Source organism: Anolis carolinensis, chromosome 3 (assembly GCF_035594765.1).
Source record: "Anolis carolinensis isolate JA03-04 chromosome 3, rAnoCar3.1.pri, whole genome shotgun sequence".
Classification (NCBI taxonomy): domain Eukaryota; kingdom Metazoa; phylum Chordata; class Lepidosauria; order Squamata; family Dactyloidae; genus Anolis; species Anolis carolinensis.
In genome coordinates, this window is record NC_085843.1 from 236,912,721 (window position 1) to 236,984,809 (window position 72,089).

At 37.5% G+C, this 72,089-nt stretch overlaps 2 protein-coding genes across 10 annotated transcripts in view; one reads left to right on the forward strand and one right to left on the reverse strand.

Moving 5' to 3' along the window:
- Positions 1–1,782: 1,782 nt before the first annotated feature.
- uggt1 (UDP-glucose glycoprotein glucosyltransferase 1) lies at positions 1,783–54,241 on the reverse strand. 3 transcript variants are annotated; one of them, XM_008106476.3, is made up of 41 exons: positions 54,221–54,241; positions 50,833–50,972; positions 49,895–49,974; positions 48,224–48,354; positions 46,551–46,663; positions 45,089–45,263; positions 43,511–43,607; positions 41,177–41,255; positions 40,869–40,969; positions 39,664–39,763; positions 38,099–38,159; positions 36,223–36,314; positions 35,957–36,107; positions 35,045–35,164; positions 34,161–34,246; positions 33,192–33,327; positions 31,806–31,937; positions 30,523–30,687; positions 30,051–30,171; positions 27,092–27,190; positions 24,402–24,425; positions 23,533–23,627; positions 22,850–23,056; positions 22,431–22,562; positions 20,418–20,548; positions 19,039–19,134; positions 18,413–18,515; positions 17,147–17,226; positions 15,949–16,138; positions 14,495–14,653; positions 13,179–13,264; positions 12,744–12,828; positions 12,356–12,444; positions 11,320–11,424; positions 10,271–10,355; positions 8,492–8,674; positions 6,767–6,927; positions 6,032–6,146; positions 5,053–5,169; positions 3,489–3,657; positions 1,783–2,810 (listed from the first exon to the last, which is right to left on the reverse strand). In XM_008106476.3, exons 2-41 carry the CDS (start codon positions 50,955–50,957, stop codon positions 2,788–2,790), a joined length of 4,599 nt encoding a protein of 1,532 aa, XP_008104683.2. In that variant the 5' UTR covers positions 50,958–50,972; positions 54,221–54,241; the 3' UTR covers positions 1,783–2,787. The 3 variants fall into 3 exon arrangements, with proteins under 3 accessions (XP_008104683.2, XP_016847632.2, XP_016847633.2); XM_016992143.2 differs by lacking the exon at positions 54,221–54,241 and adding an exon at positions 53,724–53,985; XM_016992144.2 differs by lacking the exons at positions 24,402–24,425; positions 54,221–54,241 and adding an exon at positions 53,724–53,986.
- Positions 54,242–58,573: 4,332 nt separating this feature from the next.
- Positions 58,574–72,089, forward strand: part of sap130 (Sin3A associated protein 130) — a 21,009-nt gene continuing 7,493 nt past the window's right edge. For 4 of the 7 annotated variants that reach the window (XR_010004680.1, XM_008106479.3, XM_008106480.3 and 1 more), the window contains exons 1-13: positions 58,574–58,726; positions 61,901–62,015; positions 62,175–62,413; positions 63,978–64,136; positions 64,328–64,439; positions 65,916–66,040; positions 66,847–66,971; positions 67,397–67,547; positions 67,946–68,036; positions 68,397–68,501; positions 68,739–68,880; positions 70,236–70,354; positions 71,561–71,863. Coding sequence is in view for 6 of the 7 variants with exons in the window: in XM_008106479.3 (XP_008104686.2) it covers positions 61,907–62,015; positions 62,175–62,413; positions 63,978–64,136; positions 64,328–64,439; positions 65,916–66,040; positions 66,847–66,971; positions 67,397–67,547; positions 67,946–68,036; positions 68,397–68,501; positions 68,739–68,880; positions 70,236–70,354; positions 71,561–71,863 (1,780 nt within the window). In the remaining variant the exon portion in view is untranslated. Of the gene's footprint in view, positions 58,727–59,213; positions 59,367–61,900; positions 62,016–62,174; positions 62,414–63,977; positions 64,137–64,327; positions 64,440–65,915; positions 66,041–66,846; positions 66,972–67,396; positions 67,548–67,945; positions 68,037–68,396; positions 68,502–68,738; positions 68,881–70,235; positions 70,355–71,560; positions 71,864–72,089 lie in introns of those variants that run through there. The other 3 variants (XM_003218391.4, XM_062976392.1, XM_008106482.3) reach the window with 2 other exon arrangements.

A 72,089-nucleotide genomic window follows, 5' to 3' on the forward strand; every position in this document is an offset into this window, starting at 1 on the left:
GTGAAGTAATATCTACTCTGCCAAACATATGGTTTGCAATTTCTCCCACTTTCATAAAACTGAGAAAAGTCCTGCGTTGAGCAGATGCCTCATGAAAGTGAAGTGTTACAGAGCCACACAGTGCATTCTGTATTACCCAGGCCAAGAGTGGGCAAACGTCAATGTTGTGAAATCTGCTGCTATTATTTTTTATTAAATCCACAAGATCCACTAACTGTATCCAAATATGAAACAGAGAAAAGGGACGACTGGAGACAGAATTCAGTAGCAAAAGTTATATCTGAGTCCAAGTTCAATTTTAGTCCTCTTAGAAAAAAAACCTGCTTCAATAGTTCACTTCAAGAGTTTGCTCAAATGAAGGGAGGGAGTCAGAAACCCTGGTGATCTAGCCCTTTCTTAATATGTGGAGAGTTGGCACTGTCTCCATCGGTGTGCTGTCATGGTTGCAATGGAGAACTGAATCTAGAAATCCCAAGCTCTAGATCTCTCAAGTTGTGACACTTACTGGATGACACTGGGTCATGCTTTGAGTATCTGACCTCCCTTGCAGAATTATTGGGAGAATAAAGTAAAGACGACAAGAATCAGATGCAATGCCTTAAGCTCACTGAGGGAAAGCAGGATTGAAGTACATCTAAAACAATAGCAAAGAAATAAAAACCCTTTCCGATAAGGAGGGATAAAAGGACAACAGCTTGTACTGAAACATCTTCAGAGCTCCCAGTGGCATTTTTCTTATATACACAAACCAGAGAAAGGGAAAGCCAGAAGCATGTACCAAAGGAAGAAGCTTTCTTAACAGCTTAAAGGGAGCCTCCTGAGGCAGAAAATGGAAATGATGAAGCCAAAGCTGGAGGGTCAAAATGTTTTTCCAGCAACAAAAGCTCCTCTCTCAACTAACAGAAAAAGAATATGCAAAAGAAAAACTGAATTCAAGTAAAATTGTTATGGGTGTATTGTTGTTGTGTTTGGGCATTGAATGTTTGCCTTTTATGTCTGGAATCCGCCCTGAGTCCCTCTGGGGAGATAAGGCGGAATATAAATAAAGTTGTTTATTATTATTATTTATTTATTTTTTATTCAAAATTAGCCAGCCTGCTTGCCTGTTTGAATACCATGAAGATCTGAGATTTTTTGGGGTTTAAAGCTGATTTGCATTGCTTCAGACTTCAATTTTCTTGCAAACTTCCTTTGTAAGTAGCAGGAAAAATCATGCAACTTTTATAAAAAGGTTCTAATATAGGAATACGTTCTAACCTACGAAGTTTCACAATGTTAGTATCTTGAATAAATATCTAGTAGGCTGCTTTTAAAAGGCTATTTCCCATAGGTGTAATTACATGAACTTAAGTCTTTTGCACACAGAAACAGACATTATTATCTCTTATTTACAGAAAAAGTCTGTGTATCTATTTTTGAATATCTTTTGAGTATTAAGTATGAACACAGCCTTCAACAAGATCCTACAATCTCCACTCTGATTATTCTAAAGGGACACATTCATCAAGATTTTCACGTGTAAACCTGCAAGCAGTTGTTCAACATACTGGAGAAGGTTGCTCCATATGAAGATATTTGTAATGGAAAAATAAAAACATTACAAGATTATTCATCCTTCAAATGTCCTTTACTTGAAGGAAGATGTTTGCTGCAGAAACCTTTGAATGTATTTTGTCAAAACAAAAGCAGCCTGACATTTTAAAGAAAAGAAATATTAGGAAAATCAAAGTAACAGTGACTTGGAGAGCATGAGGCTCAAGAGAAGAGAATTCGAAGAAAAGGTATAGGAACTCTAAAGCTTTATTAACCTGACATCACTTTTTTGTTTGAGGAAAATCAAACTCAGGAAATTTAAGATAATCAGGAAGAATCCACAGATTTGCATTAACAAAAATACATTCATAAAAGCAATATAGTCACAAAAATACCCTATTACCTTTGCAGTTTTCAACAGCTGAGGGAAAATTTTCCCTCGGGTCTGCAGTGGGAAAATGACAAAAAGTCTTGTGCCACCTTTAAGTCACAAGAGTCTTTGTTATTTTGCTACAACAGAGTAATTTGGCAAAACTGCTGAAAAATGCTACAGTGGAAAAGGGATGTTAGATGCCACATCTTGCCGCTTCATTAAAATACACACTTATTGGCTAATGTATATTTCAAAAGTTGGGTGGATTGTTTTGTCATTTGTTTTACAAGAGTTATCAAATATGATATTCACAATGTCTCTCATTTTGAATACAAGAACTACCAGGATCAAGAATATAAATGGGATGGGAAAACATAATCAATTTGATACTTGTGACTACTATATCAGTCAGTTCAAGGCATGAGAAGCCTGTTCAAACCTGAAAGAGTTAGGTCTACCTCAGGACACTGAACCAAGGAAGTGCCTGTGGTTATTCAGTGTTTATTCCCCTCTAAGTAGTACCTTTTCTCTAGGCTCCTGAGCAAAGAAGAGGCGACTCAAAGAATCTTGACTTCCTGCTGTAGACTCAGCCAAAGGCTGGATGAAGAAACTGCTGTTCAACATCCTTCCATCATGACCATCCATTTCTGTATTCCTCTGTGGAGCCTTCATTTTCTGGCAAGTTCAAAGAACACCAGATATACTAATCTTCATCATCCAGGTCCTATTCCATCTGCTAAAATCAAATTCAATCTCAGGTAATACATATTATCAATGCCCCTTTCAGTGTCTCAGCAGTTTTGCAAACATACTAGAAAAAAACTAGCATTTGATAGAAAAAATTGTCTATGAAATAGTCTCACTTGATTGATCACCATGGATCATAACTCCGTGCGTGCTGTTGCTGTTGAAAAACAAGAAAGAAAAATATAAGTTATGTGGAAATGCGGATAATTCTGCTTTTTAAATATCATACTAATTAAAGCACATGCCTCTATAAAAAACCCAATTATTAGCTTATGTCAGCTTTAGAGATGTTTCTCTAAAATCAATCACTATTAGCTTATATTAGCATTAGGCACACATCTCTACAAATAATCAATTGCTCTTATGCCAAGAAGTCAACATTATGAGCGAATATTGCTTCCATCATCATTTCCTGGCCTCTCAATGAGAATTCTTATCTTCATAATAGTAAAATGTGTATATTAAGTTATTACAATAGAGAGAAAAATACTTCCCATCTCAAATACAAATATTTGTAGTGGTTATATAGCAAGAATTCAACCAAGTTAGCTACAGACTCTTTTGTGTACATTTATGAAGTAAACTGATGAGCATCACCAAGGAACATAAATAAAATACAAAAACAAAAGAACAAATGTTGTTGCAGTTTCATTTCCGCTGAGCTCATATTTACATGGCTCACAACATTTTCTCCATTTTGCCTTTAATGGTCTTACATAAGCTTTTGTTTATCTGGAAATGTAAAAACAAAAGCTACGGTGTCATTCTACAATGTCATGCACATTTGACCTTGGGATAACTGTGCCTTCTTAATAGATTGAAAGGAAAGAATTACCCTTTTGACTTTGCTGTTTTGTTTCATTTGTTGTAAAAAGTGTTCCCGATTCTTTCTCTTGTTGAAAACGGCTGTGTAGCTGTTTAATTTCTTGATCATAATCTTGCCACTCAGGAACAATCCTCATTGCTGCCTGCAGCTTTGGCTCTTTGGTCATTGGGTTATTGCACTGAGAGATAAGACAGGGGTCCATGGTAAAACATTCACTGCCTTTCATAAATATAGAAAAGAAACCCTACTAAACAGTGTCTTCATAATTCAAGTTCCAAACATTAAGTGGATATGAAAAGTTATATTGGCGCTCTAGTGAATTTCACTATCACAGTCCTAAGGGCTGACATTTTTTTCCCAAATGACAAAATGTATGCAATTTATCTATAAATTCCCATATGTTAAGGACATAGGTCTGAAGTCTCTAAACATTGATACAATCTAAAGATTCAGTGATACTCTAATTTAGCAATCAAGATATGATAGTTTGCCCCAAGATTCATTTATAAGGAAAGGAAAATTGCTTGCAATTATTAAATAATAAATTCTGTTATTTCAATGTTAGATTGCTTTTTCTTTTTATACATGACAATTCATGGGCACAGATGTCTCCTAACAATAGAAGATTTAGCGCTAGAATGCAAAGGCATACATCATTAATATTCTGAACTAGCATGTTTCAGTCATCTGTGTCTCGGGTCAGGACTGTGAAAGATCCGGGTTTGAATTTCTACTCAGCCATGGAAACCTTGGACAAGTTATACTCTGATTGTTAGAGGAAGACACCGATAAACCTCCTCTGAATAAATCTTGCCAAAGAAGATCTATGCTAGGGTTGAGATTAGTCAAAGTGGACTCAAATGCACGTAACAACAAGAAAACTTATTGTATCAAAATATCCTCTTAATTCTGAGATTACTGCATGGAGTGTCCCCTGAGAATACTGAAACTGGACATTTTTAGTGCTGTGTGGTCATTGTTAAAAAGATAAAACCAGTATGAAAAACTATGAAAGCAATATATTGTGGAAAAACACCCCTGTTTTCTTTAAATGAATATATATATACACACACACACACACAGAGAGTAGAGTCTCACTTATCCAACATAAATGGGCCAGCAGAACGTTGGATAAGTGAAAATGTTGGATAATAAGGAGGGATTAAGGAAAAGCCTATTAAACATCAAATTACGTTATGGTTTTACAAATTAAGCACCAAAAACACTATGTTCTACAACAAATCGACAGAAAAAGCAGTCCCAAACACGGTAACGTTACGTAGTAATTACTATATTTATGAATTTAGCACAAAACATCACAATATATTGAAAACATTGACTACAAAAAATTGGCTACTAACAAACTGACTACAAATAAAGATAGAATTGCATAAAATGAACTTGCAGTAGCAACATTGTCAGAAATTAAATCAATAAAAAGTTCAATCCTTGCTGCCTAGAGAAACAGCTGTGGATCGGGATGGGAGGCAAACTGGGTTGGATAATCCAAAACTTTGGATAAGTGAGGAGAGAAAGTAGCCCCTTTTCATTTTATATATACAAAGATCCTTACTAGATCAATAGTTTTTGCTCTCTTCTTTGATGCATCATCACACCATGTTTCACACCAAAGCCACTCTTGGGGAAGTGATTTAATGGGCACCTGATGGATCATGTTGTTGGGTAAGTCCTGTTTAAAGGAAAACACAGTCACCATTCTTTCAAGATAAATGTACCTTTGTAAAGGGGTTTTGAATATATTATCAGATATAACCTAAGATCTGAAAGACCAGAAATTTGAGCTCACTAAAGGAGCCGCTATTGTGTATTCCAACATATTGTGAAGTTAGGTTGATAGGAATACGCAACAGGTTTTCTATAAAAGCATCTCAATCGTGGAACTCCCTATCCAAATAAGTTAAGCAGGCTCCATCATTATAATGTTTCCAGCAGACAGTTAAAACAGTGCTGTCCTGCATGGCATTCAATATTTGAAAGTATTTTCAGTTTCAAAATTGGATTCTATGATTGTTTTTAGACTCATTTCAGTAATGTTTAAAGAGTTAATTTGTTTTAAACTATTTTAATTTTATGTCATTTTAGTGACTTTTTATTTGTTCTTTGCCTCACAAACTCTTGTGGGTTGGAAAGTGATACAGAAATATTTTTAATACATAAATAAAATGAGCCCAAGCACAAGATATTTGTGCTGACCAGGACTTAAAGGGAAAAAAATTACCAAACCTTACAATGGCTACTTGGCAAGAAATAATATTAAAGGAAAAAATCTAGCAAATTATATTAGGGGATACAATCTATCCTGCACAATCTCTCTGTCCAGATTTCAGTTCACATAACAAAAGTCATTACCAAGTAACAGCATTATCTGTAATTCATTACTTTCTGGAACAGAATGATAATCCTTTTAGGAATAAGGTAACATTTTTAAAAACAAGCCATTTATTTCTTCTAAAGCTTTGGTGAGGGATCTTAAGCTTTTGGGCAACTTTGAGGCATTTCTATATTTTAAAAGATGACAGTAACACCAATACCTGGTCAAGATTCGAGAGACTGTTAGGATCCTGGCTAAGTCCTTGATATTGTCCCCTGAGCCGATCTCCAGCAGCTATCTTCCTGAATTTTTTCAGATCCACCACATAGAGGGCACTAAGAACAGAGAAAGTATTTGAGTCACTATGTGTCTTTTTCCAGCACTGGTTTTGATGTTGATGGCTGTATTTTTATGATGTTTTACTTTTCAGTTTTTAATTGTTTTAATTATATTGTTTATTTGTTTTAATTATGTAATTTTAATCCCTTCCGTATACTGGGCTTGGTCCCCATGTAAGCCGCCCTGAGTCCCTTCTGGGAGATGGTGGCGGGTTATAAGAATAAAGTTATTATAAATCATTGCATCTTCCTTCAAGTCACTGGTTGACTTATGGCAACCCCATGAATTTCACAGGGTGTTTTTAGGTGAATAATATTCAGAAATGGTTTTGCCAGTTCCTTCCTCTGAAATATAGCCTGAAGAATTTGGTATTAGTTGTCAATCTTCCATCCAAGTACTAACCAAAGCTGACTGTGCTTAGCTTGCAAAATCAGACAGGATCTGGTATCTTTTGGGTAGTTAGGCTACACTAACCAAAGTGGGCATCCTTTAAAAAAATGCAAATCCTACAATTCACACAAACATAACTCACGCACATTTCAAGTGTATCAAGCAGGAGTAAGCAGTTTTAAGTGCCTTTTCAAAAGCAAGTGAACATTAACTTTCATCTGCTCACCTGATGTGATATTTTCTTCCAGCCAAGTGACTTGCCCAGTATCCTGACTTCCAGAATCTATAGCCATCCATCTCCCTGCGACTTTCACAGAATGGTGTGTAACCATAAGGCGCCCCATCCAAGTTGAAATCTCTTAGCTCTTTGAGGTCAGTGCGAACGATCTGAAGAAAAATAGTTCACCGTTTTTAGTTTAAAGTATTTTGAAAATATTTTGAGGCTGAAATATGAGGTATAAATGGGCAGTCCCAACCTTCAAACTTGCTCTCCTGTCCTATAACCAAGGAAATCATATTGTTTCAGCATGGTCAGAGACACATTTCCAGATCTAGACATGCATCCTCTGAACTATATGTAATCCAAGGTTGAAAGGTGTATTGTCATCCCTCCAAGAACTTCAAGTGCCTTCTTCCTTTTCCCCCGTCATAGATAGGGGCTCAAGAAAGAAGAAAAGGGTATCATGCACACTGTCCTTTCCTCTAACTTGGATCTGCCTTCAGAAAATGGTGAAAAATAGGCTTATGCACAGATTTGTTTTGAACGTTTGCCTTTGGCTTGTTCAGAAGCCTGTAACAGCATGGGCTCCGCAGCCATTTTTTTACTGACTGCAACATAACAGTGGCTGTCAAAAACCGGCTGCTTTCAGTTTCTTTTGGTTACACATGGAATGCGGGGAGGGAGACAGCCATTAGAAGGTAAAAGATCACAGGAAGCGAGGTTTCTTAAGTCCTCCCTTCTCTCTTCATTTGGAAGCAAAAAGGAGATTGAAGCGCGAGGGGGCCTTCAACAAAGAGAGAAGGGAGGGCATTTTTAAGGAAGACCAGGGTAGGATCCCTTCTCCTTCCCTGGGAAATGGGAAGCCCCCTTAAAATGCCTTGGAAAACTGCAGGGAGAGAGCTGTGCAGTGTGCGCACCTGCAGCTCCTGTCTCCTCTAGAGTAGAAACAGCTTTCGCAAAGCACTAAACCCAGGTCTCCTCTACAGACAGAAGGGAAAGGATCACAGAAAAGGTGGTATCTTAACTCTGATGCTTTTAATGAAGGATATAAGTACAAAAATTCCTAAAATGATGAGAAGGAGAGCCTGGGAAATTCCCTCCATTATGGGCCTGATAGGAAATGAATCTTTCAGCTTCCCAAATCGAAAACAGATTTCTGTCTTCCTGGATTCGGGAGTCTCCCAAAAAAATGGATCCGGATCCCCTCTGAAATTTGGGACACCAAAATGGATAACTGTTTACCCAGATTGCACAAGCCTAATGAAAAAGTCTTGCATATTTTCTACCTCTCTCTGCATCTTATAATGTACTACTTCTACTACTAAAGGTTGGTTTGAACTCACAATGTAGAGCACAAATTTCAAAATCAGTTATCTAAGTTTAACCAATGTTTGTCTTGCTCTTTCTCCCTCTATCTCTCTTTTAAACTGTTACTAGAAATGGGAATAAGGATAGGAAATTTAGACAGAAGCCGGAGATTATGGTCATGTTCCAGTTCTATATTATATATAGTTATTGCCATTCTTCAAATAAGTAATAAATGGAAGGAACATTTGGTTGACAAGCAACTGTCTGTGAACTCTGTTGAATATTCCCAGTTATTTCATATTCTTTCACCTGAATCTTTTACCTCAAAGTCACCCTACCTTACAATCTTACTAGTAGGTTTTCTCAAGGGAAATGAAGCAATTAAAATTTGCAGTGATCACATTGTTTTTCAAGACCACTTACTTGGTCAGCATCTACAAACAGAAACTTGTCAACAGCGAGGGGGAAAAGAACATCCAGGAAAAGGATTTTGTAACCCCAGATCATGCGCTGCTTCTCTGTTTGCTGGTGGAGCCATCGTGGCCATTTATACTGGACAAGCTCATATTGGAAATTGTATTTCTCAGCCATGTATGGGATAAATTCCTGGAATAAAATAGAGATTAGTGCTGCTGATACAAGGACAGCATTGCAGCACTTTTAAAGATAAAACAAAAAAGTCTCAAATTCTAAAATAAGTGCACTTGACTATACAAGCTACTCATGCATAATGATAAAAGTATGAGCTAAAAGAGGAAGGTGTAACAGAATCTGGCTACCAATCAGGTTTGGCTTTTTTCATTTCCTGTTCCAGGGGGTGGGGAAGAGGGAATAATCTTATAAGAAGAGGACAATAATCAATCCTGAACCATCTTGACCATTTCAGAACTGTTCTCATCAAAGCCTATTCTACCTGCCTCCATCAGAGAAAAATGAATTAAGAAAGACCTTATCCATTAGCTTCACTAGGATTAAATGTCACTCCCTACGTGATCATTCTGTATGGATCTAACTATACAGATCAGTGGTTCCAAAACTTTGGTCCTCCAGGTGTTTTGGAGTTCAGCCCCCAAAATTCCTAATCATAGGAAAAGCTGACTGGAGCTTCTGGGAATTAAAGTCCAAAATAACTGGAGGGCCAAGGTTTGGGAATCAATCATGTATAGTAACTAAATATTCTTATTTTCTTCTTCCCCATCTCCTTCTCCTGTTGAATTCAGCCCACTTGGTTACTGGAATGGAAAGTCTGTTTTTAGTTTATATGTTAAACTAGAAAATGTTAGTCATGTATGTTCTGAAAACACAGTGCTCACTAGATTATTTTCCCCCCCTAATACCTCCTATATGCCGAATATAATTAGCAAAAGAAGTATAAAGTTCATATAAGATAGAGCAAGGATTTTCTAGAATGAAATTCCCTTAAATATTTATCATTGGCAATTCTGATTAAGGCTTGTCAGAAGGCTGCAGCAGTCCGCCTTGTGATGAACCCAAAATTCCAATGGTTTCTACATACGTTCTTGTTTTAATTGGCATCAAATTGGCTTAAATTTATGGTGGCCCTAAGAATGGCTCTTTTTAAGAGCCAAACTTAGGTCTTGCAAACTCAGGGCCATGGAGTCCATGACTAAATCCTTTATTGACTATACTTGTGTTGTTGTCTTCCTCTTTTCCTACTGTTTTCAACTTTACCTAGTATCCAGTTAGTCACATCATCTCATGATATAGGCTTTTAGAGTAGGTTCCAGCATGATTGTTCCCCGTCTTTTTAGCAGGTCATTGTATTTACAGATTTCTCTTCCAACATCACATTTCAAATGTATCAGTTTTCTTCCTGTCATTTACCTTCACTAACAACCATCTTTGCTTGTTTCCTCCTGTCTCCAAAAAGTATCTCTTTTTTGGGCTGTGGCCTTTATTTTATAATCTTGTCAGCAGAGTCTGTTTTATTATTATTTAGCATAAATTTGTATAGGAGCCCTTTTTGTCAAAAGAATGGTGAAAAAGCCTTCTTAATAAATACAGAGATGGGAAGCATCCTTTCCTGGGTTTTGTTAATATCTGCAAAACTTTCCTGAAGTATGTACTCCAATCTAGCCGCCACGCTGGGGTTAATATTCATTAATCTACATATGAAAAAGATGAATTTTGCAAGTTTCAAACTTTAACAAATGAGAAATAAAACTCTTCAATGCAACAAACCTTAAATGAAGGTGACAGGTAATTCTTCAGGAACCAGAATTTCACTGGAGTGGCTGTATGTTTCAGTACAGATAGCATCATTATGCTGTTGAGATCAATAAAAACAATACAAACAAACCTATTAAGCATGTGAAATAACTAGCACAAATCAAATGCCACACCTTCAATGTCACATGCTTATAACAAGCTCCATTGAAAATTGTATTTGCTATACATCACACTTTTATAAACACACACTACCTCTGGTCACCCTCCAACATTGCAGGGGTAATAAAACTACTCTTGCATAAAAACTAAAAGAGTTAGCTAACAAAAAACGCAGTTGCACTTATTTCATGCTGGTAGGATTCCTGCAGGCAACTGACTGACCTCTGTATGAACAGACTGTTAGACAAAATAGGTCTTTAGTCTGATTCAGTGAGACGTCTTAAGTTTTAATTGTCCTGCAGAAATGGCCACTGTGAAAGAAGGCACAACAGATATTTAAAAGATTTTCTCCAACCCTACAGTATTGTAGCCAAATGCTTTCTGGAAACCTTTTTTTTAGAAATTCAGAAGACTCTCCCAAATTATCATTCTCTGAAGTTGGGAACATCTGATGTGAAACTTGTGGAACATGGAAAAATTGTTAGTTTCCAGATTTTGGGAACTGAAGTCTACAAATGAACTTTCCTAGGCTATGGAACTCAGTGGAAAACCATGGAAAAATTCTTATGATTCATAGTCTTTGGGTGCCATTATCTGTCTCAAAAATTAAAGCACAAAGTTTATGAATAGCTGTTATTACCACCTAAGAGAAAAAGCTTTATTTTTCTACCTTGTCTGTTAGACAGCCAGAATTAAATATGTATAACTGCCTACATACAAACAAGCAGTTATTTATATATGAAGAGCACCACTTTATTATTGTTGCAGTGGTGGAAGTTATTATAAATTTGGATCACAGTAACTTTCTCTGACAAAGCCTTTATGCAAGAGCACATATTTCATAAACACAAGATACAGTCTCCCAAACTTTCATGATAAATTAATATTTATTTTAGACTTACCGGAGAAATCTTTCATATAGATGGCCTGATGCAACAGAAAATATGTTGATTACATCATCCTTATCCTGTTTCACCTCTTCTTTCTTCTGTCCACCTGTAAACCCCCTAAAGAGACCAAAACCAAAATAATATGCAAATCTCTAACGACACAGAATGTAGATGCCAACTCCTGGCTGGCTTACATCTAGTTCTTAGCCAACATTGGTTGGGAATGTTTCAAGTATTAGTGTCCTTGCTTCATGGATAAAGGGTGGCATTATCAAGTAATCATGCATTCAAATTATTCCTCAGACCAGAAGCTGTTTTCTATGACATGAACAAGTAGAGTCCACAATTTCAAATAAAAGACCTATCCGTTCTTGGCAGTGAAACATTCAGCTGAAATACGCATGCATAATTTCATAGCTCTTGCTTAGGATAAATCAGACCATCATGCATAATTCTGCCAGAGAAAAATAACATAGTTGCCCAGAAAGTCAAAATAATTTTGCAGTTTTTAAAAATGTATCCACATGCAATTAAGTGCAAGGGATATATAGATATATCTATTTAAACTATTGTCCAAGTGATGTAGTAGTAGCAATTTGCCTTCGAGTTGTTTCTGACTGAGGTTGGATGGCCATCTGTCAGGGGTACTTTGATTGTGCTTTTCCTGCATTGCAGGGGGTTGGACTAGATGGCCCATGTGGTCTCTTCCAACTCTATTATTCTATGATTCTATTACCTATAGAAATCCTACAGCAACCCTATCATTTTTTTAAAAGCATGGCTTATTTAGAAGGGCGTTGTCATTTTCTTCCTCTGAGGTTGAAAGAGTGTTATTTGCCCAAAGCCACCAAGTCTACTTCCATGTCCATATCAGTTTTTGACTTATTAGTCTCCAGACTTCTATTCCAACACTCAAACTACTGCGTCTTACCACCCATTTGTAACCCACCAATTCCATGTGTTTCATATCAGGTACAATTAAAATGTCAAGGTATATTTTTAGATTAATGCAACTTGCTAGCCTTGAAGAACAGACAATGAAGCATACCATTTAATAGATTCCCAAAATCCAGACTCATTTTCATTAGTTCCATCACTTAGTAAATCTTCATTTATCATATCTAATTTCTTTTGAACCTACAAAGACAGAACAGTGAATTAACGACATGATTTCATACAGTACAAAATAACATGCAAATGAACTGAATTCCCCAATCAAGCAATTTCTTAATATGTAGGACATTTACTATCATTCCTTGCCCAGCCATCAAGTAGTCTATTCTTAAGTCTTGAAAAGGAGGCTGAATATCCAGCAGATGTCATAGGAATAGCAAGCTATAGTAAAATAAATAAACAGTCGGTAACAGATACAAACTAAGAACCAGACTGAAGAACACCTTGATGAAAATATTAAAATATTTCTATGTCAATCTCACCTTCACTTTAATAATTTTACTCTTGAAATTATTGATAACAACGGTAACATCACTGGCATCTGGAGGAGAATCTGTACCATCATGGCTGAAATTACACAAACATTTAACACAATCATCAGTGGTGATACAATATTATATTTTTGTAACTTCTTCCCTACTTTTCAAAATGAGCTTGTCTTAGCTTATCAAAACATTGTGACAAAAAATCAAAAAGGATTCAAGCACAGATTTACATATTTGCATATGAAACTGTACATTTCATTCAACTGACATCTAGTTAGCTATTTAGGGAAGGTAAGAAAAGCCAAAAGTACTGAATCCTCAATTTTTTTTCTGTCAATGGGGGAGTATGAATGCCATGTTTATAAACCATAAAGTTCCTCACAGATATTCATTACAATAGTAAAACCGGAGCAATTTTTTAAAATGACTGACCTGTAAATTCTATATATATCATCAGATCTTCCCTTTCTGAGCCTCAAAAACCAGGAACCAGGATTGGCTTTTAACTGGAAATAACCCTGTACAGTAGACAGAGACAAAAAAAAATTATAGAGAAAACCTATGAGACAGCGTATTAGTAATAAACTTCTCACTCAGCTGACAACAAGTTGATATTCCTGATGATGCTCTGTATTTCTTAGTTGCATATACAGTAGAGTCTCATTTATCCAACATAAACGGGCCGGCAGAACATTGGATAAGCGAAAATGTTGGATAATAAGGAGGGATTAAGGAAAAGTCTATTAAACATCAAATTATGTTATGATTTTACAAATTAAGCACCAAAACATCATGCTTTACAACAAATGGATAGAAAAAGCAGTTCAGTACACGATAACGTTATGTAATAATTACTGTACTTATGAATTTAGCACCAAAATTTTGCAATTTATTGAAAAATTGACTACAAAAACATTGACTACTAAAAGGCAAACTGCACTGGATAATACAGAACCTTGGATAAGCAGAGCTTGGAAAAGCGAGACTCTACTGTACATAATGGTTATGTAGTAAGTCTGAGGTTGTCAAGTATGTGATAGATATCAAGTTTCAAATCAGCAAGGATTACTACTTTCATTCAGACTTCAATGAATATTTACCATTTCTGGACTCAAATTTAAATTAATTTAGAATCATACGTTTGGAAAAAACCATAAGGCACATCCAGTCTAACAATCTGCCATGCAGGATTTGTTAGGATGCAAGTCTCTGAACTGTTGGTTCTTAAACTTTGGTATTCAACATGTGCTGGCCTTCACCTTCCAGGATTTCTGACCACTGGCCATCCAGGCTGAAGTTTCTGGGATCCAAAGCCCAAAACAAAAAGACTGAGAATATATTCATCCTAGGTCTACATATTTTTAAGAATTTCCATCCAAATATGAAGTTCTCATGAAAATATCAAGATCTACTGATTCCTTCCTAAAGGGAACTTTCCTTTACTCTTCTTTCAGAAATGCAATAAGACACTGAATCCACTGCCATTAACCTTTGTTGATCCATTACTTTTTAGATTGTTGTTTGGTATTATACGTTAACTGTGTTTTAAAAAAAAACACATCTGGGGGAAGTAGAAGAACTGAAAGCATGAAAAGAGTTGCCAGTAAAAATAAGGCTTCAGTAATAGTTTCTGAATGGCTCCTGTAATAAATGGGGATGGAAAGAAAAGGGCAGTTGTCATTTGGATTCAGTTCTGTTTCAAAAGACATTTTGTTTTGGTTCAGTGAGTGAGAAAAGCAGTCACTTACTAAGTTAGCCATAACAATAGTGTCAACAATGACAGGATTTGTCGATGTTCCCAGTGTGAACTGCAAACCTCGAGGGGGCTGCCCGGTTGTGATATCATAGCAGTGACCCTCCAAAAGGAGGTGCTCCAATTCATACTCAGCTGCCACTACACTCTCCACCTGTGAAAAAGACCATCACTGTTTTAGCATGCAAAATGCACATCCTATTGCCAAGAATAATCAGCCACTGAGAGATGTAATCAAAACACAACATGAACTCTGAGATATAAGACACAGTTCTAATTTCACCTAAAAGCCTTAAATATTTTTTTAAAAGCTTATAATATAAAAGGATGACAGAAGATGTTGAGGCTTAAGTCTGTTTAAGTACTGATGCCAATGTTATAGGAGTTAGAAATCAGTTGAGGCTTGAGTCCCTTGGAAGTAGACTGTTGTTAAAGAGAGCTGTACAAAGCAATATAGTTTTGAAGAGACTGTTGAAGATTATAAGTTAAAGATACAAACAGAAACATTTTAAAGCTTAACCTGACAAGAAATGTACCTGTATCTTTAAATACATGAAGTTATGAGTAAAATGAACATGTTGTTTTTAAAGATGTCTACTTGAATCTTTAAAGAAACATTGAATAGAAACAAAATATTTATGTGCCTAATAATCTTCCATTACCCAATAAACTAAAGAAACACCTTTGAAACTCCGCTACCCAATAGATTATGATCCTAACAGGTTATATTCCATTATTCCAATAATCTTGGCCCTGTATATGGTTATCAGAGTCAGTGATATGCAACAAAAAGAACACTGAGCTTGTATGTAGAGATAGCACTGGAGTTCAAACACTGGGTCAGCTGTGATATTTATTGAATGGATTTGACCAGTTCAAGGCTTCTCCATCTAACTTACTTCACAGAAATAGTATGAGGGGGAATGATGATAAACTGTAACCTACTCAAAATGAATCTTAACCTGATCACAAAATCTTCTTTTTAAGCGAATACAGAATTCACATTAAGTTCTCTTCTGCCAAAACCTCAATTTGTTAAATATTTTCACTTTTATGAACTGGTGATCTGGATACTAAAAACACTTCACAGTTAATTCAGCGAGCTTGCTCCCTCCTCAGTGTAGAATGGCTTGGAAATGTAAATTGTAGAATGTAGAATAGAAAACCATATGCAAACATTTTTATCCTGATTAAAATACCAGCTCCAGTTTCCTCAGCTTCTTACTAATATAAGAAAAGCAACAGTGGCTTTCCTTTTAAAAAACAAACAACAACTTTTGTCAAAGGCTAATGCAAATGAATATACCTGTGCAGCTTGCTCTCTTAACTTGACTATGCCTATTAATTAGAGCAAATTTTAAAATGCGGTTAAAACCTTTAATTATTTAAAAGATTTTGACTGAAAGCTTTGAATCTTGATTCCACATTTAGACATGAACTGGAACTTACCTCTTCTAAGTAAATATTGTCCAGATCATATGATGTTCTTACAGATTCCACCATCCAGCTCTCTGGAGTGTTTAGATTCAGAGTAAATAAGGGAGACTGAGGCATATCCAGGAATTTGGCGACTGGACCAGGAGCAAATTGTTTGTCTGCTGTAAAAGTGATCTCAGGCTCCAAAACATAGCGGTAAAAACTAAAATTAAAAAATTGTGCCAAAGTATGTTAGTAGCATAGGTGACAGTTATTTTTTTTTCAATATATGTCTTTTTTTAAAAAAAAATCTTGACAGATTTCTATATCCATGAAGCCTAATTATAAAATCTGTTAACAAGTGATACCAGAGCAAGAGAAAGTAAAAGACTGAAATGGAGCTATATTGATCAAGTGCTTTTTCTAAACGGGACAAAGCAAGTAACTTCCTTTCTTTTCGAATAGAAACATCAGCCTAATAAGCCTAAAGCTGCAAGCTTTCAAACCATGCAAGGTTCTTCCCTGAAGCAAAACATAGTTACAGATCTAAGCTTGGTATCTTAGTTGCAGAGCTGTGATGTTAACAGGTAGATAAACTGAAATGTTTGTGAATCATAGCTGATGAATAGTATTTCAGTCCTTAGAAAATGTCACCAAACTACTGACATTGTCAGCAACAAAACTCAAATTTGGACTTTGTCAATTCGTAGTACAACATGCATCTCACTCAAAATCTTCCTGCCTAGTCAGACTGGAATGCAGGGATTAACTCAGTCATGGTGGGTTGCTCTATTGTGTTGTGCAAAGACTATGCAGTCACACCATGTATGGTATTTCTGCCATTTCCTTTTCAACAACAGTTTTTTCATCTCATGAAATATCACCCGGAAGGAACTCTGTCACTACCAACATTTCATAGGCTCAGTTCTCAGGCAATTTATTGTGTCACTTCTACCAATCTAATTCTAAATTGATGAAACACAGGATTTGTTGCAGTTATAAAAGCTGTACTTAGAAGGTAAATTAAGCAAAAGATTCACAAAAGACATGTTCCCTCCATTACTGAAGTCAGTAAAAAAGGCGCTTAATGCAACTTTATGAAGCCTTCATACCTCTACCATAAGATCTAATTGCAGTATTTAAAATGCTGTAAATAGGTTTTATGACAGAGATATGGAAGCTACATTAAGATAGCTCATGCTACTTTTCCATCTTACCCACTTTCCCTCACCTTTTCAGAGGCATCTCAGAGAGCTTGGATTGACAGTTCATAAATACTCTGAGGTTCATGTTAATCAGTTTGTTCAACACCTTAAAATGCAAGACAAACACGAAGTTAAATTTCTAAGCAAGAGTAGATTTCCTACTGTCCCATACATACAAATGAGTTTTCTTATATTGGCTCACTAGCCAGAAATGCTCCTATCACTTGTTCTGGAGTAATCACACTAATAGCTATTAAGAGCAGCACTGGGAGAAGGGCATGTTTACCTTGGAAAGGAGAAGGTTAAGAGGGAACATGATAGTCATATTTAAACATCTGAAAGGATGTAATATTGAGAGTGAGCAAGTTTGCTTTTTACTGCTCTGGAAACTACAACATGGAGTAATGGATTCACACTGCAGGAAAAGGAATTCCACCTAAACATTAGGAAGAACTTCCTGATGATAAGTGCTGTTCAATATTGAAATATGCTGCCTCAGAGTGTGGTGGAGTCTTCTTCTCTGGAAGTTTTTAAGCAAAGGCTAGATTGGCTATCTGCAAGGAATGCTTTGATTATGTATTCCTGCATGGCATAATGGGGTTGGACTAGATAGCCTTTGTGATCCCTTACAACTTTTGATTCTATGATTTCTCCCACAAAATTTGATGTGATGGGGGATTAAATCCAGAGTTCACAAGACTTAAGTTATTTGTACTAATTGTAACCAAATAGGATCTATTAGTCTATGTTTATTTTTACCTAAATCTAAATGTATCCGTTTAACATTTTAAAATAAATACGTTATGCATTCCTTGGTATCTTTATTTGTTATACTGGTTGTATTTATCTTCTTGTTTGAACAGAGGATGCTGTAAAAAGGAACATATAGGTGATGGCGGCAGGTGTTTTTTATATTTAAACTATAGTTTGAACACTTTTTCTTTAATTCATGAGAATATATCTACTTCATGTTCCAAGGAATCAGATTTTATGCATTTAGCTTTTAATTTCCTCCATATCAAGACATGTTTGCTTTCAAATATTCATATTTTAAGCTTAACAAAAAATGATCAAGACATTTGGTATCTTTTCAGAAAATTTCACTAAAAGAATGCCACCATGATTTGAATATCAAGTATGATTTTTGAGAATTTTTCAGTGAGATTTACTCTCTAATTGTAGATTCCATATCCAGTCTACAAATGATTGTCTTGTCTTCTGTAATGCAGGAAGTGGCAGAACATTCATTGCCGAGTTCAACCAATTACTTCAAATTAAAAAGAGATTTATACCATAAGAAGTGGAGCAATTCTTTGTGCCTCTCTGGTAGCAGGATCAACAATAGCCACAACATCAAAATACGTCTCTCCTTCCTTTGGTCTCAACTTGATTGCACTGAAGAAGAGGAAAGACAACTAGTTATATGCATGCAAGACTTTTCCCCTTAAGTCCACCAAAGAAGTATCAGCAAAAGCCAACATTAGGAGGGTTTAGTATATTAATCCTAACTTTCTTTAAACACAGATTAAGTTGTCAACATATAGGGAATAGTAATCCGTAACACTCCTTAATGCTAAAAAGTTTTTTTTAAGTGTCAAGATTTTGTTAGGATTGTTTAATGTATTATAAAGTAAGTTAGTTTTACACATATCTAGTCAGCCCTTCTTAATCACAAATTCTGTATCTATGGATTTAACCATTCATGACTTGAAAACCTTTTTTTAAAATCCAAAATGCAAATCTTGATTTTGCCATTTTACCTATGAGACACTATTTTATTATGCCATGCCACTGTACATAATGGGACTTGAATATCCAGAGATTCTGATACCCAGAGGGCGGGTTAGCTGAAACCAAACCCCAGCAGACACCAAGGGTCAATTATACTGGCAAAGAACCAATCTGATTTTCTTTTCACCTGTGTCTATCTTCAAAAAAATGGTATTCAATTCTTGCTTCTCCCTTTGGCTGTGCAGACAGAAGGGCATCCACTTTCATTACAAGATCACTTGCACTAAAGAAAAAAGAAGAGACACCTGTTCAAATATTTATTCCAGTGTTACTAAGTTCATCACAGGATATCTATACACATAATAAAAGTGAAAATCTGTATGTGTGTATGTGGCACGGGTGTCTGATCACTGACAGCCTCCAGCCTCCACAAACAGGCTATAGTTCCCAGTGCTGTGGAAACATCAAGTCTCTCTCTCCAAGGACATTGCAGGTTACAGCAAACACATTTCAGTGTTCCTTTCTCTCTCTATTTCCATGACCTTGCCCACTGCCTCTCCCTTAACCCTTTCCTACCCTTTCCGATGGCACACAGAAAACAGGAATTGATCACCAAATGAACATACCAGAGAGAGAGGTTTTGGAAGAATTCACCATGATTTATATGAGTTGTAGGGACTCGGGTGAATAGTTCACCTGCAATCTAAGAGCACTCTGAACCCCACTAACAATGTACCTGGAACTAACTTGACACTCAGATCCAACATGGCCAAATTTACATACTGGCGGGCTTTGTGGGTGATTGACCTCGACATCCAGGACTTATAGTTCACCTGTACACTGAACCCAGCAGATGAGAAAGCTGGACCAAACTTGGCACACACATTCAACATGGCCAACTGGGAATACTGGTGGACTTTGGAGGTGATTCATCTGTATTCTGTGAGCCCTCTGAACCCCACTAATGACAGATCTGGACCAAACTTGGCACACAGACCCAACATGCCCAACTGTACATACAAGCGGGGTTTGGGGGTGATTTCCCTGGGAATCTGGGAGTTGTAGTTCACCCTTGCTAAACTAGACCAAACTTAGGATATTACCTAACATCCCCAAACAAACAATGCCTTCTCCTAATAATCGGGGCACCACTGGGTCCCCAAACTAGTTTTTAATAAAGAAAATTAAGAATACTATCAGATGATTTAGCAAAAGACAAAATAATCAATGGCTTATATTCAACTGTGCCATTAAAAACCTGGCACAAGAGCTATCTCTTTCTGCCAACTCTCCCACAAGAGTGGCCTGGAGGGATGAAAGGAACTGCAATGGGAAGGAAGAGTCCCTGTTTTCTAAGAAAAAGCCTGGATAAAGTTAATAGTATCAAATCCATTATGATAAGCATTCACATAGAATGTAAAATATCCAAATGAGGTTTGCCAATAAAAGGAAAGGAGAAAAACTTTCTTGATTTCTTTCTTTCTAACAGTTGAAGAATATATCTAGAAAAGCCATATTAACAGAGGCATCTTTCTTCCTTTTTACAGTTTGGTCATTTTTACTTACAGATCTTCCTCTACTCCTAGCTGCTGAATGTGAGCCTTTATTTTCTGTCCAGATGTCTTTAAAATAATATTCTCTAGCAAATGGAAGTCATCCTGATTGAAAAGCTCACCATCTTCCAAAGGACCAATAATCTAAACAAAGTCAGAAAAATAAAGCTACAGAGGTGGACACAGTCTGCAATATTCCAATTGTCATTACAGCTGATGCATAACAACTTTAACGAGTTAACAATACACAGAGTTTTGAGAGACCTTATTGCCCATAACTGTAACAACAAAGATAGTTCACTATATTTTTATTTCACCTTTTAACTTAAAAGACAGTACATGACAAAAGCAGTTAACAATACCTGAAAACAAATTAAATTATAAAATCAATACAATAATATAAATAAGAACAAAAAATCTAGAATGATAAAATGTGTATTCCCACCCTTCCTAAAGCAACCAGAATGGAGGGTTTTCCAACACTGTGGAATGTATTCCATCTTTTGGGAGCAACATAGGAGAAAGCGTAATCCATCAAATTGACCTCTTCAGGTAGTATCATTCTCAACAGGATCACCCCTAAAGATTTTCACACCTGGACAGGCTCAAAATGAGACAGCCGATTCTGCAGACAGGCAGCCCAAAGCTGTAAGACTTTACAGGGCAACATCAACTTCTTGAGTTAGGCCCTGAAAGGAACTTCAGGATTGTCAGAACTGAAGAACCCTCACTCGCCCAGTTACCAAGAAAACCCAGATATCTGGTGCTTAAATGGATCAAGAGGTGTGAATAGTAAAATTCCAAAGCCTAATATCATCAAGAAACACCTAGAGAGTTTTTAACTTTCAATTTCTTAGCCTTTTTTGGAACCCTTTGCCGATAAACTGCCGGGCCCAATTCAAGGTGCAGGTTTTGACCTATAAAGCCCTACACGGCTTGGGCCCTATCTATCTCCGTGATCGCATCTCCTCCTATGAGCCAGTGCGGACCTTGAGATCTTCCGGGGAGGCTCTTCTCGCGCTCCCACCACCGTCTCAAGTGCGGCTGGTGGGGACGAGGGAACGAGCCTTCTCGGCAGTGGCCCCCCGGCTCTGGAATGCATTGCCAAAAGAGATCAGGCAATCCCCTACATTATCCAATTTCCGTAAGGAACTGAAGACCTGGTGGTGTCGGCAGGTTTTTGAGTAATTATATTGGACTACCGCCGACTTCTGAGCCTGAATATATTGCATAAGATTTCCCTTTATGGTTCCCGTCCCCTTGATCTGGTCATGTAAGTGTGATTTATTGTTATAATTGTATTATTTTACTTTGTTTAATAATGTGTATTATGTTGTTATGTAATGTTTGTGTTGCTTTTATGACTGTAAACCGCCCTGAGTCCCATCCGGGAGATAGGGCGGTATATAAATAAAGTTTTATTATTATTATTATTATTATTATTATTATTATTATTATTATTATTATTCATGCCCTAACCAGCTTTTTAAACCTCGATAGTACTTTAAATAAACTAGAGGAAGCTAGTCATGACTAAAACTCCTAAGCCCAAAATAAAGGTTTGGGGAACATTCCATTCTGCAGATGTTGATGAGCTACTACTCTGTCATGTCCCAGTACTAGGCAGAGCAAATATAGCCAAATGAAGTTGAAGTTCTAGAACAGTGGTTCTGAACTTGGGGGTTCCCAGGTGTTTTGGCCTACAGCTCACAAAAATCCCAGCCAGTTTACCAGCTGTTATGACTTCTGGGAGTTGAAGACCAAAACATCCGGGGACCCACAGGTGAGAAGCACTGTAGAGGAACACACCCTGCCAAAATTCATAACACTATACATTGATGATTTTTATTTTTAACTTTCTTTTCACCACATTCAGAACCAAAGGGCTGATTCTTATATTTATTTAATCAGTTGTCAATCAATTTACATTGTTAAGCTTTTCTGAGTATGAACAATTCAGCGGATTAAACATGTTAACTAAATTTTACTACATGTGAAACATGATTTAAAAGTTCAATTTGCTCACCCTTCCGTTGCTGATTACTGCCCTCTGTCCTTTCCACAGTTTAAGAACATCTCTGGAGTATATAGTATGTGACAAGATAAAATCAACTTTAGAAGATTCAAAAGCAGCTTTAAAGGTATTGATATCCATGCCCTGAGAAGGAAAGAAATGATCCTTAGTGCAAATGAACAAAGAGACAAGACAATGCATTTCTCCAAAATGAATTGATTGCCTTAGAAAAGGTTTCCCCGACATAGTACTTCTAGATGTGTTGGACTACAGTTCTCAGAATTCCACAGTAAGTTTGGCCAAAGGATTCTAGAAAATGCAGCCTAATCCATCTGGCAAAAACCAAGCTAAGGAAATTAGGAAACAGGCAAGTGTTGCTCTTACTTGGCATTCACAAATGTACCTCACAGCAGAAGCCAGTGTATGCTTACCCCAACAGCAAATTCTGTGACATCAGTTCCAGCTTCCAGTGCTTTTGCATTCTCCTCTTTAGCCAGCTTTGTGATAAAGTTTTTGGCATTGTTAGATGTTTGTGTCTGTAAGGCTGCCCAGATGGCCCTGGCAATAACCGTGTTCTCACTGTCTGGGTCTTCACTAGGATTGTTAATCATTCCGATCCGGACATAGTTACTGGATTTCTGCATAAACAATGAAATGTTTATAAACAATGAAACTTCCATCCAATCCACTCCTGTCCTGTCAAAAATACTAGGAACTATAGCCCAAAATTTCTAGAGTTCACTAAGCTGAAGAAGACTGCCCTAGTCTTTATTTTGCAAAGGTATTAAAGTAATGGAATACTGGAGGTTTACACTGCAATGTCATGCATGTCCGCTCATAATTTGCATGAAATTCTACAGCACTCATTCCCTGGTAGGTGTCTATAGAATTTCAACTATAATTAAGCTAGGCTGTGCCTGATGCAAAGAGATATCAGAATGCAACAAGATGTACTTGCATGAAAAATATGTGGTTAATCTTCTTTGAAAAATAGAAAACAGTGAAGTTAATTAAATTTGTCTCTGAAAATCATAGTAGTTGAGCTCAGTACTTTATGTGTGCTGAGGCTAATGTCTTTCTTCATTTTCTCCTAAAGTAAAGAGGTGCTACATACCTGGTGTTTGATAGCATCATATAACAGCTGTCTTCCAGAAGGTCTGTCAAAATCTCCAACAATCCAAAAGGTTACTGGCCTTATAAAAGAATCATCTGTCGAAGGAAAAAGAATCAATTCATTTAAGAAAACAATATAAAAAATCTTGACCTTATTACAATGCACCCTTTTCATTTCATGCTAGTGACATGCAGTCTAAAGGAAAAGAAATGTAAGGTAATATATATAAATATCCTAGAGATATTTGAGTTTAGGAATAGGTATGTTAAATTAAGGATTTTTTTCAAGCAATGCAAAATACACGTGCACGATTATGGAGTCTGTTTCCAAATGGTACCAAATTTAAAATATTGAAAAATGAGTCATAAGTGGCCACACATGTTTTCTTGGAGTAGAATATTATGTATAGATCAAAACTATCAAAATGTATGTAGAATATTATGTATAGATCAACATAATCAAAATGAGGTAATTTCCTTGGTACAGAGCTTAGAAAATTGCATTCTATAGCAAAAGAATGTCTATCCTCAGCACCTTTTTCCGATTCTTGTAAAATTTGCTCAGATGGATTTGATACCTTTTGGAAACATGCTCCAAAATTCTGTTTCTAAAATTATATATTGTTTTACTACTTATTTAAAAATGGGACAAGAAGGAGAATCACAAAGAAGCTGCAATTGTCTTTGTTTTCTCATCCGAGGATAATAAACTTTTTTAGATCAGTACCAACTATAACATACCAAGACATTTAAAAACACAAATAATTCATATTTTATTCCCTACAGGTACTAATGTCAATAAAAAGAGGTATGAATCTTCCTTAATTATGAAAATTTGTTAATATAGAAGAAAGCACTGAAAATCTTTACCATAAATCTCCTTGGAGGACATTCCTGACAGAGGTAAAATAGAAAAGAGTGGGGAAAAATATAATTAATTTACAAAGCAGACCTATCCAAGAGCTACAGCTAGGTGTGCAGCACCATTACAAATAACCACAAATGTTGGATGGCATTAACTCCAGAAAAAGAGCCATGTTGTGTATCTTAGATCTTCTTTCCTTGTTTTCCTATCTACAATATTTCAGAAATCAGTACTGGAAGTATGGAAAGAACATTCTATGAATATTCTTACAAAATCAACACTTAATGGATTAATTGCATCCAAATCTTTATTTATCTACTTAATACGCATATCTGTTCTTTCCCTCTTCTAATAAACTGAAGTTATAGTCTATAACAGTTATATTCTATAACAGAGGTTCTCAATCTGTGGGTCTCCAGGTGTTTTGGCCTACAACTCCCAGAAATCCTAGCCAGTTTACCAGCTCTTAGGATTTTTGGGAGTTGAAGGCCAAAACATCTAGGAACACACAGTTTCAGAACACATGTTCTATAACTTCCTATGCCTTGCATGACTACATCCCAGTAACCAAACTCTTATTTACATAGTCACAGCTAGACCACTACTACTAGTACAACAAAGCATCTACAGAAGGACTTCACTGCCTCACTTAAGTGCAAAGCAAATGAGAACAGCAAATAGTTTCATAAGCATACTGATAGTATTGAGTCCAAATTCCCACTGACTTCTTCCAGAGGCTTCATGATAATATTTTAAGTATGAGTGGCAGAAATGATTCCCTAACCCAATGATTAAAGGATTCCCAAAGAAATATATTCATGAAACCTAACATAATATCTGTGGCCTCATCATCTGGAAACTACCTAGGTAGTGTCTCTCCGTCCGAATCCTACCAGGTAGAATCTGGTGCCTTTAGGAGGATATCAACAGAGGTATAGTACTGTAATTGCTCACTTTCTGATTTTGGACATTAAGCAAGGTCACCCAAATCAATGAATACCATATGTTGTAAGCTACATTTCAAAGGAAAGAACTGTAAGTATTCTTGCCTAAGAAAATCTTATGAAATTAATGAGGTTGCCATAAGTCGACAGACAACTTGAAAGCGTATTCACACAAAATTCATTTCCCAATGTGACCAAAACAATTTATGCAATGAAGCAAGGTCTATAGAAGGATAGATGAATCCAATGTAACTCCTTGGTGACCAACTACATGATATATCACTTTGCCCCCCGCCCAAATAGATTTGAAATTGGAACACTCTGTGCAAAGCTTTCCTAAGCAGTGAACTGTGGCCTCCTTAAGAGAATCAGAAATCATTACTTCACTGTAAAAAAATTGTTACAGCCCCAGCCAATCTCTCTTACTTTGATAAAACTTGGCAAGTTGTAAAACAATGTGGTGGTCTCATAATTTCAATACATTTATTTTTAAGAATTCTACATACTGTAATATCTTAGTTGTCTGTGTGCAAATATTATATATTCAATATAATTTACAGATTAAGACAAAAATAACCCAAAATCTTACATAAAAAGTAGAAACACAAATATTTCAAACACTTCCAGACTCATTTGGAACAAAAACGAATACAATGTATATTTATAGCCTAAGAAAATAAATAATATTTTCATTTCCTGAACACAATCAAACAAGGATACGGTCTGCCAGCATTGCTGACTGAGCAATAGTATACTGTTAAAACATTGTCAAGAAATTCCTTAACTTTTCCCTGTAGAGAAGAAATATGATTTCACAAAAACAAACGAGATAGGAATGAACTGGTAGTGGGAAAAATATTATGTACAAACAAGCAGAAAGATGGGCAGGAATGTCAGTTTGTATTATGCTAGTTTTTCTATAATCTTCTGTGGTATTTCATTATACAAAAGACAATTTAAAATTGTATCATCTATGTGAAACCTAACAAAGGAATCTATTTTATCACCTTATGAATCTACCAGTTTGATCTTGTTTCATGTATAGACCAGGTCTATGAATACAAATCATATTACGCACAAAGAAAATTGCGATTTCCTGCTTCTTGGCAGGGAGTTGAACTGGATGGCCCATGAGGTCTCTTCCAACTCTACTATTCTATGATTCTATGATTCTATGATCTTGTCTGAAAATTAGATATAAACATTTCTTTTATAGTAACTTACAAGCCAATCTATGCTGATTCTTTCTGGTTCCCATGCAATTTGGCTATAATTGACTTTTCAAATTTGATAAACAAAAAATGGCTGGATAGTTGGATTCTGAGCTTGCTTCTTCCAGCAGGAGCATTTCAAGCTAAAGATAATCCTATAGAGAAGATTTTCCAAGGGAAGAGGGGTGTAGTGGGGCCAGGAGGATAGTCAGCAATTATTTCTAGCTCTATTGATCCAGTGGATCATAATTCATTTACGGACTAAAGGAATCCAGTCACTTACATTGCTTGCATTTGCTGAAGACTAGCCAAAGTGTCTTCTTATACTTACCATATAAGCTACAGAATTTGATCAAACCAAACTGGCTCTATGTTAGGGACAAACCAGAGGACGAAAAAGAAATTTAAGCTAGCAAAAACGAAAAACTGTAATATATCACCAGAGACAAAGGACTCCTGGATAAAAGTAGAACAATAAGTATCCACTTGCATCAGATGCAGCAAGTGAATAGAAAAGAGTGGAAAATCTCACAATTTTACCTTTCTTGATCAAGTATGTCATGCTGTTGGCAACTGCAGCTGTCTTGTCTTTGGAATCCAAGAATGTAAATCTAGCATAGTCATCCACATAGAAATTATCTGCAAGAATAATTTAACATAGCAAGAACCCTACATTAAGGTTGATATTTGAACACATGAAAAGAACAGGAATGCTAGACCGATAGGTCAATTATTTAAAGTTATAACTCTTACATCAGCAATTTAATATTTCATATTTGCTGCAACATTTAACAACCTTAAAATGTAGCCTTGGCAGGCCAAGAGAGCATAAGGATGTAATGGGAAAACACAGAGCCTTAACTATTTCAGTGAGAAGTACAAGCTACCAGTAGGAACCCAGCATTCATTGAGGGTGTTTATATTTTATGCTTCTTCATTTCAAATGTGAAAAAGTCCAAATAATATTTAAAATGTAATAATTTCTTTAATAAACTTGAATTCCACATTAAGACACAACAGGGTATTTTGTTTAAAAAAATAGCTAGTAAAATTCAGCTGAGAGAAACTGAAGGGCATAGGAGGGAAAACTAGACAGAGAGTTCCATAATCTCAACAGAATTCCAGAAAACACTTTCTCCTGCATCTCCTATATTTCTGAACAAAGGCATTATTACAAACCCTTGTGCTCTTCTCTGAGACTTAATTCCATATCTGTTATGACCTCAAAAATTACACGCTAGTTGTTGTAGGGCAAATTCTAAGAAATGAGGAACTAGTCCATATTAAATCAAATGAAACTGACAGGAGGAAATCTAAATCAGATTACACTATATAACATCATTTGAAAAACATTCTGTTCCTGATTTGAAAGTGTTATTCCTGTTTAATTGTGCTTTCTTACTTTCAAAGTAGTTTTTATACTCCAGAAACTTGGTTTTTGTGGCTGCCATAAACTACGTTGTATTGACTGAGACTCAATGAGATAATAATTGAAAAGCTATAGCAAAATGTGCTGCAGAATTTCCCACAAAAAAGTTTTTGCAGTTTAATGAACTTCTCCCATGTTTTTAATGATATAACTAATTAGGAAATGACATTTATAACCCAGGAGCAAAAATTGTGTTACATAGTATTATTTAATGGCGGGTAAAGATTGGAACGAACAGAAAGGGATGTGAAAGACCTGTACAACACAGAAAAGAGTGACAAACAATTGAAGACACATATCTGAACTCAATTGACAGACCCAGTCTTTTGAACTTGAACACGTCCATTTGTATTTTAGAATGTTTTTATGAATGTTGATGTAAGTTAATAATTTTTAATCTAATTTATAGTGTATTGTATAATTTTTACATGTGTGTTTATTGTAAGCCACCCTGAGTCCCCTCTCGGGTGAGAAGGGCGGGATATAAATGTTGTAATAAATAAATAAATAATATATCTGGATACAACAGAACAAGAGTGTCAAATTTAATGCAAGATTTCAAATCTCACACTTCAATGGTAGATAAATAAAGTAGAATCATTTTTATTTCAGGATGTGATGACTCATGGGCCTTGTAATCCTGTTCCTAGTACTATTGTGGCAGACGAAGAGGAAAACATGGGATTTTCGCCGGTTCAGCCAGAGCTGGAGCCTCTCCACCTGGAGGATGTTTGCCCTCAAGAATTCAGCCAAACAGGCCTTGGGCAGAACTCCCCCCCGTTTCCCCGGAGGGACAATTATACTAGAGATAGAGGAGTCAGAGAGGCTAATCGCCGGAGCCTGAGAATCGCTGCCAAACAACTAGCTGATTAGGTCTGCTTCCCTTGGGAAATTCTAAGGAGTCATGCATCTGGACAGAGTTGGGTTTCGCTTCTCGTTCTCTAGGGAAAGTGTTCTGTTGGCGGGAAAACGAGACCCAATATAGGTGTTTGTCGCAAGGGGAACTTTGCGGAGTCAATTGATCAGCTTGAGGAGAGAGATCGTGTGTGGACTTCGTAATCCCAGTTCCTTGCTTCCCGGATCAAGTTTCGAGCCTTGCCTTGTTCACGTTTTGCCACGGACTTTGTTTCATACTTCATGTTTGCCTCGTTTCAAGTCTAGGATCAAGTCAAGAATCAAGTTTAATTCCAGCCTTGTTGTCAAGCTTCATTGGACTATAAGGACTCTGTTATTTCCCCACACTATTGCTTGGCAAAGTGTGTGTTTCGGTCAAGTGGATTAAAACTTTGAACTCTAATATCTTATATTGGACAATACATTTCTGGACTATATTTGACCTCATCTGAAAGGTCTGCTTCTGAACTATATTCTTCACTTGTTTTTATTGTTTTTATATATTTCTTTAATAAAGATATTAGATAGAGTCTGGCCTCTGCGCATGGTTATTGGTGTTCTGCAGCCTGGGTCCTGACACAGGACTATATTTGTTTCTATGCACTCTTCGAGGGACATTTGCCAAAGGTAGCTAAAACCAAAATCGATGTAGCGAAAGTAACATTTTCTTTCTCTTTCCTTCTTGTCCCTAGTTCCATATCCACTATTTCTATCCAAATATTTCCAGCTCCTGATGTCTCTGTCTCATTCTTTGCCCATTATCCCTCCATTTATTCCTTCCATGCAGAAAGCGGACGGAAGACAAAGAGATTAACAATGATGGTCAGAGAACGAATGTTGCTTCTGTCATGTCCATTTTGATCTAACTATATTCACCCCATCATGTGCCTTTCAAAAAAAAATTACACAGGAACAAATAAGATTTTCAAGATGAAAGAGGTAATTAACCCCTAGCCTAAGCTAATCATTATTTGCCCTGTTATGGAGGAATAAAGTGCAATTACTTGAAAACAGATGTGGATGATTCCAGTCTCCTTTTCATGCCATGCTAGATATGAGAACTGGGAGAACAACTTTGGCATACATGCTAAACTATGGGTCTGTTTCGCGTCCAAATCAAGACTTAAGGGCCTACCAACAAATGTTTGTATTGTTACAACACAAAGTGTGTCTTACTTGTTGCAGTCAAATCTAGGTACTCTCTCTCGGACATCAGGATCCGAGAGTTGATTCTTGGAACAACATTTGGCTGGTTCATTATATAGTCAACCACATCTTGATCATTTGACAGTTCACCCTGAAACACAAAAAATATAGATCAAAAAGCTCAACAACATTGTTTTAGAATCTGTTTGAGAAATCAGAAACAATCTTAAAAAGAAGGATTTAAAAAAATATCAGGATACTTTAGATTTCACTTGCACCCAAGATGCTGATTTGAAATCATTCTTAAATCTCTCTATCATATCATTAACTACTAGTGAAACTCATCCACTCCCATTCAAAAATGTTTTGCTCTGGGGCAGTAGGTGGCAAATATTTATGATATTTAAAAAGTACTTAAACACACAAAGTTACCTACATAGATTTTTGAATTTTGTCCCAAAGCTTCAAGTCTACAGTACTTTTTAAAAAGAATGTAACTTACCAAATACACAGCTCTTTGGAAAATGCTTGTGGTTTCTAGTATTTTATGCATTGTCACAGTTTCTAATTCATCAGGGTCAAGTTGATCTTTTTGAAAGGGCATCCCATTAAAAAGCACTATTGGGAGGGGACCCACACCTGTCTGCTCATAGTAACCACGTCCTTCCTAAAAAACCAAAAGGCACAACAAATAAAAGTATTTTTCTCTCTGCTACTGGCTTCATTGCAACAATCTTCCACACTAATGCAGTTCTGAGCATGACATCACAGACCATAGTAACTATATCTTTTCTAAATACACAAAATACAGAACAAATAAATTTTTCCCACTGCTACTGATCTCACTTCAAGACCCAACACACTAATGCTGTTTTGAATATCATGTCACAGACCATCCATCCCATGAACCTGTTTCAGAATAATCTAGCCTAGAAATGGGCACATATGGATGATCGCAAGGACAATTATAACTCTTCTGGAATCTCAATGGGTCAGGGAGTCACTTCCAGATACTTCTGGACCGTTTCTTCTTCACTAGTTATCTGTTTCAGAGGTAGGTTCCCCCAAAACGGCTTTTTTTAGTGGGGTTTTATCGTGTTAGAGGTGATTTGAGAATGTACTGCAAGTCACTTCCGGTGTAAGAGAATCGGTCATCTACAGAGATGTTGCCCAGGGAATGCCCAGATGTATTCCCATCCTGTGGGAGGCTTCTCTCACGTCCCTGCATGGAAGCTGGGGCTGACAGACGGGAGCTCACACCATCTCGCGGATTCAAACTACCAATCTTCAGATCTTCAGGTCAGTAGTTCAGATGGCACATATACTTCCAAGAGTTTTTTCAATTTGAAAAAACCCTCAGAGGACCCCTGGAAGACATTAGAAGCTATATGACACTCTTTTGTAGGCTTCCCTGGAGCCCTGTGCATTGAATAGCCACTTTCATGTGCTGCTCATAGAGGGAATTACAAGGAAATTTAACACAGTGCATGTTGCTATATTGGGTAGTGTTTATTCAGCCACTCTCATGCTTTCCACTTTTTCTGAGCTGAGTGCAAAGGATTCAAAATTATGACAATAATAAGGGAAGCCTTGATAGGTAGGTTCAGTTTGCTCATAGAAAAAATAGAACAGGGAATATTACCACACTGTTTCTTTTTAAAGTGTTACAATAATTCAGAAAACGTATCCTGCTCTGATTGTCACTGCACCCAATAGTTGACAGAAATTTTATCTCAAAAGGCATACAAAACTATAAGATCCAGGCATTGTATAGACATTTCTTACCTTCCTGTTTAGATCATAGGCAGAATCAATGCCTAAGATACTATTAACTTCAACATAAGGATATTGCTTCCCAAGAACACTAACCACGTGTTCCACTGTCAGTTTCTCTCCTGCAGTTACTTTGTTATAGATCTATGAAGACAAAATGAAGCACACTTGAGACTACCTTGTCTCCCTTTCTTTCAGGAAAGAATATTAATATATCAACTGTATTCCCACTCTCTTTGTAAGAGAGTGGGAATACAGCCTTGAACTCCTTCTGCAAAGAGCACATTTCAGATCAAATCTAAGTTAGAGGGCATGGATTGTGAGAAATTATTATTGGAATGAAAGACCTCTTAGAGCTATTATTCCAGTCACAGAGGAGGTGCCCATTTTATAATGACAAGTTTGAAAGAATCAAATTACAGCCAGAAAAAAATATTTTGAGAATCCTCAACAGGAGGAACAATAATTAAAGAAATACATTCCTGAATAGAAATAGGCTGATCTTTTTAAAAATAATCTAAGAGAAAAGGGTGGGAGAGAGACATGTTGCAACATGTCCTCCCTCAACAAAAAGTAAATGGGAAGAGAGAGGATGGGCTTTAAATTCTCACATTGGTACAAAACCAATAGAAGACAGGAAGCAGAGTGAAAATAGGAGCAAGGGGAGAGTAAAGTCTTGTGGTCTCAAGAGAAATTTGCACACTGCTTTTCTTTCTCTACTACTATTGCAGTGTGAGAGGAAAAGAATGCCAAATAAAATGTGGCCCAAATGAATCAGGTTCCAGATGTTTTCCTCTTTAGTCCCCTATCAGATTTCCATAAAGCATACCACAAGGGACACACATGCCACTGACACACTAAGAAGGAAAATGGGAGACGAGTTGCTTTGACAGAAGAAGTTCTATTCCTGGGTGCTTTAATAGGACAGTCCTTTTAAAAAAGGGAGAATCAAAACACCTTACCCACACTACTTTAATTTTTCAAAATGATTTTAAGGAATAGGCAAATAAACCTGGTCAAAATAACTAAAATACAGCATAGGCCATGACTCCAAAGGATGGTAAAACTATGACAGACTAAAATCAAGCATGTGATAACATGGTAGTTATGGTAGTTAAAATCACCAACCTGAAATAAAGTGGTAGTTAAAACCACCAACACAGATTTTAAAAACAAACATTTTATTGGTCTGAAGAACAAATTATTTTAACTAGTAATGAAGTAAAACCAAGTTAATAAATATGGCAATTTACATTTTTGAAATAAGGTTTATTATTCTTTTAATGACTATCAGCCCAACTATTCTGAAGACGTAAAGAAAGCATTTTCTCTTATTGTTCCAGCATAGTACTGACATTTGCAAATATATCTATGTTGGCTTTGGGAAGAATTACTTACAGATATAACCGTCTGGAAGGCAACGTTATTATCTACTTCCTGTGCAACATAATTGTAGGCCCGAAGGAGAGCAACCCCAGCATCTTGTAAGCCATCAACATCGTCAGATTCATTTACAACAAAGACTAAACCAATCCTGTTTTTTTAAATAAAAAAAACAATAATCAATTGGAATGATAATGGAATATTCAATGCATAGCTACTGACAGTAAAAATCTCTGTGGCAGAAAACACTGATCAAAACCTAACAATGGGGAAGATGTGATTTTGCCCATCACAATTAGTTCTTTGACCTTGGTCAAAGGGATTAGGAGAAAGCTGTAGCATGTGCTTTCCTTGATCATAATTAATCCCTTCCTTTATCTGAAAAGAGAAGTCAGCAAAAACATTTTTGTCGTTTTTACCAATGTGACCCATTATGCTTATAATGATTTTAACCTGTCTGCTGAGCATTAATTGAGATTCTTCTCTTAGCAAATTGTTAACTTGTTTCAAATTTTGGGGTAAGAACATAATCTTCATAATATTAACTGCTACTGAACTTGCTATAGATATTCAGTCATTGTTCTACATGACAGAAGTTATGCATGAGAGGGATTATGGTACATGATACCAGTTTTACACCTGCACCAGTTCTCAGAAAACTACAGTCACAAGCATATGCATCTGTTGCAGTCCCACCGCAATCCCATATCTGATCTTCCACAGCTCAAAAAACAAATCAGCCTGTTCATTAACTCCTACTGATATCTCCAAAACACTTCTGCCCTTTGTTCTCTCTCACATGGTCAGGAAAAACAGATAAAGAAAGTGCATGAAAACTGAATGGAGAAGATGAATGAATGCTCAGCAGACCTCTAGCAAGCCCAGTCTTTACTTTTCTAATGATCAGGAAACTTATCAGTTGTGAATGTTATATAAAGGCTCAGAGGTAAAGTTAGGAACTTGAGAAATAAATCACAGGATTACCTCAGTGGTATGTGGTTACTAAGGAACATTTCAGCCACACTCAGTAATTCAGTTGTGCTCTCATGGGATGGGTCTACTATGAATACCTGAAAGATGTAACAAAAGCATGATGATGAACAGCAAAGATTCATAACTTGAAGGTTAAAGTTATTATTAACCTCAGGAAACTTTGAAGGCCTACTATGACAAATTTACATGGCACAAACTCCAATTCATATGGAACTGCATTGACACTCATGATGATACATTTCTAGCTGATGTCCACAGCTCCATCTAGTCTAGTTGCATGGGATCAGTCTCAGTTAACATGCCATGAAGATCTAGAGAAAGTGCTTGGAGACTTGTGGCCAGTTACTTGGATTCATTATTTTTGAGTATTAACAACTAGCAGGAAAGACTGACTACGTGGGTCCACAAAGCAATTATTGTCTGTGTACAATGAAGAAAGGCACCAACTGCTTTGAAAAATTATTTTGTACAACGGCTCTTTAACACTTTTTGGAGACAGCATTTTTTTAGCAGCCATCACTCAACTGGGCAAAATTATAGAGAGAGTTATGGTGTTTCAACCCCATTTGCCTTGGATGAAGCAAAATATCTAGACCAATCTCAGTCTGGATTTGCTAATGAAATTATTTTAGTTGCCCTGACAGAATACTTCTGCTGGAAAACAGTTGTGTAGTGATCATATTCTTACTATTTGTTTGGATACTAGTGATCATGGTATCTTGCTGGATTTATTATGGATTCAAAATCAAAGGCATTCTGATTCTGTTCCTATCTGCAGGTAAATTCAGAAAGTGACATAATGGGAAGAAAACCTAAAATTGTCCAACTTTAAAAAAAATCAGTGTGCAGTTAGAATAAAGCAGAGGATTACATACAAGATTATGGAAATTTTTCCTTATTTGTCTGATTACTCCAGGAAAAGTAGGACGTAGCAGCTCTTGAACACTGGAAGGCCAGGAATTGTACCTGCTGTCAATTTCAAGATTATTGATCCACTAAAAATAGAAAAAGAGAGATAAAAATCCTGTGAATGAACAGCTAATTCCTAAAAACCCAAGTTAATTAGGGTTACCCTTCACCCAACATTACTTTACTTTTTAGAACTGTACTATAGTAAAAACAATGAGACATAATAAACAGTAAAGAAAAAATATAGGAAAAGTTTACTGTACAGCATTATTTTTCTCACCATTTCAGTCTCAACACATAAATTCTAGCAGGCCTTAAGACTACAGCTCTGGCCTATTTGTCTAACTATAAGGTTATGTTCCCAAGGAATAGCAGTTACTCGGAAACCATTTTTGACTTGCAATTCTCCTTTGCACCTGAAGATCCGCACTGCTTGCACTATGCTTTGACACAGGATCGGGCTCCAGTATTGCAGCAAGGGAATCTATGGCCCTTTTTCATTGGGCAGTGAAAACCTTGAACACAAAGGCTATGTTCTTTAGAAGAAAATTATCCCATAGCTGCTTCACTAGTTACATCTCTACAGACCTCTGGAATTCCAGCTAAACTGCCAGAGAACATTGCATTGACACAGAACAAATCCCCTTTCACTAAGCTTTGTAGTATATTGCTTCTTGCTTGATTTTAACAGATCACTTGCTAAAGCATACATTCTTTGAAATAATTCTGTGACCCCATATCTACACAAGTTGTTTTTAATACACTCCTTTGTAAGGATCTCATAACAGATATAATTCAAAGAGAATGGGCGGGTTTTGTTTGTGTGTTTTGTGGTAGCCATGGCATTATGCATTTCGATTGCAAGAACGCATACTCACTGAAATTGCAGTACTTCTGATATCGACAGCATAGTCAGAATCTGATGGCTGGATATTTAGCTTTAACACATTGTGCATGGAAAGACCCATAATTCCTAAACTGTGCAGCCCTTCCATAACGCGAGCTTCATTTCTTAGGACATCAAACAAGCTAGAAAGAGCACAGACCAGGGAGGAAAACTTTAAAATATAGTTATCAACATAGTCTAGCCTTTTAAAATCATTATCTTACATTTTAAAATAAGAATAATCAGAAGGATTCATACCTGAATATATCTTGTGTGTCCAGATCTATATGCAGCCCATTAACAAACAGAGCTGAATCCCCCAACTGTAATCCTAGATTTCCTTTGAAGTACTGGGCGGGGGGGAATGCAACAAAAACATTAATAGTATTCCAAGAACTAAAACTGGTCACTTTTGTTCAAGACTCAAGTATGAATTACTTTATGATAGGAAAAGGAGAAAGATGGGACAATACATAAGGAAACTATCACTAAATTTGCAAACTGCTCATTCCCTAGTACAGTACTCTCATAGCCCTTTCAAGGTTGAGAAAGGCAAGAAAAAATCAGTCCCAACTATCTCTGATTTACAGTTCTCAAACCATCTAGCTATCACTCTGCCAATGGATAAAGTTATACTATAGAAGATAATTAAACTAGCTATTTTAAAAAATAATTAATAACTAATTCAGATGTATTGCTGATAATAATTATTTAGACTGGGTGGCATTATTGGTTGGCAAGACAAACAGTAATAGATGGAAATAGATAGTACACGTTCTTAAAGTCAATTTAATCCCACAAGTGGTTTGACAAAGACAGTCTCTAGTTTTGCTTCACTGCTTCTTTCCTTTTTGTTGTGACAACCCTGTTGCTCTGTATTATTTCATTTTTTAGAACAAAACTCTTCAGGGAACTCATTAAGATAGCTTTCTTGATGTTTTGCACTTTAATGGTGATATTTTCTACAGTATGTTTTTATCTTTTCTGCATATTTTTGTCTGAAAAATTCCTATAATTCCTCTGAATAATAATAAAATAGATTACAGATAAAATATCAATTATACTACAATCTCAATTTGAGAAAAGTTATAAAATATGACAACAAATGGAACTGTCCTCCTACATCAGTTATTTATTTCATTTGTTTAATTCTCAAACACTTCTCCAGAGTCATTTACCAGCTTGCTTGACACATAGGGAATAATTATACGCACAAGCCAAGGTTTTTTTGAAGAACTCATTAGCATCTTATGGGAAATATCCAGATTAAATCAATTATGACCCACTTTATTCAAGATTCTATGTATTCAGAAAAAAAATACACAAAATTATCATTGTGTTCTTAAAGATTTCTAATAACCTTTCTCTGGATACTCTGCCATGTTGTGGCATCTATAGGATATCCTGTACAAGACATACAGGAAAAAGTGCAGCTTTTTGCTAAAAGCCATCCCTACAACTCTCACTCCTGGGGTTACCATAATCTGGAAGTTCACCATATTGCATGGAACACAAAGTGGGCAATCCTTTGCCTTCCTCATTCTAATAAAAAGGCAACCAGCGCAGAAAACACAACCAACCAAAACTGTAAATTGTTAAGAGACTTCAATTCTTCCAGCAAAGCAACCATTTCAAAAAGTGTTTGGTACAATAAGGAAGTCTCATGGCACTTTTCAAGTGAAGTTTTTAGGGACATTATACTTAAATTAGTACAGTGGTTACAGTCCCCCTTTTCAGCAGCTATCTCTCAACAACACTTATTTAGAGAAAGCAATATAAGAAAGGAAGCACCTTACATGAAAATCTGAATATATGCAGCAAGAATTTAACAGAAAGCATTTGAAACCACTGAGGAACAGCCTTGTACAAACAGAATTATTCTGCCTTTCTTAAACTTGAACAAATGTTAAATGTTGGATACACGGTTTTGGAGATATTTTTAAAATGTAGAATACTTTTTTCTTACTATCATTGTAATACACACACACACACGCTCAAAGGTATTTAACAGATGTATAAAATAGTGCTTTCTTCCCAAAAGGAGAGAGATATGGAATGGTGCTGGTTAGTAGACTTAGATTTAAATCCAATTCAGCTCTGAAGGTCAAAAACATATATATGTACACTTTATTACCTTTTGGTTCTCTTCAATTTCTGATCTGAGTTCTGGAGAAACAACAGTCTTCGTCATTGCCCTGCAAATAGCAAGTTTCACTTTATCATATTTATCTGTTACACTTCTTCCCAAAAGAGGAATACAGTAGAATCTCACTTATCCAACATAAACGGGCCGGCAGAACGTTGGATAAGCGAATATGTTGGATAATAAGGAGGGATTAAGGAAAAGCCTATTAAACATCAAATTAATTATGATTTTACAAATTAAGCACCAAAACATCATGTTATACAACAAATTTGACAGAAAAAGTAGTTCAATACGCAGTAATGCTATGTAGTAATTACTGTATTTACAAATTTAGCACCAAAATATCACAATGTATTGAAAACATTGACTACAAAAATGCGTTGGATAATCCAGAACGTTGGATAAGCGAGTGTTGGATAAGTGAGACTCTACTGTATATATCAATAGACTGCAGAACCAAAACAGGAGGCTACACAAAATGTTTTTAATTAAAACTTTCTAAAATAGTCTGTACTAGAATTTACAAGGCATGCATTAAACTAGCAACATTTCAGCTTCAAAGATAGTGCAAAAAAGCACTGAGCAGTGATCAAATACTTCCACCTTTTCAAAACACTGTACAAGGGAAGACTTCAAGTGCTACTTTATTCTTAAATGACAAACTCCAAAAACCAACTGGAGCCTTGAGGTATCTTATGCTAGAGAAAACACTTATAATGGCATATTTTAATATTAAGATAAAGAATGCTAAACCCCTGTTCCAAAGATACTGACAATTCAGAGATCATAGAATCATAGAATAGTAGAGTTGGAAGAGACCTCATTGGCCATCCAGTCCAACCCCCTGCCAAGAAGCAGGAAATCGCATTCAAAGCACCCCCGACAGTTGGCCATCCAGCCTCTGCTTAAAAGTTTCCAAAGGAGCCCCCACCACAGTCTGGGGGAGAGAGTTCCACTGCCAAACAGCCCTTACAGTGAGGAAGTTCTTCCTGATGTTCAGGTGGAATCTCCTTTCCTGTAGTTTGAAGCCATTGTTCCGTGTCCTAGTCTACAGGGCAGCAGAAAACAAGCTTGCTCCCTCCTCCCTATGACTTCCCCTCACATATTTGTACATGGCTATCATGTTTAACTTGTTGTCCACAAGGACTCCAAGATCTTTTTCACATGTACTGCTGTCTAGCCTGGCGTCCCCCATTCTGTATCTTTGCATTTCAGATACCAGAAAGGGAACAGAATCCTCTTTTTGCACAGTCTAAAACTGAAGCCACACACTCAGATGTGAAACTGATATTTCACTGTCTATTTTTGAAGCTAAAATGCAATGTATTAAGATAAAAAATGATTGCAATACTGGAATTCAGGTCATCGTTTCAAAAAGCATACAAAAGCTATTGATTTGCAATAGTGTTTCATTTCAGGTTTCATCAGCCAGAATTCTCCTGTTTGTCCCGAGATCTTTAAATACCTTCACTGAACTGTGAACAGTTAGCATAACACGATTTCTACATTTTATATAACAGCAGTCATGGTAGCAGCAGTTTCCAAGCAGTTACCTAGCTTTTGTGGGAAAATTCTGACTTAGATCTTTCATGACCATCAGAGCATCCACAGTGGGAGCAGCAAGAATGCGGGCAGCAGTCTGAAAACTTAGATCTAAAAATGAAAACATTTGTTAGTTCTAAGACTGTCCCTTAGCACGAACATATTCTGGATGAAATTCTATTACATTTTTCCACAGTTTGAATTGCTTCAAGTCAGTTGAACTTGGAAGAGAATATTTTCCCTTCCTTTTTCTGCACTCTCCAAATCTGCTTGAGGAGGGATTTTCCATGGCAGATTTTTGGAAACTGCAGGGGGTGAAAGACCTGTCACAAAAAACAGTTACCAACTTTTACACTTAACCTAGAAAGTACAGAGGCCATCAGTCTAACCTCTTAAAAGTTCCTAAGCACATAAATATTCCCCCACATTTTTGATAAAGTAATATTGAGAGCATCACTAATTCAAGATCCACAAATCATTTTAGCAATGTACACAATTCACACAACCGCATTTTAATCAAAAACGAATTATGCAACTGAACAACATTCACTAGATGGAATTGAAACAGATGGACTTGGGTTTTACACTACAATTCTGTGCATGATTACATCCATGCTTACTCAGAACTATTTCCCCACCACATTAAAGACACTTCCTTTGCAGCATGTTTGCTTAGGACTGCAGCCTTAAGTCAACTAATATTTCAATAACAGGATTATGAACCATAACATGCTTCTCAGAACACCATGTGGTCTATGTGGTGCTTCTCTTCCTTCTCTCCAAAAGCAAGTATTTGTACAGAGGGTAAATTACCCTATTTACCTGATTCTAATGCTCTTTTTTTTTTTTTACTAAATTACCTTCCCAAAATTGGGGTGTGCAATATTCATGTAATATGATAAATTATATTTTGAGTATCAGGATTTTGAAATTTGAGTTGTGCATTAGATTTAATGGCACATTAGACTCGAGTAAATATGGGTACTTACAATGGTGTGCAAATGGAAAATGTCTTAGAACACACAGCTTGTAATTAGTTTAAATGGGACTTCCATTTATGTTTATTCTTATACTTCCAACTGCAGGGATGGAAACAACTTCAACAACTCTGAAGTATCCAAAAAATATCTGTTGCTTTTTTTGGATTTTTCCAAACACAAAAATATTTATACACATGTCTCCCAATGAATAAATACAACTAGTATGTGAACATTACCTTGCAATTGCCACACTTTTAAGGGTGCCATTTCATTGGTGCTTTCAATGAGATGTTTTCTTAATTCTTTCAGTTCTTCTTTCAAAGTGGGATGTAATTGTCTGAAACGATAAAAAATGATCCAGAAAATCTGCATTAGACAAAAGTAACAATTGCTCCACAAGATCTTTTTTTCTGGCAACTCATGGGCGTCAGTTCAATAAAGCTGTTCTAATTCTTTAAATGCTTGCTAGTTAGTTTCTGGAATGGTTTTGGTGAAAAAGCACACACACATATAAAATGATCAGGTTGATAAGGTAATGGTGCACCTTAATCTTCCAAACAGAAATCCTTGCACTTCATCAATAGGATCATTTTCGCCTATTACGGTTGCGTTTGTGTCTGTACCTACAAAAACATGAAAAATAATCTGTGATTACAATACTATTCAGAAAACCATCAGCAACAATTGGTTTGGCTTTTGCAAGTCTCCAGCACACATAACCTCACACATACGAGAAAGAGGGCACCGCCTTTCAGTGATGTTGGCAATCATGGCAGTATCTTAAAACAAAATGCCCCAATCAGCATCTTGCCACCACTGCAACTGTAGTACTGTCCTTTACTATCACCACATTCTAGAGTGGAAGGGAAGGTCCAGAACACTCAAGTTCTTTTTGCTTTCTAGACTTCACACCTTCCACACAGTCATCCACTTTCTTGGGATGCAGAATATATATGCTTTTATGCTTGCATTTTAACTATATTTTAATCTGTGATTTTATAGATGTTGTGAGCTCCTGGTGGCGCATTGGGTTAAACCCTTGTGCCAGCAGGACTGCTGAACAACATGAGAGAAAACTTCAAAAAAGATGGTAAGACATCAAAACATCCTGGTGTCCCCTGGGCATCGTCCTTGCAGACGGCCAATTCTCCCTCATCAGAAGTGACCTGCAGTTTATCAAGTCACTCCTGACATGAAAAAAGCATCTATGCTGTGCCCCACCTCATGCCGAAAAGAGAGGTGGGTAATAAATACAACATTAATGAATTATTATTATTATTATTATTATTATTATTATTATTATCCGTATGTACTCGAATCTAACGCACCATCGAATCTAATGAGCACTTCAATTTTCAAAACCGTGAAATCAACGAAGTATTTGCTGACAAATGTAATGCGCAGCAGCAAGAGGTGCACTCTGTAATATGGCCATTACAGTTGCTGCCTGCTTAAAATTCCTTCTTTAAAAACAAAATCATTAGACCACCAAAGCTTCCAGAAATGGAAAAGAAAACCTTGGGGTGCATCTATGCTGTAGGATGAATCCACTTTAACTGCCTTGGTTTGATGTTATGGAATCATGGGAGCTGTAGTTTTACAAGGCCTTAAGCATGCTCTGCTAAACAGTGCTGATGTCTCACCAAACTACAGATCCCAGGATTACATAGCATTGATCTATTGGAAATTAAATTACAGATGATATTTCTCAAATAGGAGCTCCAGGTGCTCCTGAAGCAGCTTTCCCTATTGCTTTGGCCCAGCACTAAGATTACCATACTACGTGAATCTAATGCGCACCCTAATTCTGGCAAGGTGATTTAGCCAAAAAAGGTGAGCGTTAGATTCTAGTAAAATACAGTATTATTATACAATTTCTATAAGAAGCCAAAATCAAATTACTAGATAATTAGAAGTCAGAGGCTGCACAAAAATGACCAAATGTTTCTCTTTGCCTCTTTACCTTTTTTTAGGCACATAAATGACACAACGCATTCTAATTTTCATTTAGAGAGTATTATCAAACCTGTTTGTTAATTGGTATCTATTTTCTTTAATTTGGGAGATTTGCTACTTATCTGGCATCAAATTTTAATCAGCAGTTAAACACTGGAAATGTGAGGCATCAGGCAGCTTTGACGGGAAGGCACTCAGCAAGCCAACAACTGACAGAGAACAAATCTACACAGAATCAAGGAGTCATATGGAGTTTCCCATCCCTTTCTTTGACATGGAAAATCATCATGCACTTCTTGGCGGATAGCCTTGCTCCAAAATAGTTAATATCCAGAAACCTTCTGGCTCACTACAAAAGGCAGCAGAAGATAGCTCAAAGATTTTCACATGGTTTCCTGGCTAATACCAGAGTGATGGAAAATCAAAAGGACCTCCTTTGATCAACGCCAATAACATCGTCATTAAATGACTTTTCTTTTATTGCTCTCATTTTATTTATTTATTTATTTATTTAATACATTTATATCCCGCCCTTCTCACCCCGAAGGGGACTCAGAGCAGCTTACAAATTAAATTTACATACAATATTATATTATTAGCATAGCACAATACTGGCAATAAATTACCATATTGTACTATATCTATATATTGTAATATTATTAATATTACATGTAATATATAATTTATAATTAATATTAAATTAGTATTATATTGTATTACAAAATAATAATATTATTAATATTAAGTGCATTTTGTTGTAGATCACTTCCAGTGCAACTTTATTTTAGAACAATCACACATAACTAAATCTGAGATTACTAGAGCATAGAAGAGTAACTCAACCTTAAACAGAACTAAGGAAAACTTTGGTGTCCATTCATGTCATGGCAGAACCATTACTACACTGAAGGGAGGGATTCACCTTTCACCTGGGTATCATCCTTGGCCTTATACTCTGTACTTTTAATGGCAAGCTCCACTCCATAGCCTGAAAGGTAGACTTTTTCTTTCCTTGGATTCTAAAAGAAAAATGAAGAAAATGAGATCACAATTAACAACTAAGATTAACGACTAAAGATATCTACTAATTTATTTTTTCAACTATACAGGACCACGGTTTCCTGGAAAATGAAGAACTCTAATGATCTCCATGTGACTTGAAGGTTTTGTGGCCACCCTCCACCATGCCTCTATAAGGTAAGTTTGTGCTCCTACTGATAAGAGTTGAAAAGGGTGGCTTTCATATTTTAAACATAGAGTGGCTCTTTCCTTCTTCACATTGCCTCTCAGTAGGAAGATATACTGATATCTGGAATTGTGCTCTTGAGGTTATCTGGTGAGCTTTTAGTTTTTCAGTAAAATGATACCATAAGGGCAGTGCCACTTTTTGGTCATAAATTGTCAAAAGCTGTAATGAGAAGTCATTAAAGCTGGATTTCTGAGTATAGTAGGACTCGGTGGGAGTGAGGTGAGTAAAGTCATCACTACTGGACATCTCCAGAAATGGCAATTCAGTTGCTTTGGGTTATGTATAGGATATTTTTAACACCTTTCATTTCTTTTTGTGAGGCCCAAATACTTTGAAGTGTGGGAAGAGGTTGCATGTGGCCAGTGTGTCACACTTTCTACAATACTTGTCATAGCCACTGGAGCAGACTATGGCAAATTTGACACCTCTAATTGTATAATGCCTACAGTGAGACTAGCAAGTGTTTCTTAGGTAAGAGGAAAGATGCTGAGCTCAAGATTTTGGCTTCTTTCAATTTATTCAAGACACATGACACCAGGATGATACAATATTCAAGGCAGAAGGCAAAAAGAATGTACTCATTGAGCAATAAAAATATCTTATAAGCAAAGAAGAATATCAACCAATAATACTGTAAAATTGTTCATTTTCTAAACTAAGGCTGAGCAAATTCTAAGCCATTAAACATAGACAATCTAACCTCCCAGTTGCATTTTTATATGAATACAGACAAATATTATCTTTGTGATACAGTAAAAGAACAAGGCTAGTTTCAATATACAGTAGAGTCTCACTTATCCAAGCTAAATGGGCCGGCAGAAGCTTGGATAAGTGAATATATTGGATAATAAGGAGGGATTAAGGAAAAGCATATTAAACATCAAATTAGGTTATGATTTTACAAACCAAAACATCATGTTATACAACAAATTTGACAGAAAAAGTAGTTCAATACACAGTAATGTTATGTTGTAATTACTGTATTTATGAATTTAGCACCAAGATATCACGATATATTGAAAACATTGACTACAAAAATGGCTTGGATAATCCAGAGGCTTGGATAAGTGAGGCTTGGATTAGTGAGACTCTACTGAACAAATACTGCAAGCAATCATCCTTTTCTGACTCCGAGCAAATGGACTTGCAAAAAACATCTCCAAATTTAGATCTAAATATAAAGCAACACACAAAATTCATAAAGAACTCTTGAGAACAATGTGGCATTTTCTACATCAGATCAGTACTTACAGCGATATAATGCCTAAGGATATAGGTGATATCTCCTGCATTGGCTTTTGATATGAGAAGTTTATGGAATGTAGAAAACTCTCCAGAACCAATTTCAGCATACATTATAACAACAGGACTTTCTGGGTTTGATACTGGGTACTTGTGGTCTCCTTTAAACATAAAAGGTTTTGGCCTAGAGCAAGACAAAAAACACACAAATTGAAATGTTGCGCTTTAACCAAATTAAATCACACACATGAATCAGAACATACACATAAAAGTACTATGCATAGCTTATACTCTATATGATGCTTATAGGGGAAAAAACGCTTCACTAAATAGATTTAAAATAAGATTGTCACATGGAGCTACAATCCATTATTGTTCTTATAATGAACAAATGCCCAGAATGACATTATCTCTGAACTATTTTGGAATGCAAACTGTCGTGTTAGCCTTTGTGTTTCTATAATGAAACAGAATCATTATGATATAGTCGAACCTTGGTTAGTGAAACACAAATCAGCTTCCGCCTATGTTTGACATTTTTTGGATTCAAGAAGCCAAAACATTAATGTTCTTTTTTGGAAGCATTACATGCAATACTGGGCATTCAACGGAATGGAATTTATACAAAGAAATATTGCTTTAGTGCAAAATACACAAGAGAAAGCCAGTTAGCCATTCTGGATGATAAAGCAAACAAACTGATGTTTTATCACAAGAAACTGTATTGCAAAATTACTCCAATAGTTTCCTCTTTGATCAAGCCTCACATATTAATATAATATATTCTTTCTTAATATTGTTAAACATACTTTTTCTCATTATCTGCTATAAACACCAAAACACCAATAGAAAAAAAGTCCCTGACAACAATTGCAATTTTAAAATTACAGAGAACACCAATTCAAGTCCACTTCCACATTAATCAAGACAGTCAAGCTGGCAAAGACAACATTCCAAGCATTTTGCTTAAATCTTATGTTGGAAATAAAATTTACCATCGTTTTCATGGGGGTTCAAGGCACAGGACTCCAATGAAAGTGAGAAAGCTGCAAATATTGTAAGCCCCTCCCAAACATGCATACTACAGGATCCTTTCCCACGAACTGCCCCACACAATTCAGATTTTAAAGCCATTCCCCTCCAATCCAATCCTTTGCCCTACACCATCTGCTGACCCTCCACCTTTCCAGCACTGTCCTGCCAACAGTCCCTCATTCCCTTTCCTACCTTCCCATCATGATGCCTATCCTGATTTGAAACACCTTCCTCTCTCCTTTCTCCACCTTCCCAACACTAAACAATGAAGGAAGGGCAAAGGAGCACCAAAAGGGATGAAGAGCTAGAGCTAGACCTAGTTAAGCAGAATCTAGAAATTCACAAATAATTATAAATCCACGTAATATAAACCTGTGCATGTCAGGTGCTAACAGCAAGCTTAAAATGCCTAGGGTCTGGTACAAAATAAAATTACCTTTCTGAAGCTGTCTGTAGAAGAACTCCAAGTTTATCAGATTCACAAGTCTTCTCTCCATGGACAACAAAGAATGAATTACATCTCTCTGGTGGGGGCTCATCAGCTGCTATCTGTATGAAAATGTTTCTGTTATAATATGATGACGACCCCCCATAGGGGGAAAACAAACCATATCTTAATCATAGCAACAGGATACTTTGCTGCTAATGGATTAATCTGTGTAATAACATTTGACTACATAAAGCAACAACAGCAGAGATACTGAATCATGGGCCCTTGTTGAGTATTGTTTTGATTGAGCTTTCGCTGCTATTTTATATTCTGATGTTTTATTTAAGTGTGTTTTATCTAGGTTGTTATATTTGGTCTTGTTCTTATTTTAATTCTGTTTTTTATTTGATGGATATCTTGTATTGCTTTTTAGTGTTTTGTTGGCATTTTGCCCCATATGTAAGCCACCCTGAGTCCCTTTGGGGAGATGGTGGCAGGGTATAAGAATAAAGTTACTATTATTATTTCCACAATTTCCTGCTTCCAACTTCTTAGACATTAGTAAAGAGGCAGATTAATTCCTTAGAGGTCCTTCAAAGGATTCCTAAAATGCCAAATAAAAATTTTCTTAATCAATCAAGGAAGCTCAGTTGTCTTCGAATTAACAGTAAATAGTGGAATGATATTATAGTAACCTATGTTTCTTCACCTTCCCACTTCCCTTTTTTTCTCAGGATTGATCTATTCCACAATGTCAAATTAATACAGTTTGAGACGACATTAAGTGCTATATCTCAATACTATGGAGTCCTGGGAGTTGCAGTTTACATTGTGTTTAGCTTTCTTGCCAAAGAGTGATGGTGCCTCACCAAATTTCAAACTCCCAGGATTCCACAGCACTGAGCCATGGCATTTAACATGGTGTCAAACTGCATTCATTCAACAATGCAGATGTACCTAGTCTTATGTTTTGTTTTCCTATAAACTGGAATTAGTAATTGCAAGTGTTAACTAAAGGTATGTGAAAGAAACTTTCTTTGCAATTGGAAACTGAAAAATAATGTATTCAATATTTTTTAAATAAATATATTTATGCTGTACTTTTGGCAGCACTTATATTTTTCCATTACATTTATATCCTATTTTTCCTCCAGTGATCTCAAGGCAGCATGATGACTTTCCTCCTTCCCAATTTATCTTTATTTTGCTCAGTAAATCCCCGGGATTGATCAGATTGAAGTAAGTGGAAATGCTGAAGGCTACATCTGATTTTAGTGAATTGGCAAACAACCAGGAAGTTCGGAATGGGTGGATGGATGGCAGGGCCATAGCCAGAGGGACAGGTTTAAACGTTAAAAAAAACAAAACCCTATAATGTGTCAGGTTAAAAAAACTAGTTTAGTCATAAATTGACTAATTCAAATTCATGAGTAAACCAGGTTTTTGGGGGGAACTGAACCCTTAACCCCCCGGCTATGGCCCTGATGGGTGGCAAAAGATTCAGTAGTAGACTCAGCAGCATTATTACATATCCCAATATAAGGTAGAGATTTAATTACTGTCAGCTAAACTGAAGTGTCAAGTGCAAGGTGTGTTTTCCAGTTGCCACTTCCTTCTACATTATCATCACTGGCATCATTCACAAATATTCGAAAGGCCCCCCAAAATGTTGTACTAACCTGCTGAAAGGCTTGAACTGTTGCTGAATAAGAACGTAAGGACAAGGCAAATTTCAACAAATTCTGCTGCAAAGGTGAAAGATGCTGAGAAGCTGCTTGCAGTATCGCATTGTAAGAGGAATAATCAGTATCTGTCAACCCATAGAGACAACAGGGCAGTTATTTCTACAATAGTCGCGCATGTAAGTACGTTGAAGATCTATTCAGAGCTCTTTTAAGTTTGGGGGGCTTCTATTTGAAAGGAAACCATGTTAACCTATAATATTTTAAGGAACTGTTTGATCATTCAGCAGTTTGGCAGTTATTATCTAATCAGTAATGGCATGCTTCTTGGAACTATACTGTGCTACTCCTAAAATATATGTGCAAATAATTAGTCTTTGGCTAATAAACATTAATCAATGTGTTACATAACCAAACGCCTCCATGTTTTAGTCATTCTGCTGCAATGCTGTCCATTTCAAAGTCAGTTATTCATTTTGCACAATTATCCAAAATTTACCAGCTTTGCTGCAGAGATCTTCAATCATATGAAATGTGAGGAAACATATTAGAATCATACCTTGATATCTGACATCTTTACACTGCCTACCACACATGAAAAATAAATATCCAAACTTGTAAAACACTATTCTAGGAACTAGATAAATAAACAGAAAAGCATATATTTCCATACATAGGCCTGAATACAGAAAAACAGCTGGAAATTATTCAAAAGGCAAATGTAATTGGGGGGGGGGGGGGGGTCTGTGAGTGTATCTACACCATAAAATCAATGCAGTCTGATACCACTTTAACTGCTATGGCTCAATGCTATGGAATCCTGAGATTTAATGTTTGGTGAAGCATCAGCACTCTGGTAAAGTGAAAGGGGTTTGTAAAATGACAACTCCCATGATTCCATAGCATTGAGCCAAGTGGTGTCAAACTGGTTAATGCTACAGTGTAGATGCACCATATGAGAAGGAATAAGGTGACACCCCAAGTAGACTCAAGACTCAGAAACTTAACTGCAGCTCAAAATGTGGCATGGCCTTCAAGAGCTGTGCAACTCCCTGTTGCAGCAGCCCTCAATGGGCAGTAATACAATACTCAATAAATGGGTTGTAGTTGGCTTATTCAATACCACATTATACACCCTATCTGAACCAGGCCCAGTTCATTACCATTTTGTATCTTATAACACAGGGATGGAGAACCTCAAGTCTGCTTGCCAGATGTGGCATGCAGATGTTTCTTTTCCTGTTATCTCCTATCAGCAACCAGAAATTGGAGGGTATTGAAGGAACAAAACAGAGCTGTGCAAAGAAAGATGTTGACCTGTGCTTTCTATTGTTGCTAAGGAAATATTCAAACTACTACATATTACATCACACCTCATTACTCTTTTCTTGGTCCAACCCCATGCCTCCCTATCCACTGATGGAATTGAGCCACAAGACCAATCCAAATTAGATTTCAGGCCCTGAGTACACTAAGATCACATACTTAATATGAGTGAGTACAGAATATAAGAAAACGGTTAGCTATTCTTGTTTCTGGTATTATACTAGGAACAATACCAGAAAAAAACAATGTAACGTTTATCAGTATACTGAATAATGTTTACAACTAATCCCAACATTCAGCACAAATCTCAGTAGCTAGGAAACAAGGAAATGTAATTACTACCATGATTAGATGATCCAAAGTCTTGACAGGTCTCAACAAAGCTCCAGAATTTCTCTTGACTTTCCTCTGCTAAAAATTCACTAAAGAAAGACAGTGGGAAAGCATTAGATTAATATTCATTAAAATGTTTTTGCAGTGGAGTAGTTGACAGAATATACTGTGTCTCAGAATCTCCTGTTTTGCTCATTTCAATCAGCTATAAATACACTGGTAAATCTTAGTATATAACTATTACTTAACAACAGTTTGCCACCCAAATATACAATTCTAAGAACATCATTTTTATCAACAAAACTGTTGTATGAATTAAAAGGATTATTTTTCTAAAGCAGGCAGGACGGGCCATGCCACTTTCCTCTACTTCCCACCAGCAGACAGAAACCAGTACACAACCCCAATCTCACCTACCAAACATAGATTAAAGAAAAATCTAATGTTTTTGGCTACCATAGAAGGAGAGACATCAGCCATCCCTGTGTCAAGAAAGCAATATCTTGGTGGAATCTAATGCAAAACTAGATGGATCCCTTTTCACTGGATTGCTGCCTACAGGCTGAGAAAGTTTAATATAGCATCAGAAGTGGGAAATGTCTATTAATTTTTTTAAAATCAAAGATTATGGATGAGAGAAGTTTCAGGCTTCCCTTTTAATCAACCATGGCCCTGTTATCACTGTTCAAGAATTTCCCATTCCAAAATCTACTTTCTGCTGTTTTAATGTGCCCCAAATCAGAGGATACTGAAAATGTCTTAGGAAACAAATCAAACCATCAGCTCAAGAAACATCTGACATATCTGCCTACTTTCACCTTCATAGATTTTAATGTTTTGCTTTCAAAACTGAGGCTGCTTTTGCTATCTTTTATCACACAAAAATAAATTCTGACAATGAAGTATCTACAGTACCTTTAGAAAAGCTGGTTAGACAATATTATTACCTTGCTTCAAGCAATAATGGTGTTGAGAACCATTTGGTAGTCAAGGATGAGGTAACTGCTTTTGAATCTGCTTTCACAAAGGAGAAGCTCATCCATAGTCCAATAAGTATTCTTAGAGTTCCCATTGTAAAAACGAATGTCTGAAATAAAAGTGAAGATTCTTTTGTTATAAAAATTTTGTTTCAGTTCACATAGACACATACACTGCTTATGTAGAGAACCTTAAATCCAAATTTTTGCAAGAAGTTGTAAATACTTGGGGACATAAAGACACCACTAAAACTACGGTAGTTAAAATCTCTTCCCTTCTCTTTAATGTATGAGCAGGAACTGGGAAAGCTTCTACTTTCACTTTTGAATAAACCACATTCTTCCTTTACTGTGGCACTAGAGAGGAACCTGGGTCCTTCATATGCTAAATTCCAGTTACTATCAGCCTCAGTTGTCAAAATTGCTGGGCAGGGATGAGAGCACTAGCAACATTTGGGAATCCAGCCTTCACCTAGAGTTTTTTTCACTGACTGCTTGGACAAAACCTTCTTTACCAATGTTGATAAATTAATTACAATAATACTTTTGGAGCTATTTTTGGATATTTTTACTAATGGGCCGAAATCTAAAGCTGTGCGTTTTAACTATTGCTCCTTCTTGGCAGTTTGCAAACCAGCTCTTTTGCTAGTATCAAAAAGCTATCATGTATTATGTTGGTTTCTCAGGGTGTTACTCAAATGATTAAACTGATTGTGTATACATTGCTACCTGAAATTAAAATATTTCCTCCAAAAATGTATAATATACCCTTTAACAGCTAATAACACAGCCCAACAACAAAATTTAATGGAGTTTTGATTTTTAGACCTATTCCTGGGGTTATTTGGGGCGCTGATTCAAAAAATTGCATTGGATAGATCGCATCAGCTCTAGTTTCTTAGATATGGTTATCATAGTTTTCTATGGGTGAGCAGATGGTGACTAATATACAGCATATGTTATTTATCTCAAATCTAGAGCTGAGAGGAAAAACTGGTGCCATTTTTGGACCCAGTAGGTCCAATATACCCAAACCTCCAACTCCCAGAATTCTTGGTCATTGAACAAGGTGGCTAGGGCTTCTGGGAGTTGGAAGCCCAAACAGCTGGAAGGCCGCAGGTTGAGGATGCCTTATATAGATGTATCTTTGGAAAGCTCTTTCTTCCAGTCCAGTTCTCTTTCTAGCTCTGCCTCTAAGTTACAATACTTTTGAGTGATCTGGTGGCACTTCAGGGATTCTCGTTTTTCAAGTTACACAAAAATACACATTTAGCTAGTGGCTGTTCGTCAGGAGAGCTACCAAATAAGGACTACTCTATGGATATGGCTTTTAATTCTGGTTTTTTAACTATGGATATGGTTTTTAACCCATTTTGTTGTTGTTGTGGAAAGTGTTTTATTGGTTTTTTTATGATTTGTTTTATGATTGAATGCTTATATTTATTTTTCAATTTATTGCTTATGATTTCTGAGGCATTGAATTGTTGCCTTCATGTTGTGAGCCACCCTGAGTCCCCATAGGGAGATGGGGTGGGATATAAACAATGTTTGATTGATTGATTGATTGAGGATGCCTGATCTATACATTGGATAAAACATGGAGTTTCACACCATTTTAACCGCCAGCACTGAATCCAACAGAATATTTGAAGTTGTTTTTGAGCTTTCCCTGTAAAAGAGTGCAAGTGTCTCCCGAAACTCACCCTTTCAACATCCAGGACTCAATACTATCTAACAAATCGCATCTCCTAGTACAAGCCTGTCCAGGCCCTTCAATTGGTTGACGAGGCCCTGATCTCGGCCCCAAATTGAGCATTAGAGAGGGGGCCTTCTTGGTGGTTGCCTTCCGCCTGTGGAATGCCCTCCCCAAGGAGATCAAAATGGTCCCTCCTTACTCTACTTTAACAATGTAAAACTTCTTTATACTCCCAAGCATATAATGAGGAGGGATAAATCCCAGAGCACGGATTAACCAAATTGGAAATGTAACTCTACCTCGGCTGGCTTTTAATGGTTATCATTTAATATAATTGCTATTTATTTATCGTATCCCAAGCAAACCAAAGGTACAAGTTGTAATGTATTTGAAAACACAAAAGTTTTTTAAAACTTGGTACTATACTAAATGTCCTTTGACTAGTAGCTGGCCACTTGGAGTGCCACTTTTTTAGCCTGCCACTTTTGGACTCTCACTTGCTGGGGTGTTCCTGCAAGTATCTCTTTAGATCTTAGAAAACGATTTCTTGATTTAAAGCATTGCCGTACTGGCTGATATCCGAACAGAGAATGGGCCAGAGATGTCAATGCCTTCGTTCTTTCATTGCTGACTGCTACTTATATAATTGCTTATTTTAATTTAGTGTATAATGTTTAGTTTTGTTATTTGTTAACATTTTTATGGTTTTTGTTTTATATGGGCATTGAATGTGTGCCTGTTGTGTTGGAAACCACCCTGAATCCCCATGGGACTGGTATTCCTCTGTTTTCTGAGTGGTGTTCTTTATTTACTGCCGTGATTTTAGACTTTCATTTCCATGAAAATGAAAAGAATCTGGGTATCAGTATTAAAGAAAACTCTAAAATCAGAACAGTAAATAAAGAATACTACTCAGAAAACAAAGAAATTCCAGACATGAATCAATCAGGGCCAGCTAACACCTCCCAACAAAGGATTTCCCCAGACATGAATCAGTCAGAACTTGAACCTGAAAGGCTATTCAGTGCTAATCAAGGTGGCCAATTGCAACATGCACACCTGCCTCAGGCAGACAACAGTTTTTTTTCTCCCACCCTGGACCTTCCACAGATATATATACCTCACTTGACTGGTTTCCAACAAACCTCACAACCGCTGAGGATACCTGCATAGATGGGCGCGAAATGTCAGGAGATAATGCTTCTGGAACATGGCCATACAGACCGGAAAACTCACAGCAACTCAGTGATTCGGGCCATGAAAGCCTTCCACAACACATTGATGATCATGCCTTCTAATCCTTCATCTAAGTCATTAATAAGAGATAGTCAAACTACAAACTCCTATCATACCACCGCGGTGAGCAATGGAAGTCAAAAGTGGCGTCAAGTTATATCAATTCTACAGTGTGGCGGCTTTCCAAGGGGACTTTCCTGCTCTCCTCAAATCTCTGCCTTGGCGAGCCCCGGGTGCATCCACACTGCAGAAGTAATGCAGCCTGACATCACTTTAACTGCGCTTGCTCAACCCTACGGCATTGGTCGCTCCGCAAGATCCGGAGGCTCCTCTTCCACAGAGTGCGGCTGCTGACTCGCCAAACTACAGCTCCCATGATTCCATAGAAGTGAAACATGGCGGGGATCCCGCGGAGGGCCCACTCACCGCTTCGCCGCGGCCTCTTTCCCGCTTCCCTGGCGCCGACGGGTCTCCTCCTGGGGCAGCTGCAGGGATCCGGCTCCTTGCGCCTGTAAGCGACCGCCACGCTCCTTTCCTGCTTCAACTGCCGCGGCTCCTTCAGTTTCCTGACAGCTCCCTTCCGGTTCCGGCTCCTTGCCGGCTACTAGGAAGAAGGGCGACCTGCATAGAGATAACGACGTTCTCTATGGAGAGGACAAGCTTGGAGGTTGGCTCCGCCATCTTGGTTGAGGGCAAATATGCCCTTAGCCTCTGGTTCGGTGGTCCCTGAACGGCACTGTTCCAGTGGGGGGCTGAAGGGGAAAGGCAAACTGAGGAAGGGTCTGGTTATTGTCGTAGACTTTCATGGCCGGAATCAATGGGTTGCTGTGAGTTTTCCGGTCTGTATGGCCATGTTCCAGAAGCATTCTTTCCTGACGTTTTGCCTGCATCTATGGTAAGCATCCTCAGAGGTTGTGAGGTTTGTTGGAAACTAGTCAAGTGGGGTTTATGTATCTGTGGAAGGTCCAGGGTGGGAGAAAAAAACTGTTGTCTGCCTGAGGCAGGTGAGCATGTTGCAATTGGCCACCTTGATTAGCACTGAATAGCCTTTCAGGTTCAAGGTCTGGCTGCTTACTGCCTGGGGAATCCTTTGTTGGGAGGTTTGTTTTCCACTCAGAAAACAGAGGAATTCCAGACATTAATCTATCAGGGCCAGCTAACACTTCCCAAGAATTTCCCCAGGCAGGAAGCAGCCAGACCCTGAAGCTGGAATGCTAATCAAGATGGCCAATTGCAACATTTACACCTGCCTCAAACAGACAATAGTTCTTTCTCTTGCCCTGGACCTTCCACAGCTATATAAACCCCAATTGCCTAGTTTTCAACAGACCTCACAACCTCTGAGGATGCCTGCCATAGTAGCAGATGAAACATCAGAAAAGAATGATTCTGGAACATGGCCATACATCCCGAAAAACTCACAGCAACCCACTGAGGAAGGGTCTGTCGCAGGCATGGGCAAATTTCGGCCCTCTGGGTATTTTGAACTTCAACTCACACAATTCCTAACAGCCAGTAGAGTGTTAGGAATTGTGGGAGTTAAAGTCCAAAACACCCGGAGGGCCAAAATTTTCCCATGTCTTGTCTTTACCCATAGAACTCTCCAACAATACATTTCAAATGAATTGATTTCCCTCTTCCCTCTTGTTATGTGTCATCCATCATGCAGGAAAATGTGCTTTATTGTTGTTTGGGTTCATCTCCCTGTTCTTCTTTGCACATTCTTTCCATGCCCTTTCTCAGGCCTTTTCTATACTGCCAGATAATCCAGGACAGGGATTCTCATCTGGTGTCTTCTTCCATAGTTCTGGTCTGGGAACATACTAGCATTGCAATGCAAGGGCCCTTCAACACAGCCATATAACCCAGACTATTAAGGCAGAAAATCCCACAATTTCTACTTTGAACTGGGTTATAACTTATCTGAGTCCACACTGACGTATATTCCAGCTCAAAGCAGATAATGTATTTTATTCAGCTGTATGGAAGGGGCCCAAGAAGCAGTGAAGGAAATATGGGCCACTTTTGCTATACTGGAAACCATAAAAGACAGGGTCTTGCATTTAACATACCAAAGATGGCCAACAGCCAATGCTGCATTTTATGATACAGTGGACACTTGACATCTGTTGGTGTTGGGTTTAAAATATCCAGGGATGCTCAGGGGGCAATTCCTTATATAAAATGGCAAGAATCAAGGTTTTCATTTTGGGATTTATATATACAGTATATACTAGCTTTGCCCGGCTACGCATTGCTGTAGCTTATGCAAATCATTTGTTGGCCAGGTGGAATAGCAGTGAATAGCCTTGCAGCCTCAATGCCTGGCCATTTTCTGGAGTAGCTGGAGTCGCACCCTCAATCAAAGAGCCACTTTGAAACCTGGCTATTTCCTTTGTAGGGGAATCACTGTTTGGCCAGCTTGAATTGCACTGAATAGTCTTGCGGCTTAAAAGCCTGGCCGCTTTCTCCATAGGGTATCTTTGCTAGGCCAGGTTGCCTCATGGCTTCAAAGTCTGGGGGTTTCTTCACCTAGGGGAAATCTTGGTTGGCCAGGTTGAAAAGCACTGAATAGCTTTGCTGCTTGCAAGCCTGGCCGCTTTCTACCTTGTAGAATCCTTGGTTGGCCAGGTTCAATAGCAATTAATAGTCTCGGTGTGGTCCACTTTAAAAAATCGGAAATTATTGACACTTGAGGGCTTCGATTTAAGAAGGGGTTGGCATGCCTATATTTGGTATGACAAGACAAAGGTTGAAAGAAATTTTTCGAATCATTATATTAGAGCCGGTCTGATAAAAATTTGGAACAGACATAAATTCAGATTATATCGACAGTGCCCTTTGTGGATATCTCCTTTCAAAGCTTTTCAAAGAAGAGAATTAGGATGGCAAGTTTGGCCCATCTATGAAGAGTTGATAATAAGGGGAAAAGACAAAATAGAACTAAAAGAGGAAAAAGACATTAAATTAAAATGCCCAAGCTGTACATGGCTTCATTATAGACAGCTACTGGAACTCTTTAAGAAAGATAGAGAGAATGGTTTTGCAGACAAAACTGGTTTCTGGGATAGTATAATGAAAGCGGAGAAAAAACTGATCAGTAAAATTTATAAAAAAATATTAGAGTGGGCCACAGAGACTGAACAGATAAAAGATTGTATGGTGAAATGGGCCCAAAATGTTGGACACCAGATCGATTTGAAGCACTGGGAAAAAGCCTGGAACCAAAGATTGAAATATACCTACTCATATGACTTAAAAGAGAACTGGTTTAAGATGCAATATTGATGGTATTTGACACCAAATAAAATCTCAAAATGCTATAAGAACGCTTCCAACAAATGTTGGAAATGTGAACAACAAACAGGTACTTTTTTCCACTCTTGGTGGACTTGTAAGAAAACGAGACAGTTTTGGAAAGACATATGGGAAGTTATACAATCAATTTTAAAAATAAAAATCCAAAGAAAACCAGAACTCTTCCTGTTGGGAATGTTGGATATTGAAAATAAGAATAAAGAAATTTTGTTTAACTTTTTGGTCACAGCGGCAAGGCTAGTCTATGCAAGAATGTGGAGACAAAAAGAAATACCTAAAAAAGAAGATTGGCTAAATAAGGTATTAGAGATTATGAATATGGACAGGTTGACTTACTGGTTATCCCCAAACCAAGGACTACCAAAAAAAGAAACCAACTGGGATTTAGTCAAAGACTATCTAAAACAGGCAAAATTAGATCTTATCTGCTGAAGCTTAACATTTCCAAGATTAGAAGAGAACGAAGGGGATGTAGTTTAATGGAATATTAATTACGACAGTTTAAGAAATAGCAAGAGCAGGTTGGAAGTCCAGAACTTTTAATTTTTTTAAAATGGTTTTATTTTGTGTATATGTATGTGTGTGTGTATATATATATGCATATATATATATATATATATATATATATATATATATGTGTGTGTGTATATATATATATATATGAGTGGGTGGATATATATATATATATGTATATATATAGAATTTCCTTTTTTCCAATATCACGGGGTTTTTTTCTCTCTTCTCTTTCTTCACTTTTCCTACTTTTCTATAACAAAAATATTGTTCTCCTTGCTCGTGTTTCATCGCCCTGCCATGTTTCATTGCCCTGTTTTCTCATGGCAGATTCAATTGATTCCTTCTAACACTAAAGACTAAGGCTATTTATTAATCTAACTCACTCTTCATACAATTACTATGTATGAATCAGATTAAATCAGAATTCCCTTGTCCCCCTCACCGTTATGTACTTTACACTGTAAAATTAATGTAGTTTGACACTGTGATGGCTCAGTGCTATGCAACCTTGGGAGTCATAGTTTCCAAGGTCTTTAGCCTTTCCTGCCAAAAAGTGCAGGCGCTTCATCAAGCTATGAAATCCCAGGATCCCATATAATAGAGCTACAGCAGTTAAAGCGACATCAACCTGCTTTAAGTCCAGCGTAGACCCGCTCCCCTATAGCTCCCAGCCCGTTTTCCCGCCATCTCCGCCAGAAACTGCTTCTCCCTCCAAAGCCCTTTCCCAAAGCGCTCCAAAAGAAGCCAACCAATCAGGGCCTCGGTAGGCGGAGGGAACACACAAGCGTCCCGCCTTCTTCCGAGGGACCAATCGAGCCTTTTCTGCTTCAGCTAGCGTCTCGCGACATGAAGCAAAGCCAGTCTCAGATCGCGAACTCCAACTCCCAAGAGCCCCTTCGCGACCAGCGTTCCAGCCAATCGCCGCCTCCCGCCACAGTGGGCGGAACTAGCCGGGAGCCAATCGGCGGGAAGCGGGGAGGGGTGCGTCGCTGCGGCAGCGGAAGCAACACTCCCGGACTGAGCCCCCGCGCGGTGTCAGCCCCAAAAGCGGCGCTGGGGGCTTTCGTGAGGGAGATTCCGCCGCAACTCCGGCTGCAGGTAACTGGGCGGAGCGGGAAGCGCCTCGGAGGCAGGGCTCCTTAAAAAGGCGCCTGTGCTTGCCAGCCCGCGCTCGAAAAGGCAAAGCGGAGTAGCAACCGCGCACCTCCTCTTCGAGGTCCCGATTGTCTGAGAGTGCGTTCGCTGTCGCTTTTTTATCCTCGGCCAACATCCGGGTCCCCGGCCTTGCGCGTCTTGTTTCACATAGTGAGAAGGGAGGCGGGTCAACGAGCCATGGTCCGCCTCCCCATTGGCTCTTTACAGGCTTTCTCACTGGTTGGGAGGTGCATTGTATTGGCCAAAAGCAGGGAGAAGGCTACTTGTCATTGGAGGAGAGGCGGGGCTTACTCATGAGCCTGTGGGCGGGGCCTGTTGCTTGGTAGGATGTGTTCGACCATGCTTTGGATTGGCTAGGCGGGAGGAGAGGCTTGCTTCCTATTGGTTGCTGCGGGAGTGGGAGGCTGGGCTAACATAGGCTCGAATGGGCGGAGCTTGCGCCGAGAACCAGAGCTCAGGAGACGCCCCTGCTCGATGCCTTCACTCTTTCGCCCGGATTTGGCAGTAAACGCGTTCTGATCGCAGAGGAGAAAGTTAGACGGGACCGAAATGTGAAGACAGGAGCTGATCCTACGCAACGAAGGTGGGATTAATGGGATCGGCAAGAAAAATGGATGGTGGAAAGAGCCCTTCGGTGCAACTATATCTGGTATGGGCAAACTTGGGCCCTCCAGGTGTTTTGGACTTCCAACTCCTATAATTTCTACCTGCCGGTAGGCTGGTAAGAATTGTGGGAGTTGAAGTCCAAAACACCTGGAGGGCCCAAGTTTGCCTATGCCTGATCTATAGTGTAGAATTAATTCAGTTTGACACCACGTCAGTTACCACAATCCATTGCTACATAATCATGGGAGTTGTAGTTTTGCAAGGTATTCAGCCTACTCTGCCGAACAGTGCCCCTGTCTCACCAGACTACAACTCCCAGGATTCCACAGCATTGAGCCATATTTGTTAAACTCGTGCCAAACTCCATCAATTCATTTGCATGGGGATGATGAATATGTGGCCCTTGAGACTGATCAATTACAGCTCCAATTGTCCCTTAACTGCCTTGGGTATTTGGGGGGAGAATAAATCAAACAATAATAATATAATAATAACTTTATTTTTGTACCCTGCTTCCATCTCCCCGAAGGGACTCGGGGCGGTTTACATGCCCAATCAATATAGTTAAAATATAAAATATGAACATGCTAAGTACACACATGATACATAGAATAATTACTCATGAAAGCCAGCATGGTGTAGTGAAGTATGGGCAAACCTCAGCCCTCCAGGTGTTTTGGATTTCAACTCGCACTACCGGATGTTAGGAATAGTGGGAGTTGAAGTCCAAAACACCTGGAGGGCCGAAGTTTGCCTGTGCTTGGTGTAGTGGTTTGAGTATTAGATTGTGACTCTGGATACTCAAATGTACACTCAGCCATGGAAACCATTTGGGACATGCAAGTCACACTCTTTCAGTCTCAGAAGAGGGCAAAGAAAAACTTGTACTGAACACATCTTGCCAAGGAAGTTTTATCTTAGGGTCACTGTCATGGAACTGTGTACGTCCCAGCTCATTTTGTTAGGCTGTCTCACCCACAGCTTGAGAATATCAATTTTTTGGGTTAGATTTATGAAAGTGGAGCTTAAGGAAACCCTCTCTGGTTTGGATCAGTACATTTGCCTGCCCCTTTGCCCAGGGAAAGGGAGCTATCTTTAGTTTAGGACTATTACCACCAGGGAATCTTGGAAGCAAGACGTGTCTATAGTTGGTCTCAGCGAGATCCATGCTTGGACAAGCCATTTCAAGCCAATACTAATTACTCTGGGAACTCAGAGTATACTGATCTACCGCTGGTCCGTGACAGCCTGTGGAGTTTCCAGCGCCTTCAATGAGGTGTCAGGCCTCACTAGGAGAGACCTGCTCTCTCAGCCTCCAGCCTGATCACCTTGGGCGTTGGGTGCCTCAAAGGCCCCTTTACCAAAGAAAGTGAGCAAGGGAAACTTTCATCTGTCCTTCATCTCCAGAATCATCCATGAGCAATAACAAACAGTTACCTTCAAACTCAAAGTATGGACTTTGTTTTGGGGAAGATAGTGCCTGGGTGGAAATAGGCCCAAGACCAATTAATGAATTGTTATTATTTCTTTAAATAATACCGTGGACATTGATTCTGTTGGGGTTCCTTGCTCAAACAGGAAGGCAAACCAGCATCCCCCAAGCTGATAGAAAGTTAAGACACATTAGCATTAAAGACATTTAAAACATCTTTGGTGTGACAGCAGAGTTACTGTTAAAGAAAATGTGTATAAATATACTAATAAAATAAAATATAAATAAAATATGCTGATTTAGGAACATAGGATAAATGTCTATCCGCTGTCAGTTGTTATACAGCATAGCCAAAAGAAATGTAAACACCCTTAACATCTTACAATTCTGCAAGGGAAATTTACATTTTCCCCTAATAATGTGCAGACTTATGACATGATTAAAGATTCCAATAGTAGTGTCATAAGTTTACAAAATAAACTTTAAATGAGATTTGCAATTCAGTGGTTCAACAATGCTATCAGTGTATTGCTTTGCAGGGACAATGATTTGAACCCGAACTGGAATTTAAGATGGAGTTTGGAAATGTGATTACATCATTATTCAAAAACTCACCATATGGGACATACTGTAGTCTTTTAAATATAGATGGAAGAACTAGGTATTCTGTATATTTCTGAAGTAGAGCCAAATCCTGTGTCTTTAATGTGTGCACCCTCCTCCCATTAAATCGTTTTTTGCAGAGCAGTCTATATCAGTTTTTTTGTGCAGAGCCATCCAAATCATATATTATGTGTGCAGTTTTCTTAATTTCCATATCAAGCACATTTCTACAAGGAAGAAGACTGAATAAAATTCTATTTTTCTCTCTTTCAGGTAGAAATTGAATTTGAATTGAAGTTAAGCTTAGTGAGATATGTTGTCTAGAGTGGAACTAATCATTTCTAGAAGTCTCTGTGGGGTTAACTCAGGATAACCTGATAGAAGTGTGTAGTCAGGTTCAGTTGACTTGGATTCCTTATAAATAAGGTGATTCAAGAGCATGGTTACGTTTTTATCACTCTCTGTGTGGTCCATAGGTGGAAATGAGTTCTCAGCAGTTTCCTCGTTCCGGAGCCCCTTCAACAAATCTAGGACCAGCTCCTCCGATCTCCACAAGCGGATCTACTGGATTGATAAACCCAACAGCAACAGGTAAGGCAGCTACTGGATTTTTTCCTGTGAAATCTGCACTATCAAATAGAGTTATCTGGGCATACATCCCATTGAGATCAAATATCATACTGGTCTATCTTAATCAAACATAATCAAGACATTTCCTTTCCAAAACATTACATCTTTGTCTCTTTTCAGTAGTAAATGATGAACCTAACAGAGAATTGGAAGTTACTCCCAGAGATCATGTGGTCCCAGGTGGCTCCCTCCAGTCTCGTGAAGAGAAGCAAGAAACGGTAGTTGTGCGGCCATATCCACAGGTGCAGATGCTGACTCCACACCATCCAGTGCAGCCCGGTGTTCCAGTCACAGTGGCAGCTCCTCCAGCTCATTTGACTCCAGCAGTGCCACTTTCTTTTCCTGAAGGTCTTATGAAGGTAATGAAGGGTCGTGTTTACACTGGAGATACTGTTTCAGAGTACTGCCAACAGTGAAGTTCACTTGGGCTAAATTTTATTTACAACTCTATTTAGATTTGTTACTTATTTATTTACTTTATTTTTATCCCACCTTTCTCCTGATATAGGGATTCAAGGTGGCTAATAGCAAGCATGACACAATACAACAAAGTAAATGCATGTATATATAACTATAAAAATAATAAAACAATTACATTTTGCCTTATGAAATATAAAATATAATAAAAATTGTTGTAGATGCTATTAAAAATTGTATGTGTTTATACACATATGTGTAGAGTTTAGGGGAAGGGAGCGTGTGGAGGGAGGGGAAGCAATAATACAGCTGCATTGCATTTTATCGAAAATGTAATATCTGCAATACAATGGTGAAAATAAAAATACATTTATAAAAAATTTAAAAACAATCACATCTTTATGTTACGAAGAATGAAAAGAAAAATACAATAAATTTGCAATTAAAACTACAGTCAACAACTACATAGCTCCCCAAAATCCTACTCACACCACCCCCAACAACTTGCCTTTCGTCTTTCTCTAAATGCCTGGGGGGCAGAGGTATGTTTTACAACTAACTCTTTCTTCCTTATAGCGTTTCATTAGCATTTAGAATTTCATTATTATTTTTTAAACTTTGGGACAGAGAAAATTGCAAACATTTATGTCGTATTTTAAATTTTATGACACATTTGTAAATGTAAATCGATGTACCCTGATAAATAAGCTAGACTAGTAGAAAAATTAACTGAAAATATTTAAGAGCTCGCCTGTTTTGTGTGAAGTGAACTGCCCCATAAATGACTTTTGCAACCATGCGGAATCATTCACTGAAACTGTTCTGAGTGGGCAAACTATCCTTGATTTCAAAAATAAATGCATGTGATACAAAATCAAAAACATTTCAAGGAAGTTGAAACATTTGTACATTTATGTCTTACCCAGTATTAATGCTCTCATGTACTAGTTGCTCTACTTATCTAAGATAGTATTTGTTTTAAAAAGATCTATCTTTTCCATTATTTCTCTTCTGAGAATCTATATACAGTAGAGTCTTACTTATCCAAGCCTCACTTATCCAAGCCATTTTTGTAGTCAATGTTTTCAAAATATCATGATATTTTGGTGCTAAATTCGTAAATACAGTAATTACAACATAACATTACTGCGGATTGAACTACTTTTTCTGTCAAATTTGTTGTATAACATGATGTTTTGGTGCTTAATTTGTAAAATCATAACCTAATTTGATGTTTAATAGGCTTTTCCTTAATCCCTCCTTATTATCCAAGATATTCGCTTATCCAAGCTTCTGCCGGCCCGTTTAGCTTGGATAAGTGAGACTCTACTGTATACTGTACAAAGAAATGCAAAATAGTCTATGTAGATTCACTCATGAGTTTTGTACAGAATGTATGCTCCATCCTCCGAGATAAGAAAACTGGTGTGTTCTTGTATTATTTCCATTTCTTCCTTTGCCACAAAATGCAATGAGCAAGCTGTTATATCTTCATGTTCTTTCCAGCCTCCCCTGAAGCCTACAATCCCCAGCCGCCCTATTGCACCAGCTCCACCATCCACTCTTTCTGGTCCCACCAAAGTCCCTGGGCAGGTGACTGTGACAATGGAGAGCAGCATCCCCCAGGCCTCGGCTATTCCTGTAGCAACTATCAGTGGACAACAGGTGAGCATTCTCTACAGCTCAAGTATGATGTTTATTTGTTAAGCCATGAAGATAAAAGGGAAATGGCTGGAAGCCATTCTGCTTAACTCTACCCCAAATTTAATTTGTATCTCCTATGATGATAGTGCAAAATTAAGGTGTTATTTGTGGTTACATAGGAAAAATTCTCATGTAGTTTTTCTTCCCCACAGGGACATCCCAGCAATGTGCACCATATCATGACAACCAATGTTCAGATGTCAATAATCCGGAGTAGTGCTCCTGGGCCACCATTGCACATCGGTGCTTCCCATTTGCCTCGAGGTACTGTATGGAATGATATCTTTTTGAGAATAACGATAATGTGCTCATCTCTTAAGAACAAATTTGGGGCTTTGATAAATAGGTTTCATTCTATGCTTTGAATTATCTAGCAAAGACTATACTGGAGCATTAAGTTTCACCTTGCATTGTATAGCTGTGTTTCTTGGAGAAAATGTTAAGACCTAACTAGGCATACAGTGAGAAATGGTTACTAACAGCGTGTTTCAAAAAGATGGTTCTGATCTGAAATCTCTATATTTCTGTAACCATGAACCACTCATGATTGAGAAGTCTCCCCCCCCACACACACACATACACAATTTTTATAAGGTTTTCAAAAATATACAACTTAAAAACCCATCCCCACAACCTCCTCCACCACGTAGCACCTTTTAAAATATAAATAAAATAAATCAAAATACATAGAAGACATTTAAAACACATTTCTTGTCAAAGGCTTTCATGACCGGAATCACTGGGTTGCTGTGAGTTTTCCGGGCTAGTCCTAGTCATTTGTAAACCAAATCAACAATTGGGCCACACAGTTTACAGAAAACCTACACACATTGGATAGAAACCTGCATAAAAGCTCCAGGTCAAAAAAGCACAATTAAAGCCCTGGCAGACCGTGCCAAAAGAATTTTATGAACCCCACCTCCTTCAGGGTGAACTGAACCAACTAAACTGGGCTCTACAGGCCAATGGATCCTCCACCACAGACATCAGAAAGAGCTGCAAGGCCAAGAATAAGCCACGAGAATAAAGACAAAGATCCACCCAGAGGAAAAGTGTTCTTTACCATACATCAGGGGAACCACTTTACATTCACACCTCAGGCAGACAAGAGTTCTTTCTCCCACCCTGAACATTTCACAGATACATAAACCTCACTTGCCTAGTTTTTGTGTAATTGTAACATGTTGCCATCATGAAATATCCTGCTTTGAAACTTGGTCCATCATTTTGAACCATGCTGTATAGTTCACCAATGCCTCACCCTCTAGCTGTTGGCTGTGCAAACCAGATTTGAAACCAGAAAGTTGCTTTTTTGAGTGGTAAGGATTAAGGATAAACTATCATGAGAGGAGTAGGATTATGGCTGTTTGGGGGTGAAAAGTAAAGTATTGTGTTCCCTCACTTATCGCAGGAGCTAAGTTCCAGGACCGCCCGCAATAAGTGAAAATCTGCGAAGTAGGGACGCTATATTTATTTTAATATTTATATATTATTTTAGTAGTTATACACTATTTTAAGTCTATCAACCAATCGTGTGTTGATAAATCACCTCCTTCTCCTCCCGTTGCCGCTTGGGCTCCTTTCTCTCCCTTTGGCTTCTCCTTCCTCCCTTCCTTAGGCTGTAAATTGTAATTTTTTATGATTAGAGTTTATTGAAAAACGGCGAAACAGTGAATCCGTGAAAAGTGAACCACAGAGTAGTGAGGGAACACTGTAGTGGGAGTTTTTATTTTTCCACAGGTGCAGCAGCAGCTGCTGTGATGTCCAGTTCTAAAGTAACAACAGTCCTGAGACCAGCTTCACAATTGCCAAATGCTGCAGCCGCGCAACCAGCAGTCCAGCACATCATTCATCAACCAATCCAGGCAGGTGACATTTATCTTATGTTGAAGATGAGTTGTTGCTGTGTTAACATTATTGTAGCCTTTTCAGTGGGAATCCACTGAAAAGTGTCTGTTCATTACTGCATCGTTAAATAACCAGGAAAATTTGGTGCCAAATTCTTACAGCTCAAATTCTATTGCAATAAACCTAACTGCAAACCACAGATGAGCTGTTCTTATTAAAAGTTTCTCATTTTATTTAAAATTCTTAGTATGGCTTTCTGGTTTATTTTCATGTAAATAAAATCCTATTACAGTAGAATCTCACTTATCCAACACTCGCTTATCCAACGTTCTGGATTATCCAACGCATTTTTGTAGCCAATGTTTTCAATACATCATGATATTTTGGTGCTAAATTCATAAATACAGTAATTACTACATAGCATTACTGCGCATTGAACTACTTTTTCTGTCACATTTGTTATATAGCATGCTGTTTTGGTGCTTAATTTGTAAAATCATAACCTAATTTGATGTGTAATAGGCTTTTCCTTAATCCCTCCTTATTATCCAACATATTCACTTATCCAACATTCTGCCGGCCCGTTTATGTTGGATAAGTGAGACTCTACTGTATGTACATATCTGTCCTGTGTGCAGGGGAAAATCTCCCAGAGGAAGAAATTACCCCTGGTGATCACACAATTACCTTTCACTCAGCGGAGTCCGTTTCTAAACGTTTAACCATTTCAGTTACCATTTTAATTTTAATTTTTCCCCAAAAAGCAGAATCTGTTTAAAGCTTCAGTTTAAATGATATTGCTGTTTATTCCTTGCCTCTACAGTCCCGGCCTGCTGTGACAACGTCGAGTAATATCCCTCCTGCAGTGGTAGCAACCGTCTCAGCAACAAGGGCTCAGTCACCTGTTATTACTACTACAACAACACATGCTACAGAGTCTACTCTCAGGTAAAGGCTACTGTATGTGGCGTTGAGTAACTCAAATATTTTTTGTCTATTAAAAATATAGTCCTACATGTGTTTATTGGAAAGTAAGTCCCATTTTGTTCCTATCCCTGTATATCTTTCAAATTACAGCCTTAGAATATAAAATATAATATAATATAAAACAGTATATGTAGGTAATGTAGTTGAGGTCCACTTTGCATAAGATAGCAACCATATGGAGACTTTTAAAATGTTCTCTTAAAAGCAGTTGCTTGCTATGCAGATGATTAAAGTACCTTTCACTTGATATGGTCATGTATGTCAAATGGACCCGAGAAATTCTGCATTACTTTTGGTATATTCATATAACACACATCAGTGAGACCACAGTTTCTGCTAGCATTCACTGACTCTTAAGTACTTACAGCAAAATAATCTCTTCCCAGCCGGCCAACTTTGTCAATCCAGCAGCACCCGCCTTCTGCACCTATCAGTATTCAACGTCCTGCACAGCCACGGGATACAGCCACCAGAATCACCTTGCCTTCTCACCCAGCCATAGGAGCACAGAAACAGCAGCTGCACACCATGGCCCAGGTGAATCCTTACAAAGAATTTTTTCAATTATTTTTTTTTTACTCTTGTTATCATGTGTTTTTAAAGTCTGTATACTATAGTGATTACGCACATTTCTGCAAGATAATAAGTCAAACTAGCAGGAAGCATACAAGCAACCCTTCGTTTAACAGTGAATTTTAAATTTATATTCTATCTGTATTTTAATATATGTCCTTGTATAGTATTGGATTTTAATCCTTGCACTATGTATGGTAATATATGTATCTTGTGATTGTGTGTTTTAATGTATGTATTTTATGTTATGTGTTTTAATTGTTGTGCCTCGCCTCACAGTGTGAGGAGAAGCAGGTAACAAATAAAATTGCATTATTGTTGCTATTATTACTACTATTATTGATATACAATTTTTTCTACAGAAAACCATTTTTAGTACTGGCACTCCCGTGGCTGCAGCAACAGTAGCACCTATTTTAGCAACTAATAGCATTCCTTCAGCAACTACAGCTGGTGAGTATTTAGCACATTGTGTGGTATCCTTGTGTAAAAAATAAGAACCTTTGTAAGGGATGACATATCTTGTTAAACTCAATAGCTCTTTGTCTCTCATTTGTTGACTACTATAAGACATTACACAATGCCTTTAACATGATATTTCAGAGAGTAGTCTGACATGGAAAACGTAGACTACCTCAATTACCATGTAAAAGAAGAGAAAGTTTGAGCTTATTCAGGGCTACTAAGCTTTTTGGAGAGGAAGAAGATTTATTTTGGTGGAGACTTAATGTTTGCCTGTTTTGTGATCTACATTTTATTGATCTAAAAGCAACAGATATTGAAGATTAAACCACATATATATCTTTATTTCAGGTTCTGTATCGCATACTCAGGCGCCTACAAGTACGATTGTCACTGTTACAATGCCCTCACACTCATCCCATGCAACTGCTGTGACCACCTCAAACATCCCCGTTGGTGAGAAAAGGCTTGTTCTGAGTCATGCTTTCATTTTATTTGTAATGTTTAATGTGGAACAGCATGGTTAGATACACTTATCACATTTTCATCCCATTCAAAAATACTTACGTTTCCAAATTCCTGTAGTTTTGTGAAAACAACACAGAGGAATTTGACTTGCCAGTTTTCTTTTGGTAAATAGTATCATTTGTTTAGTCCGCATTTCAATAATGAGTGTCTTTTCCAATTGTGCAGCAAAAGTGGTCCCCCAGCAAATCACACACACTTCTCCTCGCATCCAATCTGACTACACTGCAGAGAGGAGTAATCTCATTCCTATATCTGGGCACCGGGCATCTCCAAATCCAGTTGCAATGGAAGCTAGAAATGATAACAGGTAATTGAATAAATTTACTTATATCAGACAAGCTGTGTGCTCTGTATATTGTATGTAAGGATAGTTGCATTCATTAAATTAAATAATTGGATCTCCCACATGATTTTAATATAATAATAACAATAATGATAATGTTTTGTTGATTATTTTGTCTCCTTTCAGATCAAGGTAGGGCACAACAAATACATCTACAAAATCACACATTAAAACATTAAAATGCAACCATGAAAGCATATATTAAAACATATACATATTGAAATACCTGAGACAAAGGTTTAAAACGCATTATAAACTCTTGCATATACACATTGGGAAACCCTTGTAGGTTTTGGAATTGCCAGAGTAGCCAAGGCACATTGATGATCCCTGTTATGGACAGAGTGTATTCTGCAGTTTAGTTCCGAGAAATTATGGCAGCATGGATTATGTCAACTCCTTTTGTATTCAAAAATCAGTTGTGAGGGAATCACAGAAATAAGGGAAAGGGGATGTAATGTTATTCAGTAGATAAGTATGAAGTATTTACACATGCCCATCTGACTGAGAAGTTTGACAGAGAAGAAGTTTCCATTCAGGGTCAATTATCAATATTGCTGTATTACTTTGGATTTTTTAAGGCTGTCCCTAATACCTGTGATTGCATGGCATAGAAATCCAAGTTCATTGGTAACACGCTCATGTACTTTAATCTATCACTTTCACTTGCAGCAGGAGTGGTTGAAGAAAACAGGGAACTGTACTCCATGCTTTTTGGTGATATCATCTGAAAACAAGTTTTTTATATATATATTTTCTTGCTTTGTTTCCCAAGAATCCTGAGAAACAAAGCACATCCCATGGATTTTCTTTGGTCTGCTGGAAAAGAAGCATTGTGACGCAGACCAGGGAAAACCCCTGTGGTTGGATGGAACAACAAAACATTTTTTTAGTTGCTTCCACTGCAAGCAGGAAAATGTGCAGCAACTCACTGCTCTTACTCCATAAATCAATAATGGGCATCAGCACACTGCTCTCACTCCATAAGCCAGTATTCTCAAAGATCACTGGCTGTTCCTGCTGTAAGAAGGTTTGTATATCTGTAGCAAAATAGAATATATACAAACCTTTACATTTTCTCATCTCATCTGTTTACTCTTTTGATTCCACTGTTCTATACTGTTGTGATGAGATGTTTAAGGAGTTGGATGTGAATTAAGAGGCTTTTCACCAGGTTTTATTCCAAAGTAAGAACATTTGGTAAACAAGGAAACCAGAAGAGTGGTTTGAAGTACAGTAAAGTGAAATAATCATTGCTGTAGTGCTTTAAGTGGTTATAACTATAACACTGTTTCTAACACTTATCTTCACTCTTATAGACAGTCAGTGCCTGTTCAATTCCAATACTTCTTACCGACATATCCGCCTTCTTACCCCTTGGCTGCCCACACTTACACACCTATTACCAGCTCTGTGTCCACTATCCGCCAGTATCCTGGTAAGAAATTATTAAGTTTACTGATTTATGAACTGCTTCAGAACAGCCATGAACAGCTGATTTTTTAAAAAGAGAAAACATGGTTCTATGCTCTAGTGGAAAATTACAAGCAAGAAGTGAAGGCCAATGCTGCAATGACATCAGTACTTCACTGGAGATAGCAGTGATGCAAAATCTAACATGCAGTTACTTTGAGAAACAAATGTCTTAATTTGTAATTGGAGAATGTATATCCCAAGGTTCTATCCATTCTTAGTGTAGTGTAAATATCTGCCATCATAATTGTGCTGGATTCCACCGTTGCTCAAACAATAGTGTAGGGAACAATATGGTCCTGAGATAATTCATTGTGAAATAGTCAATTAGTCCCCTTCCCACAAAATTAGAAGTCCGAGTATGAAATGTATGCTTGAGAAATAATTAATTGCTCCAAGGACCTTATGCAACCTCTGTGAAAGTCCAACCATTCTACATTGACATACTCCCCCCCCCCAAAGGATTCAGTGTTAGCTCCTGCTGGTCAGTTCATCAGAATTCAAAAATGCACTATCTGTTTGAAAAATATGTTGCCATATATTATTTCTATAATCCATAGCAATGTAAGAGGCCAGTATCTTTATTTGTGAGATTATGTTAGTTCATGTGTGCTTGCTTACTTGGTATATACTTCATTGGAAATGGGTTTATTGTTTCATGACAAATGGCAAATTGTGGTTGGCCTGAGGACTTTATACTATAATCCTACTGATCTTGTATTACAAATGAATAGTGGCAACCCACATAATACAAGGTGGAGGTGCAGTTTGGGTTCATTTGTGCTGTAATTTTTAGTATACTAAAAGCTGTAATTGTCTGTTGCAAAATGTTAATATATTGTACAATATCAGCTCATTGAAGAAGCTATGTCTCAAAACGTATTTGGATGTCTCAAAACGTATTATCTCTGTTGAGCAGCATAATTGCAGTAACACTCATGAAGGTTGTTATAATGCCGTTTTACCAATACAGAACCACCTTTGTTATGCAAACATCCAAAATTTTAAGAACCAACTTGGGAATTTTATTTAAAACCTTGGTATCTTCAGAAGAACCACAGATGTGCAAATAAACCATTGAGTTTTAAATACTGAATCCCAATATTGCTTGGTAGCAGAGCATAACAAAGTGCTTTGCTTTGTGTTGAACTAATTGAGTATATTGCTCTAGTTTCAGCTCAGGCTCCCAATTCAGCGATAGCAGCTCAGACTGGAGTGGGAGTAGCCTCCACAGTCCATCTGAATCCCATGCAGCTCATGACAGTGGATGCGTCTCATGCCCGGCATATACAAGGCATCCAGTCTGCACCGATTGGTGCTCAAGGGATACAGCCTGCCCCCATCAGTGCACAAGGGATACAGTCAGCACCAATTGGGACCCAGGGGCTCCATCCAGCTGCACCAATTGGCACACAAGGTCTTCAGACTGCACCGTTGAGCACTCAGCAGCCACAGACGGAAAACAAGGCATCAGGTATTTATTTATTGTATTTGACGTACAGGGTGTTTTTTAAAAAATTGACTCAATTTGAAATCGCCATATCTCTGGAACCACAAACCAACCATTAATGAAATTTGTACCACTTGAAAGGCGAGGTACAAAGTTTCAAATGATTACCGCCAGAAGCTTCTCACAGCATACAAGCAGCCCTTAGACTCAGTCATTCAAAAGATGGTGACCCCACAACATAAGCCCTAAT

Coding starts and splice junctions, on each gene's coding strand:
- uggt1 (XM_016992143.2), bottom strand. CDS start 53,837: ATGTGTTGTGGAAGGCTTTCATGGCCCGAATCACTGAGTTGCTGTGAG. Junction 50,973..53,723: donor TTTCGCGCCCATCTATGCAG/GTATCCTCAGCG, acceptor CTTTTATTTCAG/ACATTCGTTTTTACAATGGG. Junction 30,688..31,805: donor CCTATGATCTAAACAGGAAG/GTAAGAAATGTC, acceptor TTGGTTTTTTAG/GAAGGACGTGGTTACTATGA.